This window comes from Lissotriton helveticus, chromosome 11 (assembly GCF_964261635.1).
Source record: "Lissotriton helveticus chromosome 11, aLisHel1.1, whole genome shotgun sequence".
Lineage (NCBI taxonomy): Eukaryota > Metazoa > Chordata > Amphibia > Caudata > Salamandridae > Lissotriton > Lissotriton helveticus.
The window spans coordinates 126,819,118-126,891,206 of NC_136072.1; the positions used below are offsets into that span (position 1 = coordinate 126,819,118).

At 45.0% G+C, this 72,089-nt stretch overlaps 1 protein-coding gene and 1 long non-coding RNA gene across 2 annotated transcripts; both read right to left on the minus strand.

The window, feature by feature from the left end:
- Window positions 1-2,568: 2,568 nt before the first annotated feature.
- Window positions 2,569-54,968, minus strand: LOC144791815 (fetuin-B-like). Its single transcript, XM_078666596.1, has 7 exons — window positions 54,676-54,968; window positions 18,291-18,398; window positions 12,353-12,440; window positions 11,889-12,052; window positions 11,209-11,313; window positions 5,661-5,738; window positions 2,569-3,253 (listed from the first exon to the last, which is right to left on the minus strand). Exons 1-7 carry the CDS (start codon window positions 54,871-54,873, stop codon window positions 2,618-2,620), a joined length of 1,377 nt encoding a protein of 458 aa, XP_078522722.1. The 5' UTR covers window positions 54,874-54,968; the 3' UTR covers window positions 2,569-2,617.
- Window positions 54,969-65,971: 11,003 nt separating this feature from the next.
- On the minus strand, window positions 65,972-67,173 carry LOC144792236 (uncharacterized). Its single transcript, XR_013602523.1, has 4 exons — window positions 67,099-67,173; window positions 66,917-67,008; window positions 66,752-66,818; window positions 65,972-66,657 (listed from the first exon to the last, which is right to left on the minus strand). It is a non-coding gene; the product is annotated as an uncharacterized LOC144792236 (long non-coding RNA).
- Between the last annotated feature and the right edge of the window lie 4,916 nt (window positions 67,174-72,089).

A 72,089-nucleotide genomic window follows, 5' to 3' on the forward strand; every position in this document is an offset into this window, starting at 1 on the left:
GGGGTTGTTCCTAATGTTTCTATTTTAGCGAGGTCAAAAAGAGATCCCATTAGTGGCCTACTGATTTTGCTCGATTCCTTTTCTTTTTTTTTACACGATTTTTCGTTATCTGCAAAGACTAAACAGAGTATTGCGACTCTGTGTTTGTTTGTAAATAGAGAATGAACCAAAGAGAACTAATTCTAAAATAGTAAATACTTGGATAACAATCAATCAAATGGAGAGAGAAGCAGGCACGACGGATTACAACGGGGGCAAAGGCCTGCGTTAACTACCTTTCACTATCTGCAAAGAGAGAGTACTCCTAATAGAAATGAGGGGGGGGGCACCATTCAAAGCAGATCAGTGTGCATAAACACGAAAATGTTTTCACTTACCACGTACTTGACATTCGACAGCTTATGATATTTGCTATTAAAAAACCATTGAAATTCACTGAAAAAACCATAGGTTATAGACCATATATAGTTAGGAATTAGCATTTACAAAACCTTGAAAATTCACTGAAAAAACCATAGGTTATAGACCATATATAGTTAGGAATTAGCATTTAAAAAACCTTATTTTACTCACACAAAACCATTGAAATTCCATATATAGTTAGTTGCACTAACTATATATCGCGCACCCGCAATCCACTGCTGATCATGTCACATATTACATCATTCATGACATGGTCAGTGACATCACTGATGACATCACTGATGACATCTCAAATGACATCACTGATGACATCACTGATGACATCTCATTTGACATCATTCTTGTGCTAATACGATAAACCTCTTCAGACTCTAATATAACCTTAGATACACTCAGTGTATACAGACACTCACACACTGCCACTCATCCATGGAGTTACTCACACACCCAGTCAGTCATGTAAAGAAACAATCTCACCTCCATTTCTTCAACTATACAGTTAAACACACCTTACTTATTGAAACATATACTAACACATATTTACTCTCTTATACAATCCCTGATACAAGTTCACAATGATCGATACAACCACTCACTCATTCAGTGGCTCTCATGCACAGTTATTTATATATGCCAACTCTCACATGTACTGTGTTTTACATATGTACTTACTATGACATGTAGCATTGAGATATCCATTCACTCATCAATACACTCATGCACACAGTCAACTGCCCATGTAGCTGTTTCCACATGCACTCTTGAACTCATACACCTAGTGAATAAACTGCTCACACATCTATGCATAGAGTCACACACCTTCCAGCCACCCCCACACAAACTCAATCTCCCATAGAAATACTTGGGCAACCAATTAATAACACATATAGCCTCTCGTATAGCTAATGATCAACACATGCAGCAGTTTACAGAACAACAGACATAATGATGCACAAATTAAGACAGTTTAGTCACTAACCCATGCATTCAGTGAGACACATTTAATCACTCACTCATACAGTCAGTCACGCACCTACTAAATCCTTCATCCAGACACTTATACATCCACTCATTCTTCAATATGTAAGACATATTTTAACTTTACAGAAACATACAGTCACTGGATGTTGTCATCAGTGATGTCATCAGTGATGTCATTTGAGATGTCATCAGTGATGTCATCAGTGATGTCACTGACCATGTCATGAATGATGTAATATGCGACATGATCAGCAGTGGATTGCGGGTGCGCGATATATAGTTAGTGCAACTAACTATATATGGAATTTCAATGGTTTTGTGTGAGTAAAATAAGGTTTTTTAAATGCTAATTCCTAACTATATATGGTCTATAACCTATGGTTTTTTCAGTGAATATATATATATATATATATATATATATATATATATATATATATATATATATATATATATCATAAACAATAATGTAAAAGTTAATCATGCAATTGAAATTATTTCACTAGTCTCTTCTATTCGTAGTTCCACACAGTGTAGGCAATGATCTACATATGCACCATATAATGCTACATTTGGGTGACATACACCTAAAATATACCTGCTAATTTTCTAATAGTAGCTTGACAGGAGCATTTTGCATTGTACATGCTTCCACTCGCTCAAGCAAATGCAAACATGTGGGAAGAAGCACCCTTAATAAACTGCCTAAAACAATTCGTGTAGCATATCAATAGTATGTATTGGGAAAGTTTTAGTCAAAAGAAATTAGACAAATTGGGAATGGCGTTGTTTTATTCCTTTGAAGAATATGGCAAAAAGAGGGGCGTAAAAGTTGGGAGCCCCATATGATGTCAAGCATAGTTTGGAAAAGTTGAGGTTCATAGATGAATCATGCATTGACGAATCATTTTAATGTTATTTTAGTGATATTCCATATAAAGTAGGTTAGAAAAAACTCCGACAAAGTACTCTCCTAATCATTATATAAATACCAGTGATTGGTTATCTAGTCCCTACGGCCTCTTACAAGCTTTTGCAGCTACATTGCTGGGCTGGAAATTTGTTTTAGAAAGGAGGTCGAAAGGGAGAAAGGGCTCATAAAACACACGCAGCTAATTAAAACATCCACACTCTATAAATCAAAAAGTTAGACATTGGGGTCCAGTCTTGTTAATTAGAACTGTATTTATTCATGTTGCATTATTTCATCTGACTTTTACTTAGGCAGTGGCAATAAAGATGAAATGTGGGCTAACGTATGCTTGGGCTCTGCTGGGCATCCTGGTGAATTTGAAGGGACCAAAGGGAAAGGCTGAGGCTCTGGATCCTTAAATGGATCTGGAACTGCAGGAGAACCAATGGGAGCACTAGGAGAGGGGTCAGGAATAGTTGGAACAGGAAAAACATCTGACTCATTCTCCGGATAAATTAACTGCACTGACCCAACAGGCCCTGCAGGTGAGGGAGGCATTGGCTTTGATCCAGAATGCTCTTCTGATGAGCTGCCATGATGTTTGTGTCCACCATTGGGAGGTCCACGCCCACGCCCATGCCCTTGCCCATGCCCTTTTCCGTGCCCTTTCCCATGCGCGCTTCTATGCTTTTCGCTATGTCTTTCTCCATGTCTATGCCCATGTCCTTGAGGTTCACTATGCCTTTTCCCATCTTTGCACCCATGGCTGTGAGCTGGACGTTCCTCCTGATGGTTTCTGTCTTCTGAATTGGTATGGTTGTGCCCATGAGGATGATGATCATGATGATGCTTATGGCCTGGCCCATGCTTATGACCATGTCTGTGACCATGCCTATGAGATCTTCGCCCACATCCACGGTGCCGATGATGAGGATCGGGCTACGAAAAAACAGGTAAAAAGCATGTTATACAAAATAAAGATTTTATTGTATGGTGTTTCTAGAAATCTGTGTAGTTCTTAGTGGAATTACATTTTTCATTTAAAAATCACCTTAAAAATCAAATAAATAATATGAACGTCTTCTCATGTATCAGGCATACATTTATAATTTTTTGATGTTCTGCATCGGGTTCAGTGTGCTTCATGCACATCAGAGGATGCCATTATCACCATGACACAGTCTGGTCTTAAATCATGGTATTGGGCTGTTTGACATTGCCATGGTAAGCCTCTGTCAGTGTTAAAATGATGGTGGAGTGAATTGATCTCTCAGTGTTTTTCCATGCTTAGATTTATAGCATTGTTTATGTGAACTACCCATGATTGGAGGTTCCAGTATGCGAATATTACCTATGCAAGAAATAGTTGTACACTTGTTTATCCATTGCCTACAACATGTATTGCCCTAATGCTTGTGCTTTTGCATTTTGTCATTCTATTTTGTGGGGTGCTTTATAAAGAACTCATGGTGTGTGATCCTGCAAGAGCTAATAGTGGATAGGTAAATATCCCCTCTTGTGGCATGTTTTGTTATTTCATGCCCCATTTAATGCTAGATATTTGACCAACTTGTCACTCATTGGGTCTCTCCAGAACACCTTACAGATATAGAATTTCTGTACAGAACATCAGCGGTTCTGCAATATAATTTACTAGCCTCTCCCTCCTCCTCCACAGTCTCTTTTTTTTAAACTTTCCCTTCTTCTGGGCCAAGGAGAGATGTAGCTTATGAGAAGCTGAGCGACAAATCCACGGTATAACATTCAAGCCTGTAAGATTGTGTGTTGGGCTTTAAAATAAAGAGAGCTGAGACCTTGTTTTATTGAGAGTACAACTTCTTTTGTGGTGTGGGTGGTGGTTTCATCTGATGGGACTGCCCTACGAGTTGGAATCTGTGTGGTTTCAGTTGCTTACATCAAACATTCTAGATGTTTTTGGATGACCATTTCTGGACCAGTGGCTAAATGTCAATGATTCTCTTTAAACAGACGTCCGATGTGCTGCCAGGTTGTATGGTTCTCCACTTGTGATCAGGGGCGTAGCTTCTGGGGCTGAGGAGGGGGGTGCTTGGGGTGTTACACCCACCCTGATAAATGAATTCTCTTAAATCGTTGGGTACAGATGCTTGCAGTCGGGTATGGTGAGGTCATTGTCTTATTTCACCTGGGATTTTTACATACACACACACACACAAAAACATACACACAATCTCTCTCTTTCTCCTCTTTCTTTTGCAGTTCTTAAAACTGTTGGTTATTTAACAATATATTGTCTTTTAAGTAACCCTAACAATCCTCACTGCTATCCCTTCCCACTGCCCCAAAAGACCGTCATGCTCTGTTTCTCGGATAATGTATTTTACCATGATATGCCAGCGTGCTTGTTGGGAAATGTGAAGCTCACCCCCTCCCCAATCTTACTGATCAAGCTACACTCCTGTTTCCTCTGTGTGCTATCTACAGAAAACGCTCTAAACTTTGATGTTTAATGATATGTGGTTGTACTATGTTAAAGTTAAAAACTTGTGAGAGTGTTGATTACTTACCAACTGGGATGATCAAAAGATGTGTCCATTACTTATCCAAACATTGATCACCACTCTTCTTCCTCACAGTACTTAGTTCCCTCCCTCGCCATCTCCCTCGCGGTCTCTGTTTTCGACCATTGTGATAGTGCACAGTTATGTCAAAAAAAGATTCTCAGGTACAAAGGCAGTTATTATGTCACCAGTGAAAAGTGCAGGGGTTCGATTTCAGTTATATAGAAAGGGATAGTGTGGTTTCCTGGTTGTGAATGTGACTCAGGCACATCCTGTAAAGAATGTGACAAAGAACAGTTTGGTTCAGTTTAATGAGGGTTAGCATTGAGTTAGGTAACCATTCCATCAAAACGATACACTGCAAAGAGCGTGTCGTTGATGTGTTACAAAATGAGTGTGAATTTGGGGATACCTTACATTTGTTTACCTTGCTACATTGCTATTGCACTCTATAAATCCTCGTTTAATTAATTTCATATAAATTCCTTACAGATCGCAAAAATCTATATCATTGTACTCATGGGTCACATCACAAACGTAATGGTTTATGAAGCATGCATCACAATGACCACCTTATTATTAGGTCCCTAAGAAACAGTAATTGCAAGGGACAGGCCCTACAACATCATGGTGCACTTTGTTCGCCTCCCTCTCAAATTCCCATTTCATCCAGTGTGCTAAGTACATAGCTCGGTGCAGCTTGAAAGCCATGCAAAGGCAAACAAGAACTGATTTTACTTACAGAATGCAGCACCGTGCATTCTTGCCTGGTACTGATATCAAATGTCTCAACATACACAACTTACCTTGGGATCATAGATCTCACAGGAGACAAACAGACCAGACATAGGGGTAGGTGAGCTACCATCGCAAAACCCGACATGCTGAAAAAGAAAGAAAACATATTGTGTCAAGTTGTAAACTAATGATTCTATTGATTAACAGAAACTTTAATCTTCTTTCTGTGCTTCTGAAATGTGGATATCATTGGATACGCTTGCTGTGCCTCTCAAATTAAGGGTAACACTCTAGAATAGGGCTGACCAAGGTCAACAAAGCCAGTACAGTGTCAGATTGCAAAGTCCTACTGGTGAAAATTGTGGCTCTGGATTTCATGGCAGGAATGAATGCTGATATTTTACCCAAGACTTTTTTTGCTTTATTTAGTAGCAGCCAAGATTGAAAAGAAACAAATCTACAGTTCCCATCGGCCTTGAGAAACAAATCAACACCCAGCTGAGCCTAGCCTATCATTGGCTACGAGCAACATGTCTTCTTTTTTTCCTTTTCTTATGCTCCTTCATATTAAAAAAATTCTCTTGAGCATATTTAGACTGATTATTGTTTGTTTCAGTTGTGGTATATAAGGTATATAAGGCATCGTGTTATTTCTCTCCTCCTGTGTTCTCTGTGTGGTACCCACACCGCTACTCTACATACTGACGATCCTTGTTTGGGTTGGCGATGCGATTTCATACGGTCTGTTGTCTTTCCATGTTGAACCAGGGCCTTTACATACACAGATATATATGTATATAAATCAAGTTGAAGCAAATACGGACTTCTTGTGGCCTTTCTCTAATGGGTTCCTGCAAATGTTGGATTTGAGATGGCCGTCCCAGGCGTGAGAAAGAGCCCACTGCAGCTGCGGGTCCCTGCTGATACCATCCGGTCTCAGCACGAGGGAATGAAGGATCTGGCGCTCTGGAGGGGGATGCCAGTGACGCTTCTTAGTGGCATCTACAAAGCGGGGCAGAGGTCCGCCCGAACCTTACTTTGACCCACTTGGGATTATTTTTGTTATTCACAGACATGGGAGCCCACCCACTGGAGATCACCAAGTAACACACTACATACCCCATAAGGCCACAGCGATGGCCGCGCCCATCGGGCAGGGATTTATTATTTGAACGAGTGCGCGAACAAGAGGCTTTCATCTCTTTTTACAAGCACGGCACTGACGAAGGGAACAGTCCTGAAACGCGTTTGGAGTTTGATCTTCAAAGCAGACTTCGGATTGAGACCCTGTTTGCAAGTTGCCATTAAATCAAGTTGAAGCAAACACAGACGTCTTGTGGCCTTTCTCTAATGGGTTCCTGCAAATGTTGGATATATGTATATATATATATTTCACTTTATATATGTTCAGTATTGTATTGTTTTAATGTCCTCAGTCAATAGCCCACAATGTCAAACATGTCTCAAATGTCGGAAAAAACCTTCCTATAGGGTAAAACAGGAAGCTCTAATCTACCTTCATTGCACAAAACCAGCTCATTGTTTCATCTTTGGACTCCAAGAGATCTATTCAGGAGTTTTCTATTAATATGGCTGAGCTGTCTCTTAGTAGAGAAAATTAAAAGTTTCTCAGTTTTTTAAGAATGTGGTTGACGAAGGTTGTTCAGCGAATTGACCAATTGCCGAATACCCAGTCACCAATTGCAATTGATGTGGTGAATGATTTTGATGATGGTAAATATGACACCGACGATGATAATAACATTAATAAGTTATTCACCTTAAACCCTGATTGGTTTGGTATTTCAGAGAAAAACGGAAATCTCCACTGTCTAAACCCACAGCTATCCATCCTCCAAATCTTATAGAATGGGTCAGTTTATATCAAGTAGTCTTAGATTGGCTTTGGCTAAACCAAACTCGCTCCAGGTAATATTACGGCAACACCAGAATGTTGTTTATTTTTTTTAAGTTTGGTGCAGACCCTAAAATTGGACTGATTTGGCTTGGTCTAATTGTCAAGATAAGATGTTAGATGTAACTGGCCGTCTATCAAGGATTTTGGATATTGCTGAAGATGCATGACTAAGTGGCACAATATATCCTGATGAAGTATGAAATTGGACTCAAAGGGTAATATGCCTTTCTGACAACCCCAAAGTTTCAATTGCTTATGAAAGCTGAAAAGTTTAAAAATGACTATATATAACAAGCTATGGGGGCTATCAAGGAAAATCATCACTCAAAAGAACGTTATCTGGTGACTCTTATATTAAATATTAAAGCAAGTATTTGACAACATTTGCCCATCTGGATAAAGCTCGGTTTTTGCTCAAGATAGTGTTCAGCCACTGTGTTATTGGGAGGACCGACATTAGTCACTTTGCTTCAACTTGAATGCTGACACCATAGGTTCTGCTTTTTCAAACCAGGACTTTAAAACTCAATTCTTTCCGCAAACAGGAAACAGAGGCTCTAAGCACATAGGTTCTGATAAAAGGGTTTGTTTGACAACTTACTTTTCAGGCCAGCAATAAGTAAACTTAGATCATCGGGTTTTAGCCACAGTTCAATTTTATATTATGGAACTTCATTCAGAGCCTTTTCAAAATTTCCTCCCTGAGGCTCTCCATTTTTCAGAGGATCTCAGCAATTAGGTCTCCTGAGAAATAGATTATCTAGGGCCATATGTATGAAACTTTGGTTTTGCGATTCTCAAATAGCGATTTTTTGCGAATCGCTATTTGAGAATCGCAGAACGCTATGTATGTAAGATTTGCAAATAATTTAGCGAATCCTACATATTCCTTAATTGCGAATTCCAATTTGTGATTTGCAATTAAGGAATACCTCTCCATTCATTCCGATGGGCCTAGAGGTACATAGGAATGAATGGGAAGACATTCTCAATTTACTATTCTCAATTAGAGAACTGCAAATTGAGAATGCAATTTCCAGGGTGCCAGGGTGTCAAAAGGACACCCTGTTGCATCCCTGAATTGTGCATGTGTGCACATGTGGCACGTATGTGGCATGTATGTGCGCCACATGGCACTTTGAAAAATGTAAAAAAGTGAATTTTGCAGAGAAATCCCTAAGTACCACCAACCTGAAGTTGGTGGTAATTTGCGATTCCTTAATGCCAAATTGCACTTTTTCTGTGCTTCTTACATTGCATTTAAGGAATAGCAATTTGCGATTCCTTAAATGCAATCGCAAAATAAGGAATCGCAAATTTTGCGAGGCAGTTTTTCTTTCATACATACCCCCAAGCCAAATTGCGATTGCAAACGCCGAAATTCTGCGAATTTCGGCGTTTGCGATCGCAATTTGGAATGATACATATGGCCCCTAATCATTCAAGATGATATTCAGCAAACTTTCCTTAATCGCTGAGGTTTTCTCAGCAATATCTTTCTAGTTCTGAAAAATAACAAAAATATGCCACCTATGATAAACCTGAACAATTCAAAAGCTTTGTAGTGAACCATTATTTCTAGATGGAAACAATTTTCCTTCTCAGAGATTCTCTTTTAAAGGGAGATTGAATGGATTGTCTAGAGACCTCAAAGATGTATTTCTGATGGTTCCTATTCACAAAGATTTTAGAAAGTACCTGCAGTTTCAATGGGACAATCATGTTCATTACTTCAGTTGTTTCCCTTTTTGCCTGTGGTCAGCACTTTACTGATTTACAAAACTAATGAAACTTGTATTTTTTTTTTACAGCCCAAGATATAAGACAAATAGTTTACCTAAACAACATTATGTTCATTTGAAATAAAAGTTCTCTATTCACCAAGACCTCTTAATAACCACCCATTTATTACAAAGTTTAGGCTTTGTAAAAAACGGTGAAAAGTTCAATCTCATTTCCTCAACAAACAAAATATTTTTGGGGTATTCTAATAGACTAGCAAAAGTCTATTCTTCAGTTACCACACTTCATAATATGAACAATTCCGCATGAAATAAAGTCAATTATCTGCAAAACACTGAATTCCCTCATATTTTTGGCTCCTCGGATATCAGGTATTTTGGACTCCTCCGTTGAAGCAGTTTTCCAGGACCTCTCTATTATCAAGCAATGCAATGCCTAACAATTTAACATTTTCAAAACAGATACTATTCCCCAAGATCACGAAACCCTAGTAGTCGCGATCCGAATTTTGGTGGGTCATGAAAGTCTAAGGAATAAATAAAGATGTCTTTAAATTTTTTATTTATCTCGTCACATTTGCTGCCATTCAAAGAAAATAGAAAAATAAAGTGAATTATGTGACAATTTTCACCGGGGTAGAGGAAGTGTTAAAGGAAAGGCAGCAGCAATTCGCAAAAGGTTAGAGATACCTTCCCTTTTATGAATGCTAAAAAAAGTTTGCTGGAGAGCAGTCATTGGTCCAGGGCACCACTACCAACTTTCAAAGAATCTTTGAAAAGAAAAGTACATTTTTTGTTTAAAATGCAGTCACATTTCAATTAAGTAAACCGCATTAAAAAAAAGTATACTTTGTTGAAAGCGATTCCATACATGGTTGTAGGTTGACCCTACAGCTTTTAGAGTATTTCGCTATTTGCGACTTACCTCAGAAATATGAGGTGGGTGGAGGTACGACCCACTCTGATTCAGAGATGCTGTAGGCCTCCTTTCCAAATACTGAAGCCGTATACAATGTGTCAACGTTTTGCAATTGAAATCAAGTCACAAAACATTTAAAATTCACCAATTTGTTCATCCGGGTTGGAATGCATTACCTTGAAAAATATATATATATTTTAAAGCTAACATTTGCTTTTAGGCATAGCTCGTTTTCCTTTAAGGAAAATGGGCTGCATGTTAAAAAGAAATGTTTACTTTATTTGAAGGTAATCACAGATATGGTGGCCTGCTGACTCTAGCAGGCAACTATCTCGGTGATGGCCATCAACTGAAGTGAATCTCAGTTTGCAACATACCTCATTAATAACCACGACTAAGGTCATACTGTGAATCACTCCCAATCGAAATTTAGCAAACTGAACTATTTGAGTCCATACCAGTTCATTACATTATTTACTGGTCCAACTTTACTGGTCACAAATTGCAACTCAATTTATGCAATTAGTACATTGGGTCTTAGATTTGCAGTGATGACTAAGAAGGTATATAAAGTGGTCAATTACTTAGTTGGATGCAAGGGTGTTCAAAGTAGGTTAATGTGAAATCGTAATACTGCCAGATAACTTGTGTAACATCAAATATTTTGCAAGTTCAATACATTGTTAAAGTTTGCATTTCTTTCCATTATGCCTGTGGCGAATATTCAGTGTTTGATTTTTTCAGTTAAATGTGTTCTAAAAAGTAATTGAATGAGTCAGTTTGATTGTTTTCCTCTCGTGCAATCCCTACGTATTCTGACGCTTGCTCCTGCAATTAAAATAAATACACATTTTACAAAATGTCATGAAATAGGGCTGTCTTCCAAATAATTTGAAAACCTTTATTGTAGTGAATCTTTAAAAGTTCGTAAAACATTTTTCATTCTATCACATTTAATATTAGAACATGAAACATTGCTTCTTCTGAACAGCATTTGTGCAGGTTATACATAAACATGTTTTTAATTGTGTACTTACTGCTTTGTCATCTTCTAGGACCTCACAATCGGAAGTATTTTCTACTAATCTGGAGCAATTGGTCTCTCTAATACTGAATTCCACAAAATATGATGCATACGCCCACTGAAAGGTTAAATATGCCATTATGAAAAATATGCAAGCAAATGTGAATATTTTTATACATGCACATCAAAGTTATTATTAACACTAGTCTTAACATCAGATATTCTCTGCAATGCATAAAATAATGCTATGCGTTTTATAAAGCATGAGTAGTTGAAATAAGAGGTGTCATATATATTACTTTAAATTCATGATTGCATGCAAATCATAACCATTGGAATAGATGCAGATGCTATTTCAGTGATAGCTAAGGATTGATTGTAGTTTCATGCATAATTGATGATTTTTTTGGTAATGAATGTCGACTCCAACACTACCCAATTTACATGGAACATGGTTGTTAGCTTACCATTGATACACCTTCTATCCTAATCTAATACAAGCAATTTTAAATGTCCTTAATATGTAAAAACCTTTAAACATTTGTCCATCCCAGTTTTCGAAGGTACGTGTATGATGTATACAATTTATTGGAACTTCTATCAATAACAATACAACCTCAGAAGTTCAGCAACTACATCAGACAACTTCACAAGTTACTTTTCGAGTCTTGCTAGTGGGCAGTTGATAGTTACCTGCATCGATGCCCTTTCGACCTTATCAAGTATAAAGTAGTTGGTATTGTTACTTTCCTTGTTGTATTGTTCAACAAGCTCTTCTGCTTTCTGTACATATTCTGGTGTGATTTGATCTAAAAGTAGACATTCTGGGCACACATCACCAATCAATCGTGGTGGAACTGTGAATGTAAAGAAATGATTACTTTCTTCCACACACTGATATTGTTATGCTATGATATAGTGAGATGCACTAAATTATGTATGCATATTTGCTATAAAAATCAGACTGTACTCAAAGATGACCAGGCAATCGCGTGGCTAAAATCTAATGTACATAAGGAACATTAATCTTGTAATTCATTTATTTAGCATATAATGCTATTTCATTTAATGTTTTTAGTCACTCTATCCCCCACCTAGTCTTTGTGGGTTAAAGCCTTACTCATGCATGATTATGATTTATTAAAGTGATACTTTACCTGTGCTGAGGGTACAATTGTAACTGTAAAGTTTCACTTTCCTCCAGGGCAAATTGAGATATAGCACAGCTTTGCACTGTCCAAACACCTAGGGCAGAAACAGGTCACATTATGCATGGAATAGCATTAATTTGCTCTATTACATATTTCTGTGTGGCCAAAATGCCCTATTTTCACCTGACATTGTTTTATCATGCCATTTTTCGAATGTTACAATCTATGTATTCAGCAATGAACCGTGTGTATCTTGTATTTGAAGTACTCCATTTGCCATTAGGACTCCAGTCTGGAACACAGTGCAAAGTAAGCCCATTGCCACCATATGGGTCAGTGACAGAATAACTTCAGTATAAAATGATTGGTGAGCACTCTGAAAGGTTAGTTCTAGAAACCTTTTAAAGACCTTGCAAAACCATCATAATTTGTGAATTAGGCTGTGGAGAAGTGTGGCTCACTGGTTAGAGGAGGCAGACCCTGAAGCAGAGGTCAGACCCGGGACCAGGGTTCAATTCCCGATGCGGGAGGGTCTTGAGCCCAAATATCCACGAACTCGATAATTCTCGTTTCGGTGCCTACTCGAATCACGGGTTCACACTCTGCAGCTCTGGGCATTAGCCTGCTTAATCTCCACTACGGCCCCCCCGCGGCGGGATGCCTGGCTTTCACCTTGGGGATGCCCATTACGGGTATCTCACAGGGAAAAAGCCAGGACGGGTTCCCAAGGCAAGCGCCGAGATGCCTGCGGGTAATCGAGCGCTATATAAGAACGCATAATAATAATAATAATAATAATAAAAAATAAACACCACATGCCTCAATACGATGAGACTCGAAAAGCTTCCGACCTGTGGTCGGAGGCTTTCCGCGTCCTCATGGTGGGTTTCACTTCCAACTGCTGCATTACAATGCAGGCAGTCGAAAGTGGCACCGGCAAGTCATTCCAGCTGGATTCTGACGAGCTCCTTGAGCCCATCGGCTAGTCAGAGGCCTCACTTTTAATCCCTAAGGACGGTGTTACTGTCATCAGGATTACGATGTCGGTTTCCGACAGGCTTTCCATGTCGGGCTTTTCGACATGGAAAGCCTGTCGGAAAGCGACTTTGGGGCCACAACCAGGTTTCCCTTCTCCCTGCAGCCTCCGGTTGTGGGCTGAGGGAGCACCTATGATGCCCCCCTTTTAATCCCTTCACAGTGTGTGCCACACGATGCAGGGATTAACAGGAGACTCCTATTTCTCAATGAGAGCTTGTGCTGTCGCCGGTTTACAGCCACAGCACAAGCTCCCATAGAGAAATGGGAGTATGTGACCGCACCATGTGTGGTCGCATTGTAATAGCGGTGTTGGGCGGATGAAAGTCCGCCCCACATCATAATCAGGCCCCATATGTTGCTTTACTTCAGAAAGGAATGGGATATTCAGATTATTTTGTCTTACATTAATAATCATGAACAGTTTGATGAATGGATTAGTAAACTGTCCTAGTGGAAAAAAACAGCCCCTGTACATAGAGACGATAGCTCATTGTTGTAGATCAAAGCTAATTTGTATTTTTGGTTATGTTTTTCTATTAAGCACTGCATAGAGGGCGAATGTCACAAATATTGAGTCCAGAATATCGTTGAATGAATATCATGGCAAAAATATTGTCACTACAAAAATATTGTGGAACAGAATATCAATGGTAAGAATATCGGGTTTTTGTACACAATATTTGTATAAATATTGTTCTATTTAACATTGTTTACTTTAATATTATTTTAATAAATATTGTTTAAATGAATTTAATATATTTTGGTAGTTTATATATTTTAGGTGTTAGTTTTTAGCATGATTCTTATTTTTTTTTACTATAATTTGTAATTTTAAACGTGTAATTTTTGTTTTTAATTTAGTTAGTCATTTATAATGCAGTAGGAGGTTGTTGGATTTCTAGGGGAATTGAGTGGGAAGTTAAATAAACTATAATTTATTGATGTTGAATATCACTTAACTTTAAATTGTACATAAAATATTTAATTGGCTATTAATTATGTTAACAGTGTATTGTTATTTTATTTATTTACATTTATTTTGTTAATTTTATTATATTTTTAATGTATTATAATTTCATTAGTCATTTATATTTTAGAAGCGGGTTGTTGGCATTGTAGTCAAATAGGATGGGAAGATATTTAATTTGAAATTGTTTATTTAATTATTTGTTAGATTATTTGAATATTTAATTGACAATTAATTAGGTAAATCATAATTGATTTGCATTATGTAAGTTTCTACTTTTATGCCAAATATGTATTAATGTTTAGTTAAATATCTTTAATAATATTCATAAAATGTATTTTAGTTTTTATTTTATGTGATAATTCTTTTTTTACATTGAAGTTAATGTTTTTCATATAATATCTTGTTTCTTTGAAAATAATTTGTTTCAATAATTTTATGTTGTCAGGTGTTGAAACGTTTTACCAAAAGAATTGCGAATCAGAATGTTATATGTAACTGCTGATCCTTAGACTGGAATGGGAATAGTACATCTAACCTCACAAAAGTCGAACACTTTTACTCCTGCTGCTTAGACAGGAGTCGGCATAGTAAATCTAACCTCTCCAATTCCAACACTTTTCTTCTTGTTGCTTGCACTAGACTGGAAATATTAAATCTATCCACTCCGAATAACAAAACCTTACCTACTGTTACTTAGACTGTAGTGGGACTAGTAAATATAATTCATCCAAGGTCTAACTCCTGGCCTGATGTTGTTCAGACTAAAGTGGGATGATTAAATCTAACCCCTCCGAAGTCCAACACCTTCCTACCTGTTGCTTATACTTGAGTGACAATAGTAAATCTAACCCCTTCAAAGTCCAACACCTTCCCTACAGTTGCTTAGTTTGGAATAGGTATAGTAAATATAAGCCCTCCGAAGATCATCACTTGCCTTAATGATGCATACACTGGAATGGAAATAATAAATATAAGTACTTCGAAATTCAACATTTTCCTGGTTTTGTATACTTTGGAGGGCTATCAGTAAATGTAATGCATGCAAGGTGTGACCATTTTTCTAATTTTTTTAATATTGGAGGTATATTAATTATGTTTTCTATTGTTTGATTTTACATGTTTCCTTTATTTCAATATTCTGTTTTTTAAATATTCATATTATTTAAAAAAATATTCTTCATTTGAAATGATTTTATATATTCAATTCATTAGTTTACTGATTTGTTATATATTTTTACTATATGTTACTACACATGTTTTTTAATGTGATTTTTTTACTGCTAAGTTTATCTTTGTAATTTTTAATTATTTTAATATTTTTGTTTAAATATATATAGATTTGTATATTCTATTTAAGGTATGAAATAAAACTATTGAAAATGATCATTTCATATTTCAATTAGGTTAGATATTGTCTATTTTTCTTTGTTCTATATGTTTGTTAATTTTCATTTTGAAATACTTTTAATATTTTAAATACAATGTATTTAAAGAATTGTTTATTTAGTAGAGCTATATTGTTAAATAATCTCTCTCTCTCTCTCTCTCTATGTGAATATATATCGATGTATATCTATATATATATATATATATATATATATATATATATATATGTACATTTTATCATAATGTATTAAAACCATTATTTTACATGATATTAGTTCTTTACTTGGTTAATGTTTAAAATAAATGAATTATAAATTAGTGTTTATCAAATACAATATTTTCTATTTTGTGGTGATATTGTCTTCCACAATCTTTTCTACACAATAATTGGCTACTTCACACTGTAAGTCCATAAACACAAAATCCTTAAAAATTATATTTTTGACTTTATATTCATGTCAAATGATATTGTTGTTTTTGATATTCTGCCATTAAACATTACAGAGAGCTCTATAGGATGTGAGTGCATTCTGTATTTCTTTCACCTATTGCCGGCCACAAATCTCACATCTTATCAGCATAAGTCATATATTAGTGATAACCTTTTGAAAGATTAAGTGATCCTTGGCAAGACCCATGTGGGATTTTGCTTTGATGGCAACACACATTTGTTAATTCCAAATTCCTCTGCCCTTGCAACCTGGTCAACAGCACACTCCATCCTCCCCCTCACCCCCTTTTCTCATCAGAATTTGAGCGGGGTACAATGCCTTGGCATTCTTGGTATAACAGAATGCCTTGCTGGGTCCTATCTTTGCTTCACATGAGTACGGATATTCAGATATAGATTCTTTATAAGAAGAGAATGGTATAGTACAAAATAAAAAAGCAGAGGCTGTATGTGGAGCTGCAGCTCATCTGCCATGACACATGTTAATCGGTATCCTTGATCAATTACCCTATCACCCCTATCATGCACAAGATATTAAGGCTGCTGACAAGTACAAAGCCCCAATCCAAACTATGGGCCTGATTACGATGTCGGGCGGACAAGACTGTTGCAGTTTGGAACCGCCCGACCTTAGGTCGGCGCTCCGACCACATGATTATGATGTGACCACCCATAGGGTCGGCACAAACATCCATTATCCAATGGAAGCTTGTGCAGCGTGCGGAAAAACCCAGAAGCACAAGCTTCCATTGCAAAATGGATGTTTGTGAACATCCCTGCACTGTATGGCAGGCACTGCCACATCCCTGCACCGTGTGGCAGGCACCATGCCTCCAGGCCCCATTGCAGAGGGCTAGTGGGGAAGGGGACCCTATTAGGGGCCCCATATGTCGCTTTCTGACAGCCTTTCCATGACGGAAACTTACATAGTAATCCTGTGGCGGAAGCGCCGTCATTGTGGGATTATGCTGTCTTTCCGATGGACCGACTGGCTTCTTGGGCCCCTCGGAACCATGCCAGAATCCCCCTCCAGGTTTAACTCTGACCGCCGCTATCCTAATACGGTGGTCAGTCTAAACCTACCATTTCAGGTGAAAAGCCTCTTTCTGCTTGTCGGAAACTTTCCGCCCGACATCATAAAGAGGCCCCCAATGTTGCTTTGCTGGGAAGACTAGTCACCATAGCACCATTTCAGTCTCCTTCCTCAACATAGTCACAGAACCCCTTGGCGACTTGCAATATCCTTATATTTTAACTCTCCAAAAGAAATGTGGATGATACATCAACAGACCAATGGATGAAGAGCCGCATTCTCGATTGTGAGCAACTGAAGGTTGCATTCTATATCCTGAGTGAACAATATTGGATTTATTGTATAGATGAAGAGGGATCCAATTTTACTTCCCATACATGAGTGACACATACATGATTGTACTTATGTGATGTCTACCTTTTTGGGTCCTGAGGATGATTTTATAAAAAATGTATGCTTAGGGTTCGTAACTTCGACATACATGTGTTGGCTTTAAATGAACACTTGCTAGAAGAGGGACCCATTGAGTCATTGGGGACCAGGGTTTCCTGATGTAAAACGTAAGCATTTTTAAAATAAACCTAATGTTTTTACAAAAATACTTCATACTATTGCTCACTGTCCTGCCCATTCACTTAAACACTGCGATGTTCACAAGGAGTCCCTCTCTGTTATTTTCTTGAAGCGTGGGTGTTCAAGTTCTCTATTGCTATGTTTATGTAATGCATTTACCTGAATCTTGCACAGCGGGTGCGTCTGGAAATACAGGCGCTTGTTTTAACCACTGAAAGGTTTTTGAGTTTAATTTTTGTTCACACTTTTTCTTTGCTTTAGAAGTAAAAGCTTTCTACTTCTCCTGAGGGGACCATTGTTTATTTTTTATTCAATGGATGAACAGGGCTGTCTGAAAGGCATTGTAAGTAAGTATATTATATAGATATTATTATTAAAATTAAAAGTTCTTGCCTACTGCCAGAACTAAAAAGTGCCCCCTTTTTTATCTCAATAAATGTTAGGAAAAACAGGTATTATTGAATGTAAATCTACTTGTTATCATACTACTTGCCGTTTGATGGAAGGGGTAGATTCCACAGTCTTTCCAGCTCTTCCCACTGAGGACAGAACATGTTGTTTCCACCACATCAATAGTTAGGTAAAATATTCTACCCGGACCCTAGAAGAACAAAACAAAAGCATATTTTTCAAACAAGAAGAAACCATTTGAACCAGGAGCCAAATGCCAATATCTGTGCCTCTAGCAATACATAATTACAATAATAATGATACAAATGAGTAATATTAATAAACGTTGTATTGCATAATTGAAAATGGCTGGCCCTTTTCAATGCAAAAGTTAAAAGAATCAATCACAGTTTATCGAACATCAATTGCAACAGATCAAGGATTAGTACACTGTTTGCAATGACTAGGAACCTGTGTTTGACTGAGCACATCATGTTAGTGACCCTACTAATCAAAGTTTCGAACACCCACTATACTATTTGTAATGGTTGATTTTTAATGCATAGGTCCTGATTTAGAGTTTGACATATGGGTTGCCCTTGTCAAGGACATGATGGATTTGCCATCCACTTTACTACAAGTGCATTATTTCCTATGGCACTTTTAATAGGGCAGATGAGTTATCTATCAAACTTTTTACTGATTATCTGCCCGCCAAAATTCTAAATCAGGTCCTTCATTTGCAAACCACAGACTGCTGGATAGATACCTAAAATGTGGCTAATAGTCCACTCTTGCTGAAAAAAATCAACAATGAATTTATATGACCATTCCCAGATGACTTCCAAGGATTTTCAAACTGTCACAATGAGAAATATGCGTGATCAATAAGGACTAGCCTATTTGTGAATTTACATAGACTCAAGACTGTAAGACAGGGTACAAACCCTTTTGTTTGTTCATGAAGCCCTCACCCACCAACCTGGTTGGTGGCATGCTTCATCATCGGGCTCACCCAGTGACACCGAGTGTGTCCCGGGTGTGCTTCGACGCCTGAATACAGCGGAGCAGGTATGTTTCTGAGTGTGCAGTGTAGTGACGTGAAGGTGAAAATTTAAAAGCTATATAGGGATCCCAGTACCCGAGGGTAAATTATATTTTAATACCTGGGTCACTGTTAGCATTAAAAAAGGCTGTTGGATGCTATAGGAGTGTTAATTAGGGTCTCCTACATCCAGGTGTGGCCTACATGTTTCAGCCAGGCCTTTATGATTAAAACTGGCTTTCCTCAGGACCAAAGTGTGTAGGTGCAAATTACTTAATTTTAAGTGATTGTGTAATTTTGAAAAATGTGTAGCACTCACTAAGGTGCTTTACATGTTTGAGGGAGTTTCCCTCTTAGAGCATTACTGGACATACAACAAGTATGACAAAACACACATACAGGGGAGAGTCTTAGTATGGTAACATATTCACAAAGCAGTTTGATTGCCGATATCTATTGTGCTGTGTAGACGATAAATAAGCGGCAAATGGTGTAGCCATATTGGTGGTATGGCTAGGGTGAAAGTTATCATATATACATGAAGTTTTGTGGTGGGCTAAGCATCGTAAGCGCATCAACACAAAAAAACGGTGGTACGTGCATGAAAGGAAGATTATCCTCACGTTGGCTTGTTGCCAAATTTGCCCCATGGAGTTGTCTGGCAGAGGAGTGGACCAATGAGAAATATCACATTCTTTGATGGAAAAATTAGATTTTAACACTAAAGTCTATGAAGGCTTGTTTCTTTGGAGTTAAGCTTGCATAGGGCCTTACTATTACTTTGGCGGCCTCATAGTGGGGTTGCCACTCTGCCGCCCCACTCAGCGACTGCCAAAGCCATTAAAGACTGCCCACCAGAGTACTCTGGGGGCAGTTCTTTGGTGGTCCCACTGTTGTGCCTTAGAAAAATGGGAACGTCAAAGGCAGTTCATGCAAGGCATGGACATTCAAGTCCATGCCCTGCAGGAACTAAGGGTGTATGCACACAGTAGGTCACAACATGTGTCCTCATACGTGCAGCCCATTGCGCAGAGTTTTCTCCTAAAATGCATGGCGGTTCCTCAGCAGCACAGCCAGCATATTAGGGGCCTAAGACCACTGCGTCTCCGCCAGGGATTGTGGATCCCTGGCAGCAGCAGCGGTTCCGTGGCGGTCAACACGCCACAGTCCTAATGCGGCCGGCGGACCGCTGCTTCTGCAGTCCATTGGACTGCTGAATTAGTAATAAGTGCAAAAACAACAGTTGATGGACAGAATGCAGAATAATGTCATACATTCACCCCAGTACAGAGATCTAGGCCCATCGTTTGTTTGCTCACCATGCCATTCCAGTTTGAACCCAGCTATATGAAAATCAGTCTTGACCCTGTGCCCCATGGGAACAGTCCAGCCCGAACGGCAAGGCCAGGTCCTCCCTGGTCTAGATACAAGCATCCTAGGACCGGTTTCGGGCTTTCAGCCCTCATCAGCCAGGATAGCTTGATTCCAGTGGCATGGGGAGCACGGGACTTACGTCTGGGCATACCCGTCCCACTCGGGGTGACAAATGAAAAAACAACAGTTGATGGACAGGATGCAGAACAATGTCATACATTCACCCCAGTGACATACCCTGAAACTGGTCCCAGGATGCTTGTTTCCGGTCCATGGAGGATCTGGTCTGGCAGTTCCGTCTGGCCTGTTCCCATGGGGCACAGGGTCAAGGTTGATTTGCATATGGCTGGGTCCAAACTGGGGTGACGTGGTGGGCAAAAGAACGATGGATTTAACCCAGATGTTTTGACTGGGGGAGAATGTTTGCATTGTCAGCATTCGGTCCATCATTTGTTTGCTGTAACACTTTTCGCCCTAAGTGGGATGGGTATGCCCAGACGTGGGTCCCTTGCTCACTGCGCTACTGCATTCACCATAGCCTGGCTGAAGAAGGGTGACATACCCTGAAACTGGTCCCAGGATGCTTGTTTCCGGTCCAGGGAGGATCTGGTCTGGCAGTTCGGTCTGGACTGTTCCCATGGGGCATAGGGTCAAGACTGATTTGCATATGGCTGGGTCCAAACTGGGGTGGTGTAGTGGGCAAAAGAACGATGGATTTAACCCAGATATTTTGACTGGGCGAGAATGTTTGCATTCTCAGCATTCCGTCCATCATTTGTTTGCAGTAACAAATTAGTAATAAGGGCCTTGATGTGAATGCTGTTCCCAAATAAGTAAATACCAATCCCAGATAAATGCAGGAGTTTATATTATTTTACCCAATATGAATGTCATACAATATATACCCTCAGTACATAATGTTTCCTAAGTGTCAAGTTTATAGAGTTCCAACAAATAAGGCTAAGGAATGGGATTACTAATTTCTTCCTTTTTGTTTAAATTTGTTTCATTGATTTTAGCAAAAGACAAGTACATTTCATTCCCTGTAAGCGCCCACAAGAGTACATTTGGGGCAGAAAGTTGTGCTTGGCTTTTGGGATTATGAGAACATTGTACGTGTGAGTCGTTGGGTGCGATATATGTCCATGAGTGCCCTCCTGATTTCTGCGCACATCTCTTTACATGTGTCATTCGTGAGTACAAACAGTTACACAAAAACTCCCCCCGCCCTAAACCCCCCCCACCCCAACCAGTGTGCCTTGATCTGTGCCCATATAAGACAGGGTTTGTAGGAGGCTCATGAGGGCTGCGGTCCAGACTCGGCTGCAGATTGATGGGCCTCGGTGAGGCGTAACAGGCGAAGGTATTTCAGGCATGTTATTTCATTAAATTCCTGCGATAGTAGAGATAGGATCAGCTGCCAGACTGTATTGAAGGAGGCCCCGGACTGTGTGAGTGTGGCTCGGATGCACTCCATACCCAGCGTGTACCAAAGTTTGTGTAGCCAACCAGTGTGTGTAGGCCGTGTGGTTGTGCACCAGAGAGATAGGATATGCTGAGAAGCCGCCTGCATTGCTAGGCCGATCTGCCATCCTCTAGGTGATTTCAGTGGGAATGTGAGCGTGCTCGGGATCCCCAATAGAGTATATGCGGGGAATCGTGGAATTTTGGTGTTAAAATAAGTGTCTATGTCGTTGAGGAATGATGTCCAATAGACCGTGACCTCCCTGCAGTCCCAGAGAAGATGCGTCAAGGTGCCTTCCTCGCCACACCCTCTCCAACAGGTCGGGCTCTGGGACGGGTTACCTTTATGCAGCCTGACCGGGGTCCGATACCAGTAAGTTGCTAGTTTCACCGCCTTCTCTTTGCCTGCTGTGTTCCTGGCTGTGTGGTTGGCTTTGTAGTATATAGAGTGCCATTCCCGGGTCGTGAGCTGTCGCCCAAGTTCTGCCTCCCAGCGTCACTGGCTGGCGGAGCGGTGGTTCTCGGGAAGTAGGTTGATCATTTTATAGAGGTCAGTGATTAATTTGAGATCTGAGTTTTTGGTGGCGAGCCATTTTTCGAACATCGTCAGTTTCCTGGCTACTAGAGGGGTGATGTCAAGATGTGATAGCCAGTGACGGATTTGAAAGTATTGGAAACATTGTGGGGCAGCAATATCATAAAGTTACGATAGTGCGGTGAAGGGTATAAATCCCTCTAAGTCAAAGAGATGGCCCGCCGACCTGCAAATGGACACGCGTCACTGTGGAAACAAGTGTGCGTCCACCCCCGGGGCAAATTCAGGGTTGTCTTACAGAGGCGTGAGTGGTGACGGAAAGGTAGTGAGCTCTCTTTTAGTTGCCACTGAATCCCATATGCGTAGCACTGTCCGGGTTATGGGTGAGTTCTGGATGTATCTAGGCCTATGCATGCAGTGGAGAAAGGGTATTTTCCAGAGCAAAGTATGTACCATCTCTTTTCAAACTCAGGCCTGTACCATTCCACAATGTACCTCCCTCAATTGTGCCGCCTGAAAGTACTGCTGTAGATTAGGGATCCCCAGGCTCCCCTCATCTGGCCCCTGAAAGGACAAGCTCCGGTGCATCTGCGGCTTCTTCCCCGCCCAGATAAAATGTTGTATCGGCTCCTGAAGGGTCTTGATGGTGCCTGTGGGAGGCATCGCCGGGATAGTCTGAAAAATGTATAGCAGCCTGGGAAGTGCAGACATCTCTACCGCGGCAATGCGCCCCAGTAGGGAGAGCGGTTGTTTCCGCCACCCTCTGAGGTCCTCTAGGAGTTGCGAGGTGGCCCTGGAGTAGTTCAGAGTGACCGTTTGTTTGGTGGACCTGGTGAGGACGATTCCCAAGTATGGGTGCTGCGTTTGAACCAGCAATCCCCCACCGTACAATGGGGGCTCACGTGCGGTATTAGAGTTACTGCCGAGTGGGAGGATCATTGACTTCCCTTTGTTCATCTTGAGTCTTGACACGCGACCGAAAGCCTCCACTTCATCTAAGAAGGCTGTTAGAGATCACTCAGGGTCGTCCACCGCTGCCAAGATGTTGTCGGCATAAAGGCTGATTGAGTGCGGCTCTTCTCCAAAGGTGGTGCCGCGGATGTTTGGATTGTCCCTCACCCTCTGCGCGAGTGGTTCTACGTAGAGCGCAAAGAGGAGGGGCGAGAGTGGGCACCCTTCCCTAGTACCCCGCTGGATGTCAAATGGTTTGGAGCCTAACCCGTTAATGCGGATCCGAGCCTGAGGCCGATTGTAGGCGAGTAGAGTCTGCTTTCCTATGGTCACCCCACTTTCTGCTTCACTGGTTTTCGACTTAGATGTGGCTGTGGGCCTGCTAATCAGACCCATAGCCCAGCTGTTCTCTCTCTAAATTCATACCATTTACTTTAGGTACATTACCAATTGGGAATTGGGTCACCTTATGAGCCCCTGTACAGTGTACTATAGGTACCCAGGGCATAGGTGCATCCAAGGCCTACCAGGGGCTGCAGCATATCTTTTGCCACCCCTGGCTAGCCATCCAAACTGACACAACTGGTTGATCCCTCAGCTGGGGCAAGGTCGTGTAATCACCCCTTTGCTTAGATATCGTATTCCTATATCTAACCTTATATCTAGACACATATACACCTATAAGTCACTCCTATGGCAGGCCTTAACAATCCTGGAGGCAGAGTGCTTTGTTTTATGTGAGATGGTGCTCTAGCATGAGCTGAGCCTGTCTGCAGCTTTCGGAACCATGTCCTTATAGCTGTTCTAGGATATAGCCATACCATATACTCTTAAGTGCATTATGAACCTCGCGGTTAAATGCTAACTTTGGTTTGGCTTTATCAAAACATGTTGTGTAAGGTGTCACACGCTTTGGAATACTACCCCCTCTGCAGTCCTGGTGACGGGGGTAGCATTCCACCCTTCTAGAGGGAGAAGACATGTTGTTCCTACTAATCCCGGTTAAAGTTAACCAGAGCCTCAGCATCACAACATGGATGCCGCTGCCGCAGACACAAGTCTGACCTCCTGCTGCTGGGAGTCCTTACAGTGAGGGAGGCTTGGACAATAGGTTTCCTGTCACAGGGAGGTGCTAGCACCACCCCAGACAGGCTATAGTGTATTGGGGCAGGGAGGGCTGAATGAAATGAGACACTGCCTGGGGCACACAAGGTGTCCCATGCATAGTCCAGTTCCAACCGGTGCTGGGGCACTCCAGCCCCAGCTCTGGCGCGAAACTGGACAAAGGGAAAGGGGTGTAACCACCCCCTTCCTGGGTCCCACCCATAGGAGGGACCTAGCAGGTAATCCAGCCCCTAGATTTGGTATATAGGTAGGAGCTGAGTACCAAGACTTTAGATCAATCCTGACTGATATCTAGGGAGAGAGTACCCCACTATCACCAGGGAACAGGGTACAGTGATAAGTAGTCAAAGGGAAATCCCTGGGTACACACTCGAGTATAGACTATTGAACTTACGCACCACTCTGTCTATGCATTCAATCTTAAAATTAAAAAGGAATCAACTAATTGAAAAAAGTGCGTCACTTTTTCCTATGTAGAATCCAAAGAAAGGTCTAGTGAGCAACTGATATGCACGCATAAGTGGTACTTTTGACGTCACTGTCTAACTATTTAATGACCTCTGGATCCAGCTACCATAGGTGGTAAAGATATCAGTTAACCACAATTTATAGGGGTTTTTTATTTCTGTTATATATTCCACTTTGTGACCAGTTACAATTTTCAGTTGTAAATGCTTTTTATGATGTATATTTTGGGCGTGTAATCACCTATGTTAATGTTAGTATGTATGTGATTAATTGTAATGATTTGTTGTGATTTGTTGCCTTGTGTTTTTAAAGAAAGCTTCCCTTTCAAGGATTACTCTTTGAAATTTTAATTTGTCAATTGATATGTATTGTTTTATATTTTAATTAAAAAGACTGTGAACGTTCGTATTTTAGTGTGGAAATTTAAATTCCTTTTTTCAATTAGTTGATTCCTTTTTAATTTTAAGATTGAATGCATAGACAGAGTGGTGCGTAAGTTCAATAGTCTATACTCGAGTGTGTACCCAGGGATTTCCCTTTGAATATCAATCCTGACTGAACCTTGAAACAAAACTCTGGACCTTCGACGTTCTACTTGAAGATGGAAGACTGAAGAATCTCCCTTGTGGTCAAGGAGTGACCACCCTGTGTAAGCAGGCACCATCAAGCGATCAACGTGGTATAAGAACCACGTCACGAACAAAGGAAAGGCCTAGGGCCTAGCGAATCGCTGGGGCTATGCTGGACTACCAAAGGATAGGGAGCAGGAAGCCCACGGGATTCCCTAGGCCCCAGGTATTTCCTTTGTTCATGACGTGGTTCTTATACCACTATTTTAGTACATGGTTTGAAGTGCCCCTGGGGCATTACTGTATATTGTGCAACTTACTGTATGATAATTAAGTCTCTTGTTATGTGCTTTGTCCTCTGACCTCATAAAGAGTTCAGAGGGGTTGTTTAGAAATAAATACATATATATTTTATACATATCCTGTGTGGTGTCCTTTCATTTGGTATTAAAGGGGTTACATATGGTAAAACAGCTGGCCTTACATGCCCTCTTGAGTTTAGCCTAAGACTGCTTTGTCCATGCTACCACTAGGATAGCTGGTCCATAAGGTTGACTTTACAACCATCACAATAAGGGTTGTTTGGACTGGTGCAAGGTGCTCACTAGAATAGTGAACATCATATACCAGGCCAACTTCTCACACCAATGATAACAGCTAGCAACCCATGCTCTAAAGCGTTCCCCAGTGAGCCAGAATATTTTCGAGAAAGCCCCAATCCACCCTGTCAAATGCTTTCTCAGCATCTATCGACAGGAGAACGGTATCTGACTGCGCGAAGTGGGTTTTATCGATTAAGTGGAGAATACGCTTGGTGTTGTCTACATGGGATAACACTCGATTGGTCCGGTTCTATAATACCCGGTAGGCATGGTCCAAGTCTAGAGGCGAGGATCCCCGTAAAGAGTTTGAGGTCGAGATTGAGTAAAGAAATCGGCCGGTAGGCCGCGCAATGAGTGGCATCTTTGCCTGGTTTACACAACACAATAATGTCTGCTTTCAGCAGGTCAGGAGGAATGGAGCCTGGCCCTTGAAATGAGTTAAAAAGTCTGGTTAGTAACTGCGCGATTAAGGGGCAAAAGACTTTATAAAAACCAGCGGAGAAGCCATCTGGGCCGGGTGATTTCAGGGGTTTGAGGCGCGAAATTGGGCTGATCACCTCCCCTATCCTGATTGGCGCGTCCAACGAGGTTGCACCTTCCGCAATGAGAGCTGTAGTGGCTACTCCACTCAGGTATGCCTCCGCTTCACTATCAAGATGAGGGTCAGCACTATAGAGGGATGCGTACAATTCTCGAAAAGCCTCTACCATCCGAGCCTCGTCATGTAGCAACTCCCCATGGGCGTCGTGTAGGGTCGCGATTTTGGAACGCTGGACCTTGGCTCGAAGCGCACTCGCCAGGAGGCGCTCTGTTTTGTCCCCTCCCACATAGTACATGTGATGCAGCCGTTGTGCCGCGTACTCGGCCCTGTCCACATCCAGACCCGCCAGTTGGGCTCTTGCCATTTTTAGCTGTTTCCAAATTCTAGGAGCCCCTGTACGACTGTGTACCCTCTCCAGTTCGGACACTTTGGCTGTTAGCGAGTCCCGTTTATCTTTACGTTCTTTGATTTCTGCCGCGGAGACTGCTATCAGTTCTCCTCTCACTACCGCTTTCAAGGCCCCCCAGATAGCAGACTCAGGTGTATCTGGCCGATCTTTGAATTTAAGGTAGTCTGTGATGCGCTTGTGTATTTGTTGGACTATCTTCTTCCTCTGCAGTAAGGCCTCTCTCAACCTCCATCTACCCTGCGTGTCCTAGTGCGAGGGACCTGTATCGTTATTTCTACCGCATCGTGATCTGAAATGGCTGCCAGGTGATGTCTACCTCCTCCACCTTTGCCAACAGCTCTGAAGATCCCAAGAAGTGGTCCAATCTAGCATATGTGTGATGCACGTGTGAGTAAAACATGTATTGCGTATTCCCAGGGTGCTGGGCTCGCCATAAGTCCACCAATCCCCTCTGAGTCAGCCAGTCCCTCCCGCCAGGTGAGAGCGTCATGTGGCACCGTAGCCGTGGCCGGATCTATCTGCCCCCTTGTCCATAACCAAATTGAGGTCCCCTCCTATAAGACGGAATCAAGTCGAGGAGCATAGGGTCTCTGAGAGGGCCTGTTTAAGAAAGGGCTCCTGACCCGTATTAGGGGCGGACAGGGATCCCACTGTCATGGTCAAGTCACCCACCCTAATGTCGTAGGCGATGAGCCTGCCCTTAATCTCTCCCACCTTGTCCCCTACGTACTCCTGGGAGTGTTTGGCGAATAGGATAGTCACCCCGGCCTTATTGTAGATAGTGGAAGAGAAGAATTGCTGGGGGAAAGCGCGAGACCTCAACCTGTGCCAGACCTTGGTTAGAAGGTGGGTTTCTTGAAGCAAGCATATAGCGGCACCCGAATTCTCTAAATACGAGAGGACCACCCTCCTTTTAATGGGGTTGTTAAGCCCTTTTACATTCAGGGTGATAACCAGTATTTTGGCCCCCATCATCTCGCCCCTTGAGTGTTGGAGCGCCTTAAGCTGAAGAGAGCCATCCCTCCTGAGTACCTCTTCAGAGCCCCGGACCCCGTTGGCACACTGGTTCCCCCGCCTCCCACGCCCACTGGCCCCACCCCGCTCCCTCCCCCTACCTTTCCACCCTCCACCCTAACCCCAACAGATTTACATAGTCCCAAGCCTGGAAACTGGAATCGTAGGCCTGTGGTGAAGTTACTTGAGTGAGCGAACAGCCACGACGACCACCCCGGCTCCCCGCCCATTTCCCCCCCGGACCATCGTTGTCGCAGTGCCAATGAACCCCCATCGCTCAATTAGATCAATCCATCGGTGACGTGTCTCTGGACACCTCCTGGACGGCCAGAGCCTGTTCCTGTGCTATAGTGGCTGGGTCTGGTTTCAGTTTTGTTGTAGGCGACCGTCTGCGGCCGACTCTTTATCACTCTTCCCGTGAGGATTGCTGGGAGGGCCCGGGTGAGGCAAGCCTCTCGTCATGCTCAATTCCCAGCAGAGCGCAGATATCTTTGAGTGATCTCAACTGATGCAAGGTACCATTCCACTTGAAGATCAAACGGAGGGGTGTCCCAAAGAGTATGGGATCCCCTTGTCACGCAGTGCTGTCATGGCGGCCTTGAAGGCTTTCCTCTTTTGAAGTGTGATGGCCGATAGGTCCTGATATAGTGCTACCGGGTGACCCTTGTATTGAAGAGGTTGCTTCTGGCGTGCTTCGCGAAGGATTCTCTCCTTCAGAGGAAAGTCTGGTAGAAAGGCCAGTATATCCGGGGGAGGAGCAGGTGCCCGTTACGCCAATCCTACTCTGTGCGCTCTGTCAATATGAATGTCGAAATCTGTGGGCTCCCCCAAGATCTCCAAAAATAGGTCCTGCAGGTACTCAGTGATGTTCGCTCCTTCTTCCTTAGATGGTTCGCCCCGGATCCGGATGTTATTGTGTCGCGATCTGTTCTCGAGATCCTCTGCGTGCGCATGTAGGTCTACTTGTTGGTCCCGGAGGTGAAGGAGTCCTGCTGAAGTTGTTTGATTTACTCACTCCTGTTCTGCTCCGAATCTTCTATGGCAGCCACACGCTCGCCCAAGCCGTCCACCCCTCGCCTTATCTCTTGGACCTTCCCAGCCACTTCCTGTTTCAGCGTAAGGAAGTCTTCCCTCAGGGAGTTAAACAGGGATTCCAGGAAAGACCTGGTGATGGGTACCTCTCCGTCCCCTGGGTCTGTGGTTTGCTTCGACTCTGCTGGGGAAGAGGGTCCTCTGTCGTCTTTGGGCGGGCCCTTGAGAAGCATATCGGTGAGCGTGCGTTCTCCCTTCTTCCTTGTGTTGGCCATGTTCTGTCGCCCTTCATCAGCACCGGCTGCCCCCGTTTGGTGCAAAGCTTCAAAGATTGCGCCCCACGTCGTAACCTCTCGGGAGATGCGTAGGGCCGGCGATAGGTGCCACTCTTTCCCGGGGATCGGGGAACAGTCCAGGACAGGAGAGCAATGGGCCACCGGTAGCCCCCCTTCATCTCGCACCAGTCCACCCGCTGCTGTCACGATGCCTCCCCGGTGTGGTCCCAGCCAGGTGGCTCTCGCACGTGTTGGTACCCCAATGCTAGCCCCCGGCTCGTGGCGGCCTGATATTCACCTCCAGGTCCTCTGCTGTGAGACCTGTGGGCTGAGGGGGAGCGTAGGCCCGGCCAATCCCTAGGAGAGGACTCCAAGGACCCACGCCGCTGTTGTCATCAGACAGTCAGTGGTGTAGCCCAGCTAACCCATCCAAGCAGTTGGGGCACTTGCGGGGCATCTAAAGGGCTCCTACGGCGCTTGGGTGAAGAGTCTCACCAGTAGTCCCTGTGGTGATGGCTTGAAGGCCTGCTTAGAATCCCCCCTGCCACCTCCTCCGCCAGTGGGGGCATACTTCTGTTGTTGTGTCCAGTGGACCACCTCCACGTCAACTGGGCGCCGAGTGCGTCCCCCGCGATTACAAAATGGCGCCAATGTCCACCTCGGGCCGGCCTCCTCAGCGCCGCTGCCCTCTGCCTCTTCACCTTCGTAGTCTGCTGTCTTGTCCTTCCTGCGCCGTGGTAGACAGGCGCCAGTAGAGAGCCCCCGGAGTAAAGCGCCAGATGCCTTGATAGGGCGCCGGGAGAGGCAGGACCCGCCTGCACCGGGCAGGGCCCCACAGCCCCAGCATCGATTTTCACACATCAGCACGCACGCGCGGGCTCTCCCGCTGGTCTCCAGCCGCTGGGCTGTCCCAGGCCGCGCGCCTCCCAGTCCGGGCTCCGCTAACGCCCCCGGGCAGGTTGCGGGGGCAGACATTGTGCTATCCGGCGAGTATGCGGGATCCCGGGATCGCAGGGGCACCTCCACCAACCCTCGGCGCTCTCGCTGCTTTGCCCCAGACGTTAGGGCTCCATGTCACTGCCAACGGCAGTGGGTCTCAAAACAGCTCTCTCTGCGTCACTCGAGCCTCCGGATCGCTCCCAGCACCTACTCCACGTATTCCCTCAACTTCCCCACCACCAGCGATGTTCTGTGGGGGGAATTTATGGTATTATTAGCCCGCAGGGAGGGTCCGACACCGGAAGCCTGCAGGATCTGCTGCCTTCTAGGTCGCCATCCTGGCCATGCCCCCCTAATTTTTTCTTTTGACGATGACTGTAATTCTAAAACTGAAGCATGTTTTAAGGCCCCAATGTTGGCCCTGTTTCATTCTCCAATGTACTTTAATAATTATCCAGATGCTAATAAATAGAAATTCTTATTCTTATTCTAATAAATCGATAAGCAAGAACCCAAACTCTATGCATATCCAGCATTTTGGCCTTGACTGACGAAGGTTCAAGAGTTTCCTAATACAGTTTATTGTTATTGAATACATAGCTTCATTTAACTTTCCCATAAAGGCAGGTGAACCATACAGTATACCCAGTTCAAGTTTAGTCTCAAATACTGATATTATGAGCCCCAGTAGATCAACCTGTATAATGTATTAAACATTTTTTTATGCCAAATGTCACAATGCAGCATTGTTTATCAAGTTACGTAAGTTTGCTTCACATTTCAGAGAAGGAAAAATATAATACATTGGTATGGCTATGTAGAAGCTGACTTATCATAGTATTATTTGCAGGCCAAGCAAGGCTAGACTTCTTTCTCGAGAAAACCTTACTTTTAGTTTCCTTTATACTTATTGCAAAATGGTTAATGCTTAATTTCTTCCAGATGTTTTAGTAATCTTAGCAACCTGGTTGGATTAGAAGCACTCAACAGTAAATTGGCAGAATATGATGGACTACTGATTTTCACACCACCCACCTTTTGAGAAACAGCTTAAAGTGAATCTTACTTGGCCAAAAGTTAGAAATATACAATGGAAATACAAGTGGAGCCAGGACACAACCTAGTGTGAGTCAATTTTCTGTCTTAATTTGAAAGGTGAGTCCTCCTCCACTTGATAATTAGTTAGACCTTTGCCCAGGAGTTGGACTTTGACTATAACATTCAGCGAAGTATTCTCTATCCCCCATGCACCAGGTTTATTCCATAGATGTGAGAGGTCAGCTTGATTCAAAGTTACACTATTGTCAACATAGCATGCAAGAAGGCCAGTTGAGTTGCCAGTTGAGTTGCCCCAAAGGCCCTTATAGGCTTAAACTGAAGGGATTATAATTTCAATGATGAGTTTCCTCTTTCAAACCTATTTTTAGGTAAAACGCAAAAGGTTATTACCTCTGGCCCAGACACAAGTTTTTGCAGGACAACTCTTCCACTTTGAGTGTAGCTTGGATATGAAATCTTTGGGATTACCAATTGATCCATTTTAATACATGAACCTCAAGGGTGCCCCTTCCATGATGACGGAAAAGACAGTGGTCCGTTATGTTGTTGAACAGTGAAATTTGTAACTTTGCCCATGGTACTAGTTCTTGTTTGAAGACTGTTAGACCCGTCTGCTTCTGAGAGTCCCCTCACCACTATGATTTCTTTTGTTCCCCTGTACCTCCAAAAATTTGTCGCTTTTTATTTGTCTACCAGGACTTTTTATGTGTTGTCTCATGGGGTTAGATGTTCCTTGACGCCCAGTTGCTCACAAGGTTTGTGGCACCTATTTACAAGGCGATGTGTGATTAATCAAAGAGGACTAGCTTAAGTTGACCAGAGTGTTACAGTACTCTAATTAGTTCTGTTACGGGCACCTTGTTGGTGTATTCATGAAGCCCTCACCCACCAACCTAGTTGGTGGCATGCTTCATCATCGGGCCCACCCAGTGACACCTAGTATGTCCCGGGTGTGCTACGATGCCTGATTACAGCGGAGCTGGTATATTGCTGCGAGTGCAGTGAGTGAGGTTGTGTGAGTTGTGATTTAAAACGGCTTGGTGGTGGTCCCAGTACCCGAGGGTAAATTAAATTTTAATAACCGGCCGTCACCAGCGGTTAAAAGTAAGGCTACAGGACGCGTGAGGGTGGCGAGTTACTGCCCCCTGCGTCCTTCAGATGGTCGACATGTTTCAGCCAGTGCCTTAAAGTATTCTGGCTTTCCTCAGGACCGTTTTTTAAAAAGGTGTGGTGAAATAAAACAGACTTAGTGTTGTGGTACAGACTATGTGATACACTCACTAAGGCGTTTTTCTATATGTGAGAGGGGGATTCCCTTCTCATGCATACCTGTACAGACAAACATTAAGGACAAGGACAAAACATATACAGAGAGAGTCAGTAGTCAGGTTAGACATATGGTCAACAATGCTTTGGTGGCCGGGTCTATAGTGCAAGGTGAGAGGACTATAGTCGGCTAGGTGTGATGGTACTGGTGGTGCCATCAGAGTGAAAATACGCGACTAATTAGGAGCGTGGTGTGGCTAAAACACGAAAATCACACTGTGAGGAGTTGACTTAGTGTGGCAGGGCGCAAGAAAATTGTTCTTACGCTTTGGGTTATTAGCCAAGGCTTCCTGGAGGGAAGCGGTAAGGGGATGACCCGATGGGAGAAAAAGAGAGGCTGCAGGGGTTAGGGACCTGTGAGGAAGGAAGCGCTTACCCAGTTTGTTGTTTGGAGGCTTGCCAGGTTTGTCATACTCACAGTCTTTCTGGTCAGTGCCTGCCTTGTACCTGTTGTCCCGCCGTCGTCCTCAGGTAGAATGAGCCTGTCGACGTGTGGGCTTTTTATACTATGGTTAACGAGGTAATGATGAGCACCTGTGGGAATAGTCAGGGTGGAAAGACTACCCCTTTGTGTTGTTGCTGCTCATGCTCGTGGTTTGTACACTAGTCTCTCGTGCATGCTCTGTATGATAGCGCGATTGCTATGTTACTGCTCATGCTCATGATTTACACACTAGTCTCTCGCACATGCTCAGTATGATTGCGTGATTAAAATGTTAGTGCTCATGCTCATGATTTGCACACTAGTCTTTGCACATGCTCAGTATGAAAGCGCTATTACAATCTGTATGATAGAGTAATTAAGGTACATGTAGCAACAATTTAGCTGGTAATATATGCCGCCTTTGGTACGGGGAAAGGGGCAACACCCATGTTAGGTGTGGCGTGGTCTATCAGCGCAGGCGCAAAGGGATCAGTGTTGGCCACGTGTGCGCTAATGTTGGGGAGACATGCTTGTGGGACGCGCCGCGTCCCAGAGTGGTTCGGCCAGTTAATCACTGCATAATGTGCATGCGCTGCTGGGCGCTGTGTGCTAAAGTTGACATGGCAATATTAAAGGTGGTTTAAGCATGTGCCCATGGTTAAGGCAGCCTAGTGGTGCAAAAAAGGGGGAGCATGATCTATGTCTATGTACAGAAGGACTATGGCACGGGGGACTGGCCACTGTACAAAAGGCGAGGTAACTGTGACTAGTGTAGGTCTAGGGTGTGACTGAGTTCCACGGTATGGCGTTGTTGAGGCCATTGGTTTGGGTGGATAGGCGATATATCCAACTTTGTTCCTTGCTGAGTAATTTCTTATCATTATCCACTGCCAGTTCCGGTAGTTGTTCGATGATGGTCCAGGTCAGGTCATTGGGGGTGTGTCCCTGGGTGATGAAATGACTGGTCAGTTTGCTAATGTTCTTCTTGCACCTGATTGTGCTCCTGTGTTCTGTGATTCTAGTCCTTATTTTGCGGGCGGTCATACCGATGTATCGGAGGCCGCAGCTGCAGGTAAGTAGGTAGATCACGTTACGTGAATTGCAGTTTGTGTGGCTGCGTTGAGTCCACACTTTGTCTGGTTCTAGTATCAATGTTTTCGTATGGCTGGTAAGGTGGCACACGCTACAGTCATTGCATGGATAATGTCCAGAAATTTTAGATAGGCCCCACGCATTCAGGATAGTGTTGGGTTCTCTATTGGTCAGGGGTCTGGGGCGGGTGCTCACGAGTTGGTCTTTCAGGTTGTTGCTCCTTTTATAGGCAAACCTAGGGGTTTCCCATTGTTGTTGTCCAGAGTTTAGGATTTTCCAGTTTCTGCGTATGAGCTTCGCCACCTCATTGGAGGCTGTGTTGAATGTGGTGACACACGTGATGGGTTGGTCACTCTTGTCCTTGGGTACAGTTTCCAGAAGGGCCTCCCTATTTTGGTTCCTGGCTCTTTTCTTGGTTTTGTTAATGATGGCCCGGGGGTAGCCTCGTTCCTTCAGTTTCTTAGACAGGTCTGCCGATTGATTTTTGTAGTCGGTTGCTTGAGTGCAGTTTCTGCGTATACGCAGAAACTGCCCAAATGGTAAGTTTTCCCTTAAAGGGCGGGGATGGAAACTTGTGTAGTGGAGGAGTGAGTTCCTTGAGGTAGGCTTGTAATAGGTGGTAGTGATCAATTGGCCATCTTTGGCCCATATGTTCAGATCAAGGAACGCCAAGTGGCTTGCACTAGAGGTGCTTGTGAATTTCAGGTACGGGTCTCTTTCATTGAGCCAAGTGAGGAAGAGTTGTAGAGTTATTTCTGATCCCTGCCAGATCATAAAGATGTCGTCTATATATCGACACCATGTGAGGATATTCCCGGTATAGGGATTGGTGTTGTGGGTGATGTGGGTCTGCTCAAAGAGCTGGACATAGAGTCCTGCCACGCTGGGGGCGAAGACGCTGCCCATTGAAGTTCCGTTGGTTTGAAGGTACAGGCTTCCCTCATACTCGAAATAGTTTTCCTTTAGTGCTATTGAGTGAGTTGTGATTTAAAACGGCTTGGTGGTGGTCCCAGTACCCGAGGGTAAATTACATTTTAATAACTGGGCCGTCACCTGCGGTTAAAAGTAAGGCTACAGGACGCGTGAGGGTGGCGAGTTACTGCCCCCTGCGTCCTTCAGATGGTCGACATGTTTCAGCCAGTGCCTTAAAGTATTCTGGCTTTCCTCAGGACCGTTTTTTAAAAAGGTGTGGTGAAATAAAACAGACTTAGTGTTGTGGTACAGACTATGTGATACACTCACTAAGGCATTTTTCTATATGTGAGAGGGGGATTCCCTTCTCATGCATACCTGTACAGACAAACATTAAGGACAAGGACAAAACATATACAGAGAGAGTCAGTAGTCAGGTTAGACATATGGTCAACAATGCTTTGGTGGCCGGGTCCATAGTGCAAGGTGAGAGGACTATAGTCGGCTAGGTGTGATGGTACTGGTGGTGCCATCAGAGTGAAAATACGCGACTAATTAGGAGCGTGGTGTGGCTAAAACACGAAAATCACACTGTGAGGAGTTGACTTAGTGTGGCAGGGTGCAAGAAAATTGTTCTTACGCTTTGGGTTATTAGCCAAGGCTTCCTGGAGGGAAGCGGTAAGGGGATGACCCTATGGGAGAAAAAGAGAGGCTGCAGGGTGGAGGAGTGTGGCTCACTGATTAGAGCGGCAGACCCTGATGCAGAGGTCTGGCCCGGGACCAGGGTTCAATTCCCGACGCGGCAGGGTCCTGAACCCAAAAATGTCGACGAGCTCGATAATTCTCGCCTCGGTGCCTATTCTAATCATGGGGTCCCAACCTGCAACTCCGGGCAATAGTTGCTTAATCTCCACTACGGCGGCCCACCCGCTGCGGGATGCCTGGCTTTCACCCTGGGGATACCCAGCAGGGGTTATCTCACAGGGAAAAGCCAGGACGGGTTCCCAAGGCAAGCGCCTTGATGCCTTCGGGTGATACGTGCGCTATATAAGTCGCAATACATTTACATTTACATTTACAGGGGTTAGGGACCTGTGAGGAAGGAAGCGCTTACCCAGTTTGTTGTTTGGAGGCTTGTCAGGTTTGTCATACTCACAGTCTTTCTGGTCAGTGCCTGCCTTGTACCTGTTGTCCCGCCGTCGTCCTCCGGTAGAATGAGCCTGTGGACGTGTGGGCTTTTTATACTATGGTTAACGAGGTAATGATGAGCACCTGTGGGAATAGTCAGGGTGGAAAGACTACCCCTTTGTGTTGTTGCTGCTCATGCTCGTGGTTTGTACACTAGTCTCTCGTGCATGCTCTGTATGATAGCGCGATTGCTATGTTACTGCTACGTGAGAAGTGATCTAGCGCCTACAGCGCCTGCCCAGCGAGTGCCTCATTGCCCCCAAAGACTGTAGCCAGATTCGTGTGCCTCTCCGCCCCCCCGGTGGTGAACTGTGGTCGATTTATCGAGTCGCGAGGCGAGAGCAAGTTCGCCGCGACCGCGATCGTCAACTGTGCCCCCTCCGCGACAGGTGCCTCTAGAGGGGAGCTCGGACGTCTCCGAGCCCCACCAGCGTAGAGCGCTTCCTGCGCAGATTGAAGGTGAGGTGGTGTGCCGGGGCGGGGAAAGGCCGGCCTTCGTTGGGCGGGACTAGCGTCTTTGCCACTCCCCAGTGACCCGGGAGCTGTAGCTGTGGGCGGGAACCACCCTGAATGCGGAAGTCGGAGGGAGGTCCGTGGAGCCCCTGAGAGCCCCGTCGCTAACGAGAGGAGTGCTGTGCCCGACTGAATCGTATCTTGATTGCAGCCGATGTGAGGTGGGCCCGTTTCCTCATAGTGAATGCAGCGTTGTGAAGGAACTGTGAACCGGCGTTTACTTGACTGTGCGCGAAGGTTGTGTGACCTCTCCGGCAGCCCGTTCGTCAGCCTAATGACTTTGAACTGGTGCCGCCTGTGCTCAAGTGATGCTATTGCCCATAGGTGCGCATAGACTTCACCGGCCAAGCAGAGATCCTATCCCAGTGACCGTCGAGTGCAACTGATGTATTTACTGTGTTTCCTTGCCTTCTAGATATACGCGCATACGCCTTGAGTGATTATTAAAGAGTCCCAAACCTTATTTTGTGCTCAGAGAAGCCGTATACCTGGTCATTGAAAACAACATAAACTGTAAGAGTTATCTTTCCCATTTGAAACGTATTGCAGATGTAATGATTCTAAAGTATTTAATTGGTGGCAGCGATACCAGAAGAAACATGTGGTTGTTTATTTAAATGAACCAATATTTATTCTGATATTTATTCTGATATTTATTCTGATATTTAATGTGATATTTATTGTGAAACTCATTCCTGAAGTTATTTTATTTATTAATACTATTTATTACCAGAGCTGTATGACCAAAAGAAATGTATATGTGCTTTCCCAGTCAACCCTATTTACAACAAAGAACTTTTATATAAAGGAATCGTATTTTTTTCTACAGCAGTGGTGTGGTGTCCTTCTTTTTGGTGTGGATGTACAAGGAGTTATTATTGGGTCAGAGCCGGCTTAACACTACAGCCTTCACTTGCCTTGTCACTTGAGCCAAGCTACGACCTTTGTGCTGGGCTTGCCCATCGCAGGTCCAACAAAGACATTCATTGGTAGTCCATTCGGACTAGGGAAGCTAGATCACTTATGAGACTTGACTTTACAGGAAAGGTACTTTCTTCCCCTGTTTATCATCAGTGGTAGGCTTATAAGAAGGTGCGGCATGAGTGCTCTTGTACAAATCTGTAATTTGTACATCTGCAATGCGGCCAACTGGAGTGACATTCTTGGAACCCTTCAACTAAGTTTTCAAGAGTTTTAACATTTTGCCTTAAAGTCATTGGTATGAACCAGACAATAGTCACTTCTTCGCCTTCAAGAGAATACCTTTGACTACAAATGGTCTATAAATGTGTGCATAGCATCAGTCACAATTAAGAATAGGTGGCAATCATGTTTTTAATCCTTGTGATATGCAGTATACAGTATTCCATTTCTCGTAAGCTTTGAAAACTGAACCATTCAAGTTTTTACTACTTGGAAAAATCATCTCCTATTGACATGAATTGTTACCCACTGAATTGTGCTGATTCATGTTCTTTATACTGTTTTTGGTTAATGAGTGTCTCACTCAAGCTTACACCACTCCGCACTTTCTTTTTCTGGTAAACACCATGCCAATTCTCCTCTGCTTTCTGGACACTTATTTTGTGCTTTAGAGGCTGAATTATGTATATTTTTGCAAATGTGGGTATCTGATCATTCTTTTGCCCATCTAGGGCCAGATGTAGGTAAATCATATTTACCGACTCTTAAATACCGAATTTTACCGATTCGGTATTTAAGAGTCGGTAAATATGAAGTACCGAGATGTAGGTAAATCCAGATGTGGATTTACCGATTCTTTAAAAGTCGGTATTTACCGATTCGGTAAATACCGACCGGTAATGCTCCATTCATTCCTATGGGCTTTGAAGCCCATAGGAATGAATGAGGCATTACCGGTCGGTATTTACCGATCGGTAAATACCGATTTTTGGCAAGGGTGCAGGGGGTGTCACTTTGACACCCTCTAGCACCCCCAAAAAAGGTTCGGGGGCCATATGGCAGGCATACCTGCCCTAAGGGCAGGTCTGCCTGCCATATGGCACAGGTGTGCATGCACACATGTGCATGCACACCTGAATCGGTATTTCACCATCAAATTGAATTTGATGGTAAAATACCGATTTCTTAGGCCTTGTGGGACTCATCAGAGTCCCACCTACATATCGATTTTACAGATTCTGTAAATATATCGGTCGGTAAATTTACCGACCGGTATATTTACAGATTCGGTAAAATTACCGATTCTGCCCCCTACATCTCAAATTCCTTTTACCGGTCGGTAACGGCCGAATTCGGCCGTTACCGACCGGTAAAACCCTACCTACATCTGGCCCCTAATGTTTGCTACTATTCCTTTTTCCACTCTGCACTGCCTTGCTTTGACTCTATGGATCTGATCAGTTTTGACCGATGCAAACTCTAGGGGACCTATTTATGGGCGAAGTTGCCTCACTCTTGCACCACACAAGGTGGTGCACGAGTGACGTAAGTCCTAAATGGAATTTATGAAGCCATGCATGGCCACTTTGCATATCCCTGAGTGGCTCCATAGATCAGGAGTAAGGCAACACAGCCCAAATCGCTCCGTTGCCTTACTCTGCCCTGGGAAGGGGTTCTATGGGCGTTGTGTGTGTACTCATGCAAATCCCATGGTTTTTTATGCATTCCCAGATCTAACAGACCTGGTAAACCTGGGAATGCACCAAAAAGATACGCCTTCCCAGGAGAGGTGTAACAAGAATAAATGGTGAACAGCTGTTAGTACGCGGCTATTACACCGCATACCATTACAACGCAAGCGTAACAACCCATGCACTGTAACAACGCATAACCTTTACTATGCATGGTATTACATCGCATGCGCTGTTACAACACAAGCGCTGTAATGCGATCCACATGGTTGCGAGGAAACTGAGGCTCTTCCGTTTCCTCACAATGACGTGCAGCGATCACGCCCCTCTGACGACACTGGAAGGAGAAGAAAGGAACCACGAGGAGAGATAGGTAAGAGGGGTTGTGTCGTTTTTAAGGGTTTAGAGTAGGGTGTGGGTCGTGCCGGGGGTAGCCTTTTAGGATTAAGGGTAATGTTTAAGGAGTAGTGTTGTTGGGTTAAGCGTAGTGTCAGGGTCGTGCAGGGTAGTCTTTGGGTGTAGGGACAGGACTGGTAGTCGGGAGAGGGTCATGCAGGGAGTAGTGTTTTAGGGTTTAGGGTAGTGTTGTGGTGTTTGTGTAGTGTAGGGTAGTGTTTTAGGGTTTAGGGTAGTGTTGGGTGTGTCGTGCAGGGTAGTGTTTGAGTGTAGGGACTAGAATGGGGGCAGGGGGAGGGTCATGTAATGGGGTAGTGTGTTAGGGTTTAGGGGAGTGATGTGGTTTGTGTAGTGTAGGGTAGTGTTTTAGGGTTTACGGTAGCGTCTGGGGTGTCATGTAGGGTAGTGTGAGTGTAGGGACTGGACTGGGGAAGGAGGAGTGTAGTGCAGGGGGTAGTGTTTTAGGGTTTAGGGTAGTGTTGTGGTGTTTGTGTAGTGTAGAGTAGTGTTTAAGGGTTTAGGATAGTGTTGGGTGTGTCGTGCAGGGTAGTGTTTAAGTGTAGGGACTGCAATGGGGGAAGGGGGAGGGTCGTGCAGGGGGTAGTGTTTTAGTGTTTAGGGTAGTGTTGTGTTTTTTGTGAAGTGTGGGGTAGGTTTTTAGGGTTTAGGGTAGTGTTGGGGGGTTGTGCAGGGTAGTGTTTGCATGTAGGGACCGGATTGGGGGAAGAGGGATGGGCGTGCTGTTGGAAGTGTTTGAGGGGTTAGGGTAGTGTTGTGGAGTATGTGTTATATAGGCTAGTGTTAATAGATGTAGACATTAGCGTAGTGTTGGGGGTTATTTAAATAAAAATGCGTTGTAAAAGTATGCAGGGAATTGAGATCCATTGAAAAGCACTTGCGAAGTAATGCTAAGCGATATAAAAAAAATGCATCGTAATGGTACTTGCGAACTAAAAACAACGTTGTAAAAGTATGCTTTGTTTTAGTTTGGGAAGTATCGACATATATTCCAGAATAAATATCTCTTTCTCTTTGTTACTTCCTCTGTCTGTCTGTGGGGCATTAAGAAGCACACATAAAAAGGGGAATATGCCTCCATGATTGTTTTTGTGCAGTACGGTATCCCTTCCTGCACAAAAACAATCCTGCATGCTACGCGGGCCCCCTTGCACCATGGTGCAAGGGGGCCTGCGTTGGCGCAAGGCTGCCAAAAGGGCACCAGCACTGTGGAAAAGGCAGGAATACACCATATTGCCTTAAATACAGCGCATTCCTGCCCTTTTCCTGGTGCACAATGCAGCACAGAATGGTGACTTTCTGAGCTGCACTGCATGACAAGTCTGTAAATCGGCCCCTGAGTAAACTCTGTAGGCAAAGGTGCTGCACAAAATAATTCTCACGCTCGGAATCTTCTATCTGCTAATTGATGAATTACCCATTTTACGTCAGAAAAATACTGGTTGGGCTTTCTTAGTCCTCATACATTTATGAGAAATGACTTCCATCACATGACACCTATTCCAAGAGGTCCTGTCTTAAATGAGAAGATTCGTCTGAGCCTCCTCTTTGATTTCAATCATAGGCGTTGTGATGCCCGGATGAATTATGGGTAAGGCATTTACTATTAAATACATTGGAAGGCTGATTCACAAAGGTAAATTTACACATTTGTATAGGTTTCCTATTTTTTTGTATTCACAAACTACAAGTTTAATTTTACTAACAGTAATTTTACGACTGTAGAGACTCCACACGCGGGGCAGAGAGTCCCGGCTTGATAAGATCGTCCGGTCCTATCTTTTTGTGGGCAGAGTTCTCCTCCCTAAATGCAGAGTCTCCGCAGTCAAAAATTGCTATTAGTCAAATTAAACTCGTAGTTTGTGACTACCAAAAAACATAGTGAACTTACACAAAAGTGTAAGCTTACCTTTGTGAATCAGGACCATGGATTTTTGTTAACTTTCTTAAATTAGCAGAGACGCTGTGACTGTTTGATCAACTGACCAATGGATATTTTGGATATCTGAAGGCAGAAGGGCCCTTAACCTAGTCATTTATCTCCTTACCAATGATTGAAATTATTCGGGGAGCTGCATTTTAGGTAGAATCCTGCGCGTCAGAGTGAGCGAAGACTTTGCCATGCTATGTTATATAAAATTTGATAGCGCGTGTCTACCCATAGATGTCTTGGTGCTTGCAGAGACTTGAGCTACTGAGCTGGGGTATTACTGATTCCCAAACAGCCAGGTCCTAAGATCCCTCTTAAAGCGAGAAGGGTGGGTATGGACCTGAGATACAGTGGGATAGAGTTCCACAGCCTGGCTGCGCTGTTAATGAAACTCCTTCCTCCCCAGTTCACTTTCCTGATTCTTGTGGAGGTAATCAATCTCGTATTGGTTGATTGTAGGTATCTACTTGGTGAATGCGAGTTAAAAGCTTTCCAAAGATATTTCGGTACTTCTCTGTGCAGGACTTTATGGGCCACACAGATTGCCTTAAATTTAATCCGTTGTCCCACTGGGAGACAGTGAAGCTCTCGAATGCCTGCGGATATCGACTGGTATTTGGGGCTATCCAAAGTCAATCTGGCTGCTGTATTCTGCACCGCCTGGAGTTTACCAAGTAGTTTTACCTGGAGATTCATATATAAGCCATTCATATAAAAGCCTGATGGTGTTCATTGAGGAGGACACTACTTTTGGCACCTGGGCCTCATATCTGAGCTTATCATCCATGATAAATCCAAGATGTTTGGCTTTAGTCACCAGAATGGGAGGTGAGCCCAAACTGTCCGGCCACCAGGCAGGAGACCATGCTGGAGAGAGATTGCCAAACAGAATAACCTCTGTTTTACTCAAGTTCCATTTTAAGCAGTGTCTACTTATCCAGTTGCTTCGGGCGGTCATGCAATCGTGTAATCTTAGAGGGTAGTTGATGTCATTGTCTACAGCTGATACAACCAGTTGGGTGTCATCAGCATAAGATGTTGGATTTCAATTGAAACTTTAAATTAGAGGGGCAAGTTCTGAAACGTAGATATTAAAAAGCGTTGGGCTCAATGAAGAGGCCGGAGGGACCCCACATGGCAGAGTAAAGGGTGAAGATTTAAACTGACCAAGATTCAGAGTTTGAGATCGCTCTGATAAAAAGGAGGTTAATAGCGTGAGAGCTTTACCTTTAACCCCTATGGCATCCAAAGGTGGACCAATTAGCCATTGTCCACCGTGTTAAATGCTGCAGATAGGTCTAGTAGGATAAGAGCTGCTGGCCATCCAGTGCCATTCTTATCTCTTCGGTGGTTTTTATGAGTTCAGTCACCAGACTGTGATTCGCTCTAAACCCAAAATGACAGGGTTTCCAGACGTTGATTTTCTACAATAAAATTGGATAGCTCTACATTAATGATTTTTTCCATGATTTTAGCTGGCAAAGGAAGTCTTGAGATGGGTCGATAGTTGTGCCATAAGGTACTTTTAGCTATGCCAAAACAACAAGGCTTTACACATACATTAATAAAAAGTTTCTGAAACCAAAACCATGAGGCCATGAGCATTGCATAGAAACGCCTTGAGAACTTCCCTGGAGGAACAAGTTTATGTATTAGATTTCCTTCTCCAGTGCCTGGTTGGGAGGATCCGCAACACTTCCGACTCAGGGGCACTGAAGACTGTTAAGAAGTGAAACCTGCATTGACTCTACAAGTAACAAGTTACTCTACAATGAGGCCACAGAGACAGCCAAAATCCTTCTGCCCACTGTGGGCCCTGACAACTTTACTTAACCTAGTTTACACATGGATGTGCAAAGAAATATTTAATCCCTTGGGTCCTGAGTCACAAAGGAAATTTACACTTTTTAGTTAGTACAGCACTACACATGGCCAAACACTTGTAGTGCAACTCCTTCCCATAAAAAATAATGGAGGTAGGAGCTTACTACAAAGGTGTAAGTTACTGCAAAAGTGTACACAAATAAATAAGTGTAGTTTATAGATACCGAAATGTAGTACACTTACAAAAGTGCAGTTTGAGAATAGCACGTTGTAGTAAGTGTTGTAGTGTTAGTGTAGTACTCAGTGGCGGCCGGCACAGGTAAGTGTGGTGAGGCAGGGCAAGGCAAGGCAAGGCAGGGCAGGGCAACGTGCGGTGGGGGGAAGCCGACAGACAACGGAATAGGTATTATTTATTTATACCTATTCCATCATCAGTCGACTTGCCCACCCTTCCCCGCCGAGATTACATGTGCCGGCCGCCACTGGTAGTACTACAAACATACTTCAAAGTGCAGCTAGTGAATCAGGTGCTTTGTTGTTTTGCAGGCTGAAGCCGGTACACCTTTTTTTATTCACCCTGACTCAATTCTGAATCTGAATTGTCAGCATGTTTTTCTACGAACTGCAAATATAATTAAGGCGGGTGAGTACGCTGGCGGACGGACTTAAGTCCGTCTGCCATCGTCCCAGGGTTTGGGACCGCCCGCCTATATGGCAGCGTACCCCCTACAGCTGCAAAAGTTATTATTAACATTGCTGCGGGTGCTGCTGGCTGCAGCACCCGCCTCAATTTGAATAATGCATGTTGTGTATTTCCCTACACTATGTGGCAGGCACCACGCTGTGCCTGCCACCTGGTGCAGGGAACTGTAGGGGGGCAGCAGCACAAGGGGGGCCATCAACGGTCCCCGAAATTACATCCCCGCCAGCCTTTCAATGGCGGTTGAACCGCCATTGACAAGCTGATGGGGATGCAGCATCCAAATCTGAGGGACGGTGCCTGCTAGGCACCGCCATCATTTTGTGGATGCGGGTGGGTCCGACAGGCAATCGTAACGAGTGTCTCTGTTGGACCTGTGGAGGATGGGCTTTCCGTCCGCCAGGCACCCCGCCTGCCATCCTGATATGGCGGGTGGAAAAAGGCGTTACGATGGCAGTGGACTCGTCACCGGCGGGCCGTGGGTTCACCGCCATCGTATTCACCCCCTAAGTATTAATCCCCTTTAAGGCAGAAGACGTACCACTAAGCATCGCACTTCCTGTAAAATATATTGCTAGCAAGGCCAGAACAAAATATCAGCTTACATCATTTTTTTAATCAATATCTGCACAATTACAATCTATGTTTCACACTCTTGAGAATGCTGTAGATGAAACAACTCTTCTCACAGCATAGCTAGGTAGTCTGAGCTGTGTAATGCACATTTTACCAACCTGATGAGGATTAAAGGCCGGCCCAGGAGGATTGAAACCTGTGAAGGATTTATTGCTGCACTGCTCGTTCATCTACCTACAGAGATCCTTTTAATTACAGAATTAGCAGCATTTGTCAAAGGAGCAATGCCATACAGATCGGAATTGAAACCAGTAGAGCGATTCATGACGTAAAGCAAAATGATTACATATTTTAGTTAAAAAACGTGTGCACACCTAAGTGTAACCAATGTGCACAAAGAGTGATTCTTCTGCTCACAAATCCCAGATCCCGATTCATAAAATCTCAATACGGATGGTTACATGCCGATTGCACTGAAGGCCGGAGAAAATCCCCCACGAGAGTATTTCTTCCCAACGGTATATTGGAGCCAGCATGGACTAAATAGGATGTGCAATAGAAATCTAATGAACACCCACAATGTCGCAACATTCTAAGCATTTACACTTATTTGCATGCCCATCCTGCCGTTCTAGACGTGCAGCTAAATTGCAAGAAATTGGTGCCCCCATTTTTTAGGTCTCGCCTACGCAGCGCATGCACCCTGCGTAGTAGAGAGACCTTTAGGCATCGGCACAGCTTTGGGGGCAAAAACGTGCATGCGTTGCATTGCTTGCAATAGCAACGCACGCACGTCTGGCGATTCCTTCGTGGGAGCGCGCGGCGAAATATGGTCGCAATCATCGTGCCTTGCTGCACGCTCCCACAAGTGAAACGCGCAGGCCCCTGCCCCCTGCTGCCGCGCGAGCTTGTGCTGGTTAGTGAATGTCATTTACGGTTCTGATTTATGTTATCCATTGATCATTCTTTTAAATGAACAAGTTTTCATTAGTTTCCACCCTTGGGAATAACTCTTCGGTATTCTCAGGGCTGATAAAGGTATTTTCATAAGTATATCACATTCACTTTTATCTTCAAAAGTACGATCACGATTATACTTTTATAAGATGCCAATGCAGTAATATATTCATTCTAGAAATAACCTATGTTAATCGAAATGCGTCTAACATATTTTACTTGTTGCTATTACACCGAGAATATTTTGCTGGCCATGGCCTATTATTTTTCCTAAGGAAACAACTACGGGTAGGCTCTAATCAGCAAGGCTGAGCCAAATTACCAAAAAACAAAGATAGGGTGCCAATGCTGATGTGAATAATTTCAATAAACAATGAACCAACCAAAACTTGAAGAAAAATTCAAGCCAGGGAATAACTACTTAATAGCTTTTTTATTTTAATATTTTTAGAAAAACAGACTTATAATTTTTCAAATGATTAGACAAAACATCTTCAAAAAAGGACACATACAAATAAAGGGACTAGGTTTTCGTCATCAATCATTCGTTGCTACAGCCATATCACAGACACTCAACAAACTTTCGAACCGGGGGAGGACTACAGAAACATATATTACAATCTTAAAATTATATATATATACAATTTCTATTTCAGAAAGAAACATAAGGCCACAACCTGCGGACACAGTTTTGCAATAATAATCAACAAAAAGTTTTTTTTTAAATGTACATTCTCCTAGAACAAATTTAATCTTCAGACAGATGGTAACTAGTAATGTACAAGCGGCGTGAGAAAAAATTAATTAAATGATCAAGCCGCTCTCGCAGGTATATTGTGACAGAGAGCCTACGCGTTTCGAATCCCAGTAGTTTCTATAGGATTCTCTTCAGGGCCTCAAGTGGTATCTAAAACAGTGCACAGAAAAAAATGAAACAGAAAAATGGAGATTAATAAAACATAAGTGCTGGTTTGAACAACCAAAAAAGCAAATGAACAGGTTAGGGATTCTCTTGTTCAAAGCGTTTAACACGACCACACATCACGGAACCTAACTCGACAGCCCACCCACACGCTTGACCGCTTACCAATAAGTGAAGTAGCCGGGTTGGTTAGGGTGAAGCAAGGATGGAGGGCAGTGAACCAAATCTAAACGATGAAAGAACACGTCTCGGATGAATTAGTCAGACCTAGGATGCATTTTAGACAACCACAAAAAATTGGTCTTACTTGCCTTCGTGGGGTGTTGGGCTGGTTTATGATATTCAACTTCAATCCAAAATTGCTGCGTTATGACGAAAATGGCCGGGATGCGACTGGCTGCCTATTTGGAGAGAAAGTTGGAATTTTTGGGTCATGCTCCAATTTCGGTAGGGACGGGGATTAGCGTGGTGTTAAAAATTTAAGCAAACTACGTGGGTTTACTCAGCCGTTTATCTATCTACAAGTCCCAAAGCAAGTCACTAAATCGGGGCTATGCCTGCGCGGTAAATGAGTCTCTTACCTAAAGTCAAACAGGACTGGTGCTAACAACGAAGGAGACAGGTTTAACACCGACGCTTCTGGGATCACTTTTAGGCTGCCAGTGTTTTATGCATGCTAATGTTAGTCCGTTTACCACCAGCAGCCTATGAGGGCATCAAGTCCCCTGAGGACGCTGCATCCAGCGCGGTACAAGCAACGTATCCCTTTAAGAAGTAGGCGCTTCTACTCCTGTCGCACCCGTTAAAAACCCGATAGTGTCTCACTTGGGCTTGCTACACGCATGCGCCCAGAGGTAGTGCCGAGGTAGACGCGAGTGGACCGCCGTTTCTGAACAAAAGTAAGTTCTGAGCTCCAGCCGTTTTTCAGCCCACGACGGCATGCCTGCAATAGCGTATATACTAAAAGGTGTCTTTCACCTCCTCTTTTAGTTATCAGCATGGCAATGCAATTAGCGCCAACCGTTCCATCAAACTAAGACTCCGCACATAGAACGGTGAGTTGCAACGGCTGATATAGGCAATGCAAGCTACAGCACGCACTAGGATGTATGCTTCAAATACCTTTGTATACCCTTCTAGGAACCCAAAGGAAGCACACATCCTTACCTTTTGCTCGCATCTACGAAGAAAAGAAAAGTGATCCCAGAAGCGTCGGTGTTAAACCTGTCTCCTTCGTTGTTAGCACCAGTCCTGTTTGACTTTAGGTAAGAGACTCATTTACCGCGCAGGCATAGCCCCGATTTAGTGACTTGCTTTGGGACTTGTAGATAGATAAACGGCTGAGTAAACCCACGTAGTTTGCTTAAATTTTTAACACCACGCTAATCCCCGTCCCTACCGAAATTGGAGCATGGCCCAAAAATTCCAACTTTCTCTCCAAATAGGCAGCCAGTCGCATCCCGGCCATTTTCGTCATAACGCAGCAATTTTGGATTGAAGTTGAATATCATAAACCAGCCCAACACCCCACGAAGGCAAGTAAGACCAATTTTTTGTGGTTGTCTAAAATGCATCCTAGGTCTGACTAATTCATCTGAGACGTGTTCTTTCATCGTTTAGATTTGGTTCACTGCCCTCCATCCTTGCTTCACCCTAACCAACCCGGCTACTTCACTTATTGGTAAGCCGTCAAGCGTGTGGGTGGGCTGTCGAGTTAGGTTCCGTGATGTGTGGTCGTGTTAAACGCTTTGAACAAGAGAATCCCTAACCTGTTCATTTGCTTTTTTGGTTGTTCAAACCAGCACTTATGTTTTATTAATCTCCATGTTTCTGTTTCATTTTTTTCTGTGCACTGTTTTAGATACCACTTGAGGCCCTGAAGAGAATCCTATAGAAACTACTGGGATTCGAAACGCGTAGGCTCTCTGTCACAATATACCTGCGAGAGCGGCTTGGTCATTTAATTAATTTTTTCTCACGCCGCTTGTACATTACTAGTTACCATCTGTCTGAAGATTAAATTTGTTCTAGGAGAATGTACATTTCAAAAAAAACTTTTTGTTGATTATTATTGCAAAACTGTGTCCGCAGGTTGTGGCCTTATGTTTCTTTCTGAAATAGAAATTGTATATATATAATTTTAAGATTGTAATATATGTTTCTGTAGTCCTCCCCCGGTTCGAAAGTTTGTTGAGTGTCTGTGATATGGCTGTAGCAACGAATGATTGATGACGAAAACCTAGTCCCTTTATTTGTATGTGTCCTTTTTTGAAGATGTTTTGTCTAATCATTTGAAAAATTATAAGTCTGTTTTTCTAAAAATATTAAAATAAAAAAGCTATTAAGTAGTTATTCCCTGGCTTGAATTTTTCTTCAAGTTTTGGTTGGTTCATTGTTTATTGAAATTATTCACATCAGCATTGGCACCCTATCTTTGTTTTTTGGCTATTATTTTTCCTGGCTTCCCCACCGCCTGCGAACAGACGCAAAGCCAGAAGCACACGTGTGTTTTCAAGCATGTGCAGAGTGCAATCTACGAGAACTTTGTAAGAGGACTCTGACACGGTGGGCACGGAGTCCTCGTGTTACCCAGACAATGTGTTGTTTTCATTAGGGGCACTGGAACCTGGGTAACTACATATGCCCACAACTCCAGTACATGCTCCACTGTAAATAGCAAGAGGGATAGCACCATACACAGAGCAGTCAACGAGGAATACCAACGCTTCTCCTGACAACGTCAACCTTTCAGGCCATAGAATAACGCATGTGGAAATCCAAGCAAATCAAAAACATGTGCAAAGCTGGCAACCTCTTACCTGCAGCATGAACACGGAGAAACACATCACTACAGCACGCATGAGTGTAACCCACGCAAGTCAATTCATGGGCTGGAAAGTGTCACAGAAGTTTCCATGTCAGAATCAGGCAGTACGTCACTGCATCAACAGTGCATCCCCAGGCATAATAGAGAGATGGCGGAAAGCATCGATAGCGCTCTTTCTCAAACGATTTCATTGCCGCGAGCGCCTCCCCGCGGTCAACCTCTGAAATAATTGCCACATTCTGATCACCTTAAATTGTATTTTGCTTTGTAATCATGTTTGTTACTTACTGGCATTGCTTAACATTTGGTATCCTAACGGATTCCTCCCACAGTATTGGCCTCAGACGCTGACTCAGGGGTGTCCTCCTAACCGTGCCGCACTAGAAATAAATATACCGTAGCAGAGGCACACTGAGCTGAAGGTGCTTTAAGTAAGGACTAGCGAGTTACTACATTGTTGACGATGGACGCTGTCATGTTGTGACCATGGTGCTGCGTGACCCGTTGAGCCCAGACAATCAATCAATCAATCAATCATTTGTTAAGCGCACTACATACCCGCAAGGGTCTCAAGGCGTGGGGGGGGGCGCTACTGATCGAACAGCCAGGTCTTTAGTATCCTCCTGAAGGTCAGCAGGTCTTGGGTCTGTCGCAGGCTCAGTGGGAGGTTGTTCCATGTCTTGGCGGCGAGGTGGAAGAAGGATCTCCCGCCGGTGGTTGTTCTTCGGATGCGTGGGACGGTGGCGAGTGAGAGGTCGGCGGAGCGGAGCTGGTGGTTGGGGGTGTAGAAGGAGAGCCGTCTTTTGAGGTAGGCTGGGCCGGTCTTGTGGCGTGCCTTGTGGGCATGGATGAGGAGCTTGAAGGATATCGTCTTGTTGATGGGGAACCAGTGTAGGTTTCTCAGGTGGGCAGTGATGTGACCGTGTCGTGGTACATCGAGGATCAGTCGTGCCAAGGCGTTTTGGATGTGTTGTAGTTGATTGATGAGCTTGGTCGGGGCTCCCGTGTAGAGAGTGTTTCCGTAGTCGAGACTGCTGCTGACGAGGGCCTGGGTGACTGTCTTTCTTGTATCTGTTGGGATCCATCTGTAGATCTTGCGGAGCATGCGGAGGGTGTTGAAGCAGGAGGAGGAGACGGCGTTGACTTGCTTGGTCATTGAGAGCGTTGTGTCGAGGATGATTCCCAGGTTGCGTGCATGGTCGGTGGGGGTCCGGGCTGCCCCCAGTGCCATTGGCCACCAGGAGTCGTCCCAGGCTGATGGGTTGGACACGAGGATGAGGACCTCCGTCTTGTCCAAGTTCAGCTTCAGACGGCTGATCTTCATCCAGTCGTCAACGGCCTTCATTCCTTCATGGAGGTTGGCTTTGGCGGTGATGGGGTCCTTGGTGAGGGAGAGGATCAGTTGAGTGTCGTCGGCGTAGGAGATTATGTTGAGGTCGTGCTGTCGGGCGACGTGTGCGAGCAGGGCCATGCAAATGTTGAACAGTGTCGGGCTGAGGAAGGATCCTTGAGGTACGCCGCAGATGATCTCGGAGGCTTTGGAAGGGAACGGGAGGAGGCGGATGCTCTGGGTTCTGCCGGAGAGGAAAGAGGTGGTCCATTCCAGAGCCTTGTCTCGGATCCCTGCGGCGTGGAGGCGTGCGTGTAGTGTGCGGTGGCAGACGGTGTCGAGGGCGGTGGAGAGGTCTAGGAGGATGAGTGCTGTAGTCTCCCCATTGACTACCAGGGTCCTGATGTCGTCGGTGGCGGCAATGAGGGCGGTCTCTGTGCTGTGGTTGCTGTAGAACCCTGACCGGGAAGGGTCCAGGATTCTGTTCTCTTCGAGGTATCGGGTTAGCTGTCTGTTAACGATTTTCTCGATGACCGTTGCCGGGAAGGGGAGCAGGCAGATGGGTCGGAAGTTCTTGAGATCTCTTGGGTCTGCCTTGGGTTTTTTGAGTAGGGCGTTGATCTCAGCGTGTTTCCAGCTCTGTGGGAAGGTTGCGGTCTCAAGGGAGAGATTGATGACGTTGCGTAGGTGGGGTGCGATGGAGCTGCTTGCTTTGTTGAAGACGTGGTTCGGGAAAGGGTCTAACGGTGAGCCGGAGTGGATTGTGCTCATGGTCTTGATGGTGTCATCGACACCCACGCTGCTCCAGGCTAGCAAGGGGATGTGGTTGATAGTGTGTGGAGGGTCTGTTGTGTTGCTGTCTGTTGGGGCTGTCTGGGTGTTGAAGCTGTCGTGGATGTCGGCTGCCTTGCGGTGAAAGAAGGTGGCGAGGGAGTCGCACAGGGCTTGCGACGGCGGGTTGTCGTTGGGGTTGGAGCTGGGTTTGGAGAGTTCCTTCACGATGTGGAAAAGCTCCTTGCTGTTGTGTGCTTTGTTGTCGAGGCGGTCTTTGAAGGAGGTCTTCTTGGCAGCCCTGATGAGGTGGTGGTGGTTGCGGACGGTGTCCTTGTGTGCTGCGTGGCTGTCCGGAGTTTGTTCACGTTGCCATTTCTTCTCTAGTTTGCGGCAGGCTTGCTTGGAATCTAGGAGTTCTGGGGTGAACCAGCTGGCCCTCTTGATGGTGTCTAAGTGGGGGGGTTTCTTCAGCGGGGCGAGGGTGTTGATGCAGTCCTCGATCCAGCATCTGAGGTTGTGGGCAGCAACGTCGGTGTTGGAGGGTTCGGTGGGTGGGCTGAGAGCAAAGTTTGCATGTAGTTGGTCCTCGGTGATTTTGCTCCAGCAGCAGCGGGGGGATCTGTTGGGTACGGTGGTGTGTGGTGGGTTTCTGGAAGGTGAAGTGGATGCAGCGGTGGTCGGTACAGAGGAGTTCGGTGGTGTGGCTGACGGAGACGTGCGGGCTTGAGGAGAAGACGGGGTCGAGCGTGTGGCCGGCGGAGTGGGTGGGCGTTGTGGCGAGTTGTCTCAGTCCGAGGTTGGCGAGGTTATCGATCAGGGTTGTGGAGTTGTTGTTGTTGTTGTTCTCAAGGTGAAAGTTCAGGTCTCCTAGGAGGATGTAGTCGACGGAGGTCAAGGCGTGTGTGCTGATGAAGTCGGCGATAGAGTCGCTGAACTGGGGGTGGGGTCCGGGGGGTTGGTAGACGAGGGTGCCTCTGAGGGTGGAGTAGGGGTCTGTGTGGATCTGGAAATGCATGTGTTCGGCGGTGCTGAGCGCGTCGTCGGTGCTAGTCGAGACCCTGATGCTGTTCTTGTGAACGATGGCGGTCTCTTGTAGCCGTCTGGAATGGCTATGGCGATGTCGGGTGTGGAGAGTTGTTCAACCAGGTCTCTGTCAGGAAAGCGACGTCTGGGGCGGTTGTGTTGAGCAGGTCCCAGATCTCAACGGCGTGTTTGTGTGCGGAGCGGGTGTTCAGTAGTATGCATCGGAGGTGGTTAAGGTCTTTCTTGGCGGGTGGTTTGTTGGCTCTGTGGCTGGTGTAGCTGCAGTTCCGGCAGGTGAAGGGACCGTGTGTGCGTTTTGGGGCGGCCTTGAAGCAGTTGTGGGTCTGTCCGGGGTTGAGAGCGTGCAGTGTACTGGCTTGGTAGTGGTGGCGGGTGCGGGAACCTCATGTGATGCTCGCCATGTTATGAGGTGGAAATGGACAAGAAATGTAAACCAACTCAGGTGTCCTTTTGTTCCACTCCCCTGGATATGATTCAGAGATCATTCAACCAGACAGTTACAGAAATAGTGCAGACTGTTTATTTTGCATATGAATATGATATGTTACTTATGTATGCGGCGGCAGTTCCTGGCTAATCAAGCGTGGCCGGTATTCCATTGCGCGGGAGCTGTGTGACCTGGGAGGATTAGGACATCTTAGGTGAGGGGCACTTGATTAGTCAATTGACTGACGGCCATATATATTTTTATTTGATTGCAGCGGGTTATTAAAAATAATATTGAGCATTGCCCAGGGCGCGAGACGTGTGTCTGATGGCTTTCTGCACTGAATCTGAACTCTTTTCCAGAACTTACTCATTACGATTTACACCATTGTTGTTGTTACAGTTACAACACACTGGCATCAACATCTTCGCATAATTCTCTCTCTCTGTAGTATTTAGAGACACACCTAATGCACACAGCAATATCAAGTAGTCAATATTAAATTGATGATAAATATTATGCCATTATTCCACAAGTTTTCAGCATGATTGATCACTTTATCCCCTCACTCAGTGCTGTCCTCTGAATTTAAATCTGATTAGCTGTCACATTCTAATGGATGTGGTAAATTAAGCATCATTGTCCTCTGATCATGGCATTAACAATGGTTAATGACCTATGATGCCAGTGTTAACTATAAAATTATTGGCGTAAGCCAAAAGGTGAGGGCAGATAATGATGGGGGACAATTACCAGCTGTTAATACTCAACAACTACTATCCGTATGAACTTCATAGTTCGTGAATCTGGCAATTATAAAAAGCATTGGCAGAGCCAATAGGTCTCACCTTTGGGGCCTGATAAGTGTTTAGCCATGCAACACTTGATGTTGTTGCACCAAGGAAATTGTGCTGGATAACTAAACACATAAGGTACCAAAGGCGAGACCTATTGGCTATGCCAATGCTTGTTTATCTTGAGATCTGCGGGAAGCTATTTCTTCATAAGGAAGAATACTTTATATGTGAAGGAACGAAGAGGATTTTTTTTGCCGTTTTTTTTTTCAATCTAGCGCGAACTCGACCCGAAGGTATTGGAGCGCTATACATGAGCACCAGTTATTATAACAACGGCACATTCATTTTTTTGGTATTCACGGGGAACATTAAGTGATTTGCCCAGAATCACCGGTTGTTGAGCCCACACCGAGACTCGAACCTGGTCCGTTACGCCACATCATATCCAAATTTAGGGCACGTACACATTTCCCCCTAACTCCACGCTCCCTTACCGCAGGTTGGCTGTGAGCGTCGGCCACGCGGTACAGGCTGAGGATGTAACCTTCGTCTCTGTCTTTGTTTATCTCGTCAAGGGCCAGGCCCGCCTGGACGTCGGTGGCGTTGCAGTCTTCCGGCACCAGAGGCAGAGGGCTGAGGGCGCTGCCGAGGGACAGCAGCGTGAAGCACAGCGCTGCGGTAATCGGCTTCATCTTCGTAGCGCCCTGGACAGAGCAGGACCCCCGCGAGCCGGTCAGTGCTAGAGCAGGCAGCAGCAGACTTGAAAACAAAGCGAGGAAGAAAGGTAAAGCCTGGCTCACCCCTTCGATTTTATAACACCTGACCCTCTGCAACTTTTAGTGTAAATGATTAAAGATTGGTGTTTACCGGTGGTCACCGATTTGTGCAATAGTCAACTTAAAGCGACCCGCCTGTCTCTCACTGCTATCAACGTGACCATCAACACACAGAGGGCAGACACACAAAGGCCTGTAAGGTATGTAAAAGTGTACACCAATGGTACACTGCTTTGTGGCTAGGCTCCAAAACGTCTAAAACGGGAATAAAATAGGAAGAATAGGGTCATATATACATACAGAATATATACAAATAGAAAGCAACTGTGCCCACGTGGCAGTTTTATTAATTGGGAATTCGACTTGTCTAGTCGATTCACAAAGACATGTGAGATTACAAAAGAGTACTCCTATAGTTTTACTCCCAGTACTCATAAAGGTTTTTGTGACTCAGCCCCAAAATCTTGGCCATATGTTGCAAGTTTCTAGTTGAATGTGGATTGCAACTTTCACTTTTGGGTTTTTCTCTGGATATTTTTTCCCAGTGCAAAAACTATTGGAGTAAGATGGGAAAAAAGAACCTGCAATGTGGGAAAGATCTGGCGAATCCAGTGTGTGTCCATACATTTTTGAAGTTCTTCCCCAATCCGTGTTCCAAATGGTCAGTGGCGGCTGGTGACATTTCAAAGTGGTAAGACGTAAAAGTTTGGGATTAGTGCTACTTTGCAAGCAAGTGAAGCGCGCAACCATGACCAATGAAAAAGGGGTTTGGGATGGGGATTCTACCCCGAGAAAGTAAAAAAAAAAAATGGTAAAGGGTTCATTTTAAAGCCAGTTTAAGAAAGCAACAAGGTTTAAAAGAAATTGTGAACGTGTAGTCTTGAAATATTTGCACACATTATAAACACCACCATATGTTATGCTATCTGTAAATACCAGCCATAATGGCACCACACTTTAGTAATATCTTTGTGACAGTGCCCCCAATATGTCCTACACCAGCTCCATATGCTTTCACACACTGACCACTTTCCTGATGAATGGGTGTAGCTCTCTTGCAATACTTGTTCTTTCTGCTACCTTTGGATTTTTCACAGTCCCTTTGCTTTCAAACATTAAACATTGATGTCAACACCCCGACCTTGAAAATAGTTCCAGTACCACTGCAGTCTCCATTTCATTCCAGATTGGTAGACCCAGGGGCGTAGTAGCCCAAGGAGGTGTTTGAGGTGTTACAGCCCCTATTAAATGTATTCTCTAATAAGTAGTTGGGTACAGGTGCTTTCAGTCGTGTATGGTGAGGTGTCTGCCAGATTTCACCTGGGAATCTTACACACAGACGCACGCACGCATGCACACACACACACACACACACGCACACACACACACACTCACTCATGTTTGTTTTGCAGATCTTAAAACATGTTGGTTATTTGACAGAGTAATGAGTTATAAGTACCCCTGACAATTCCCAAACCCATGCAAGACTGCCCAAGGACCGCCAACCGTACTACGAGTTGGAAATGCACAACTCGTAATGCGGTCAGCATTTCTTTGCAATTCCCATGGCTGTGCCTGGAAAACAGGCACCGCAATGGGAACAGTAAAAATGTTCCAGTATGACAAGGATGTCCATGCCGTGCTGGAAATTTGTAGGGGTAGAGACAGAGGGGCACATGTGGTGCCCCCCTTAATGTATCCCCATGGCAGGGGGCCATGGGAGCCATGTAGGACCCCCTTTGTTCCTGCACCGCCAGCCCTTTCATGGTGGAGCTCCGCCATGAAAAAACTGAAGGTCCAGGAACTTGCACTATGCTGAGTGGGACCGTGCCAGTCCCCGCTCAGCGTATTGCTTTGTGGTGCTCCTGCGCCACTGTCAAGGTCTGCACTCTGCAGGATCGATGTGACGTGATAAAGCTCCACCTCCGGACCTCCCAAACACCCTGAATATAAAACACAGGGTGTTCAAGCAATACGGCGAGGGAAAAAACCCTAAAAGGGGAAAAAACCCGGGAAGGAAAGGGAGGGAGCAGCTGGGAAAAGGAAGCTGTGAAAAGAAAGATGCACAAGTTAATACAAATCTCAAAACCCTACTCTCTTTCAATTCTCACTGAAACAACAGACTAGAAGCCACCTGCCTTTTGCTGTCCTTTTGTAGCGTCAATCCAACATGCGCGCCTCCTTCACTCCTTCCCTGAACAACATGAAAGCCAGCATTATTATTTGTGCACACAATAGAAACTATGGTGTTTACATCTGTAAGGTATAAAACCTACCCCGGGGGAAAATAACCTCCCGCTCGAACCCATGTCCTAGTATATAGTAGACCAGCATAAATGGATTCCTTCATCCACTAATCCTGGTGAGTTCCTGATAGCAATAGCAGTGTCAAAATACCCCAAACACGGCAGGGCGTAGTTCCTGCACTACTGCCCTCCGCTTTGGTACCTGTAATCCACAATCACGAGGGAAGTTTTAAACCCCAAACACAGAAGGGCGTAGTTCCTGCACTACTGCCCTCCGCTTTGGTGCCTGTAGTCCATAAACGTTAACAGTACATTTCTAGAGCATTGGTTCATGACGGCAATGTGAAGGAAAGAACCCCCAACACTCCGCCACTAGACGAGTCCAGTAACCGACTAGCCACCAGCAGGTAAGCGAGAACACCCGCTTCCCCACAGTCCTAAAGTCCAGATCACAATCCTTGAATGAGCAAGCCTACTTCCTGTGAGCTGGGCTCACGAACATAAGACACCGGAGCGCCTGCCAAGCAAAGCGCGGTACTTTACCAGAATGCCGACTCCAACCGGGAAATCCAAACAAAGTTCTCCCCAAACCTGGCAGGTTGCAGAAAAGCGAACCGCCAGCGCCTCCGCGGGACAACAGGGAAGAATCAAGTACGCCCGCGCCATGGTCCTGCCGCGCTATAACACCGCGCCGCAAAGGATCAAGGGAATTGTAGTTCTTAGCCAGAACATCATGGGGATTGTAGTTCGGTAGGCGCAAGTCAGTTCCTGACAGTACGCCCTCCTCCCAAGCGCCTCCTAGGGCCTGGTTTGGACGGACACCTCAAATGGAAGGAACGAACTGCCCTTGGTGCGTGGACGTTGCTCCACGGTTCCCAGGAATCATTCTCCGCTGAATATCCCTTCCAGGAGACCAGATACCAGAGCACTCCACGGCGCAGCCTGGAATCACGTATGGAACGCACCTCGTATTCCACTCCATTTTCACCATCCACAGGCGGCGGCGCCACTCTGCGCGCTGAATGAGCTCTTTTCAAAAGGTGCACGTGGAACACTGGATGGATTCGTAAGGAGCCAGGTAGCCTCAATCTATAGGCCACAGGATTCACTTGCCGAACAATCGGGTAAGGACCGATGTAACGAGGGTGGAACACGCTCCTTAGCTTAAATCGAATGTTCTTTGTGGAGAGCCATACTCTATCTCCCACCTTAAACAAGGGACCCGGCCTTCTGTGTTTATCCGCCCACCTCTTGTACACCTCCTTTGCCTTCACCAAATGCTTCTGGACACCCTGGTGCACCTTTCTCAACGCCCGAATGTGTGCCAGGACGGAGGGATGGTTGGTTACTTCTACAGGGACGTCTACAGGCATGGTGTGTGCATCATAACCGTAGTTGGCCTTAAATGGAGACATCCCTGTGGAGCTATGCCATGCGTTGTTGTAGGCCAACTCCGCCATCCACAACAAATTCACCCAAGATTCGTGCGCCTCCCTGGAATAACACCTTAAGTATTTTTTCAGAGTTTGATTCAACCTTTCGGTTTGTCCATCCGTTTGTGGATGAAAGCTGGTTGAAAGAGCCGCTTCAATGCCCAACGCTTTACACCACATATTCCAAAAACCGGCCACGAACTGGGGACCCCTATCAGACACAATCACCCGCGGAAGACCGTGTAACCGTATGACCTGCGAGGCCAACAGCTGAGCCGTTTGCCCTGCTGTAGGGAGATTTTTGCAAGGGATGAAATGTCCCATTTTGGTCAGATTATCCACCACCACCATGATCGACGAACACCCCTGATCCATTGGTAAGCCTCTGGTGAAATCCAGACTTATGTTCTGCCACGGACGAGCAAGCGATGGCATAGGCATCAACAAGCCTTTTTGTTTGTTGTTGTCTCCTTTTGCTCTGGCACATGTGTCGCACTTTTGTACCCACTGGGCCACGTCCTTGGCCAAAGTTTCCCACCAAAAATGCCTTTTAAGGAGATACACTGTTTTAGTCACACCAGGGTGCCCGGCCATGGGAGCTTCGTGACACCACTCAAACGCCTTTCTCCTTAGCACCTTGGTAGGAAGGAACAAACATTTCCCTTGCAAGGGGAGCCCTTGTTTCAACACCCTTCCCGGAGCCTCAGCAGTCCAGAGCCCCCAAGCTGCCATCGATCTGGAGTTCCTGATTTCTTCCAGAAAGGTCTCGGCCCGAACCACACACAACACCTTGGCTGAGGGGATGATAGCATGCTGCGTTTCTGTCTGCTGTTCGTTTGGTAATTGTTGTCTGGACAGCGCATCGGCCTTTCTGTTGTCTGTACCTGGTCTAAACGTCACCACGAAATTATATTCCGCAAAGAAAAGCATCCAGCGCATTTGCCTTTGCGTTAGGTGCCTAGCGGAGGTCATGTATTGCAGGTTTCTGTGATCAGTGTACACTGTCACGGCATGACAAGCCCCCCATAGGTACTGCCTCCATTCCTGAAAAGCCCTCTTAATGGCTAGAAGTTCCTTCTCTGCAATAGTATAGTTGTATTCAGCAGAGGACAACTTTTTGGAGAGATAGGCAACCGGATGGAGTTGACCGGTAAGAGGATCTCGCTGAGACAAGACCGCTCCAATCGCTTCGTCCGAAGCGTCGGCCTCTACCACAAACGGATGTTCCAACACTGGGTGTGCCAGCACCGGCGCTGAAGTGAAAGCCTTTTTTAATGTCCGGAAAGCCTCATCCGCCTCTGCAGTCCACACAAAGGGTGCCCCCTTTCTCAGCAGTCTGGTAATGGGGACGGCTGTCTGTGAGAAATGGACTATAAATCGGCGATAATAATTGGCGAACCCCAGGAAACTCTGGACTTCACGCACATTCCCTGGGGCGGGCCAATCCTTTACCGCCTGCACTTTCCTGTCGGACATTTGTAGTCCCTTTGAACTGAGGTTGACCCCCAGAAACTCCACCTCGCTGACCCCGAACTCACACTTACTCAACTTGACATATAGCCGATTGTCTCTCAGTTTATCCAGAACCATTTTAACTTGTGCTGTATGACTTTCCTCGTTCTGTGAGTACACCAGTATATCATCTATGTATACCACTACAAAACGGTCCACATAGTCCTTTAGCACGTCGTTGATAAAAAACTGAAATGCCGCAGGGGCGTTGCACAAACCAAAAGGCATCACCAGGTACTCATATAGCCCATATCGCATCTTGAACGCGGTTTTCCACTCATCCCCCTCGCGGACTCTGACCAGGTGATAAGCCCCCCGTAGATCCAACCGGGTGTAAACCTTGGCTTCTCTCACCTGGTCGAGCAAAACAGAAATGAGAGGGAGAGGGTAACGATTCCGCACGGTGTTCCTGTTCAAGACGCGATAATCCACACAAGCCCTGAGATCGCCATTAGCTTTCGCTATGAAGAACAAAGGGGAGGCTGCAGGTGAACGGGATGGTCTAATGAACCCCAGCCGAAGATAGTGGTCTATGTATTCCCTCAAGTGAGCTGTTTCAGGCACAGATAGCGCGTACACTCTACAAGAGGGTATCGTAGCCCCCTCCACCAGATCTATGCGACAATCGTAGTCTCTATGTGGTGGCAGGGTTTCCGCCTTGCTCTCACTGATCACGTCGCTATAGAGACTGTATTCTCTGGGTAGTTGCACATTCGTTTCCACCGCTGTGGCAGCGGAATACGATGAAGACAGAACTGCGATGTGTGAGGAAGGATAGGGCACCATATGTGCTCCACAGATCTCGGGCACAAACCGGAACGTTTTGGACTTCCAGTCCACGACCGGGTTGTGATGACACAACCAGGGCATACCAAGGATCACCTCATACTGGGGAGCAGCTATAATGTTTAGCGATAAAGTTTCGGAGTGGACAATTCCCTTTTGTCTCACTGATAGCCCTACCTCACAGGTTTTTTCTGTGATCTGTCCGGATTTCAATGGCTGCTCATCCACAGCCAGTACTTCCTCCGGATTATCTCTAGGTACACGAGGTAAGGCCAGCCTAGACACCAAGCCATCATCGATAAAATTACCGGTGGCTCCGGAATCCAACATGACCAACACCTGATGGAACAGTTGCTCACATTCCAAGGTCATGCCTATAACCAGATGATATTCTGTCTCTCCTATCCCTATAGTAGAGAGAGAGGTGAGTTTCCACTCCTTCTCTTCGTCCACCACCTGCCTCTTGTCCTTGGCCTGTTCGGTTTCAGCCCCTGTGGTAGACACCGCCACTTTCTTGAATCGACTAACAACAGATGTCTTAGGCTTGGAAGGGCATTCTCGGACGTAGTGTCCTTTTTTACCACAGTACATACATAGCCCTTGGGTTCTCCGGACTTCCCTTTCTTCTCTGGACAATGGTGCTCTAAGCGCTCCTATCTCCATTGGCTCTGGGCTACTCTCCATTCCCCCTGACACCATACGAGGGGAACGATCCACATACAAGGAACCTCTCTCCCATCTTCTCCTGGAACCCCCTCTTTCCGTCATTCTGCTGTCCAATCTCAAGGCCAGATTAACCATGTCTACGCATGTCCTAGGCTGGGGATCCACCTGAGCTATTACGTCTTTTAGGTCTTCCTTCAAACCCTGATAGAAAAGGGACATTCTTTTGTCTTCTGGCCACTCAGCCTCCGCCACCAACTTATTGAACTTAGTCAAATAGGTAATCAACTCGCCCCTTCCCTGTCTTAACTCCAATAACTCTCTATCGGCGCTAAAATTAGTTGCCCTACGGTCAAACACCTTCTCGAACTCGGTTCTAAAAGCCGACCAGTCAGACAAGATGGCATCGTTATTTTTCACTAAAGGCACCGCCCAGTGGGCGGCATCCCCTACCAAGTAAGATATGGCGAAAGCCACTCGGGAATGATTGGTTGGGAACGAAGCCGGTTTACATGAAAAATGCATTAACACCTGGGTCAAAAATACTTGTATTTTCCCTGGATCCCCTGAGTACCTTTCAGGATTGGCTAAAGGAATGGGCGGAGGTACCGTTACCTGTATGGAAGACGCAGCAGATGAGGCATTAAAGGGGTTCTTTGACAACTGTTCTACCTTGTCTCGCAGTGCGGCAGTTTCGGCTTTGGAAGAAGCCAACTCCTGCTGCACTAACACTAACGCATGCAACACATCCTCCATGGACGCCATTTATCAACACTACACCAACCGGGCAGAGTGAAATTCGTGGGTACTTGATTCTGTCAAGGTCTGCACTCTGCAGGATCGATGTGACGTGATAAAGCTCCACCTCCGGACCTCCCAAACACCCTGAATATAAAACACAGGGTGTTCAAGCGATACGGCGAGGGAAAAACCCCTAAAAGGGGAAAAAACCCGGGAAGGAAAGGGAGGGAGCAGCTGGGAAAAGGAAGCTGTGAAAAGAAAGATGCACAAGTTAATACAAATCTCAAAACCCTACTCTCTTTCAATTCTCACTGAAACAACAGACTAGAAGCCAACAGACTAGATGCCTTTTGCTGTCCTTTTGTAGCGTCAATCCAACATGCGCGCCTCCTTCACTCCTTCCCTGAACAACATGAAAGCCAGCATTATTATTTGTGCACACAATAGAAACTATGGTGTTTACATCTGTAAGGTATAAAACCTACCCCGGGGGAAAATAACCTCCCGCTCCAATCCATGTCCTAGTATATAGTAGACCAGCATAAATGGATTCCTTCATCCACTAATCCTGGTGAGTTCCTGATAGCAATAGCAGTGTCAAAATACCCCAAACACGGCAGGGCGTAGTTCCTGCACTACTGCCCTCCGCTTTGGTACCTGTAATCCACAATCACGAGGGAAGTTTTAAACCCCAAACACGGCAGGGCGTAGTTCCTGCACTACTGCCCTCCGCTTTGGTGCCTGTAGTCCATAAACGTTAACAGTACATTTCTAGAGCATTAGTTCATGACGGCAATGTGAAGGAAAGAACCCCCAACACTCCGCCACTAGACGAGTCCAGTAACCGACTAGCCACCAGCAGGTAAGCGAGAACACCCGCTTCCCCACAGTCCTAAAGTCCAGATCACAATCCTTGAATGAGCAAGCCTACTTCCTGTGAGCTGGGCTCACGGACATAAGACACCGGAGCGCCTGCCAAGCAAAGCGCGGTACTTTACCAGAATGCCGACTCCAACCGGGAAATCCAAACAAAGTTCTCCCCAAACCTGGCAGGTTGCAGAAAAGCGAACCGCCAGCGCCTCCGCGGGACAACAGGGAAGAATCAAGTACGCCCGCGCCATGGTCCTGCCGCGCTATAACACAGCGCCGCAAAGGATCAAGGGAATTGTAGTTCTTAGCCAGAGCATCATGGGGATTGTAGTTCGGTAGGCGCAAGTCAGTTCCTGACAGCCACCACCAGGGAATATAGTATAGGCAAAATTGCTTACAAGGGAATTTTTTTAACAGAAAGTTTTTTTTGAAAATTTTCTGTGAAACAGGAGGTTGATCAATCTTAACTGAAAGAAACTTAGGACCAACTTAAAACAATTAAAACCTGTTTCTCATACAGTTCAACATTTGATTAGTCAATAAAGTGGTGACAACTCACTATAGAAAAATGCTACACGGGAAGTAGTTTTTATGAAACAAAGTTTTTATGTATCAAATTTTCATTTCATGGGGTACAATTTCTTAAAAAAACAGTGAAAAAAATCAACAATAAACAAGTGGATAAGACATAGATTAGTTGTTCTTTAAAATCCACTTGCGTTATAGTCCACTCTTTTAAGTAATATCACAACGAAACTTGTTCACTGTCACCAAAGATAACGTTGTATGAAGTTAATCTGACAAACAAGAAGAGATGTAGACTGATATGTCTAACTAGGGAATGACTGTACCCTGGTGCAGCCGATGGTCCACCGCGGCATTGACTTTGGAAGTCATAATGCGGCGGACGGTGGCCCGCCTCCTGAGCCACAGCGAATCTAGCGGTCGTAAGACCGCCAGACACGTAATCAGGTCCCAAATCTCCCAATGTAAAGGATTAGTCTGTAGAATAGGAGAGAGTTATCAGACAATTCATCTCATTAGGGAGGGACACTATTACTCTACAATGCTCTGGTCATGTGTTTCTTTAAAGAAAACAACATATTAACAGTGTGGGCAGCGTTTAACTAAAAACAGGTATACAAATAAATCCATACAAGACTTGGTAGTTTATGGACCCTGTAAATATCATATACAGCTATTTTATTGCATGGAATCCTGCGTCTGTCACGTGGGCGTGTCATGTGATCCTGTACCTCAGTTCCCTTATTTGTACATTTTGGCAGGTCTTTGTAAACTACATTATAAAATGAATTTAAAGGACTCTCCCTCACATTTCCATACTTGACTCAGACTCAATGGCCGCTTAGCAGTTACCACATGTGAATATGTTTATTTTTACAACTGAGAAGCAATTTTGGTAACATTTTGAAATCATGATGTTTCTTTTGTTTGACTAACATAAATCATAGGAAGCGCAGTAACTATGGACTCCTTTAAACACCCACACCCTGTATATGTATTTTCAATTCTTCAAATCAGGCATGTTAACACTCCAAGAATTTACAATCTGTTTGTTGTTGCTGTCTCAAAAACACACACACAGTATTTGGCGCCTTATCAACTGCTTGATTAGTGCAGGTTGGCTGAATAATGGCCTTGCAATTTTGCACCCTGGATCTCATTTGGGCCTCTTCCCCATGCGGTACTTGCTAGGCATTGAAGAGTAAAGCTTTCCAATGTGTGGGAAGCGGGGAGGCTTTAGTGGAGTTCTTATGTCTTGTTGCCATTTGTAGGCACCACACAGCAAACTGCAAAAAAAGACAATTGATGGACAGAATGCAGAACATTGTCATTCATTCACCCCAGGACAGAGATCGGGGCTTAAATCCATTGTTTTTTTCCCTCCCTATGCCATTCCAGTTTGAACCCAGCCATATGCAAATCAGTTTCGACCCTGATCCCTATGGGAACAGTCCAGTCTGAAATGCCAGGCCAGGTCCTACCTGGACTGGAAACAAGCATCCTAGGATTGGTTTCAGGGTTTGACCCCTCATCAGCCAGGCTAGCTTGACTCCAGTGGCATGGAGAGCACGGGACCCACGTCTGGTCATACCCGTCCCACTCGGGGTGACAAATGCCGTACTTGCCAGGCATTGGAGAGTAAAGCTTCCCAATGTGTGGGAAGTGGGGAGACTTTAGTGGAGTTCTTCTGTCTTGTTGGCATTTGTAGGTACCACACAGCAAACTGCAAAAAAGAACAATTGTTTGACAGAATGAAGAACACTTTCATACATTCACCCCAGTACAGAGATCTGGGCCTAAATCCATCTTTTTTTCCTCCCCATGCCATACCAGTTTGACTGATTTGCATATAGCTGGGTTGGAACTGGGGTGGCGAAGTGAGCTAAAGAATTATTATGGATTCAACCCAGAACTGTGACTGGGGTGAGTGTCTGAAAAGTTTCAGCGCTGCGTTCATCATATCCTTGTGTTTGCTTTGTTCGCCCTAAGTTGGCAAGGGTATGCCCAGACGTGGGCCGGCACCACGAAACCGGTCCGTGGATGCTTGTTTTCGGTCCAGGGAAGACCTGGCTTGGCAGTTTGGACTGAACTGTTCCCATAAGGCACGGGTCTCCCTGGGTTTTCTGGACCCCCACGGGGGCCCTACAACATCGTAGCCCACGCCGGAGTGGTCCGCTCTCCTGCCGATCCCCTTAAGAAACTAGAGACCACCAGAAGCGCAGCTCTCACTCACCAGGTCGGCTCTGCAGCATGCGGGGCTTTCTTTACTTCCCCCGGGCCGGCTCTACAGCATGCGGGGCTCTCTTTACTTCACCCGGGCCCCCTCCTGGGACCCGGGACATTGCTGGGGCCTGAGAGGCTCTGGATTGATCGTACAAAACAATAACAACTGCCATTGCTGAGGACCTATTTTAAGGATTTCAATCTGAAACGAACAAGGTTATTATGAATGTGACAAACAACCTGCTTTATGAATTGCAACTGAGTTTTTTTATAATTCGTTTTCAGTGCTTCAATGTTTATACCATAAACTTCTTATGTGCATGGAAATACAAAAATGTTTATATACAAAATATACAAGACAAAATGAACACCACAATTAAACAAAACAGTTTAAACTTTTTTACGATTCACACACTCTTGGCCAATCAATCATACACCATTCAGACAAACAAACATCCTATGATCTCGATAACAATATCCCTTTAAACATGTCATATGAAAAAATATATTTCTTGTTGTATTACAATATGCGATTCTCCTATAGTCAGCAAAGTTGTAAATCAAATATGGAGCAAAAAAGTCTCTTAATTTTTTGACAAGCTCTGTTGGGGAATGAATGCTTCAATGCACCGAGATCAAGTTGGTCTACGCGTTTCAAACCCCGTTAGTGACCGGGGTTCTCCTCAGGACCAAAATTGTCACTACAAAGACAAAAAGATATAGCTTTAGGATTCAAACTGAGAGACTAAGAGACAAACAGCAACCCTGTTCTATACATTGGCCGCCTCTGCCTACCTTGCCGTGTGAGCCAGGCTTCCCTCGCAACTGAGGTACAAGAACCACTTGGAAATGAGCGGCAGGGCTGGGGGAAAAAAAGCAACACACAAAAGCCACTTTTAATCACTGCTAACAGACCTCTCATCCTCGTTCATACTCCTATGCCTCTATGGTTGTGCTTACCCGCTGTCGCTGAAGGTGTCTCAGTCTGCTTCAGTCTGTAGTCGCGTCCCTTTTGCCGGCGATGAATGTAGATTTAAGGTGTGACGGGACCGCTAGATGGAAGGGGCAGATTGCGTTAGTAACGCATAGCGCGTCAGAGGGATGAGTTTTAGATTACTAAAAAATGACTATGATGCGCATACCGGAGTCCTCGGTTTGATATGCTTCACTCAGGGAGGCTGGATGCTTCTCCCTCACCCATTCGATGGAAGTGCGTGTTGCAAAAGACCACTTCCTGGTTAGTGAAGAAGTACAAGGATGGAATTGTGGGATTTGTAGTTCCTTAAAGCGAAGAGGCTACGTGGTTTGGATGGGAGTCACAAACAGGGGTTAAGGGACTTGTAGTAGAATGTCGATGTATGTAATGTACCTCAAAATTCATGTTGTAGGCGGATGGTACCCATGTGTGGTAATCAACCACTAGGTTTATATATCTCCGAGATCTCATTCAAGCCTCTGGTGGCAGTATTAAATTTCATGATTAGGAGCGCTTCTCGCTGGTTTAGCCTTGCCTCAACATCACCACCCCGAGGGTCCCTTTCAATTTTTGAAAGTACTGTCCATTTCAGGTCAGATTGCTCATGTTTGTTGCCCACCCAATGGTTTACTAGAGGGGCATTTTCCACCTTTCGCCGAATCCTTGATTTGTGCTGAGTTATTCTTTGTCGCACTTCTTGCGTTGTTTTACCTATGTACAACATAGGGCAGGGGCATACAATAGCATAGACCACATTTCGTGTTTTACAATTCGTGAAAGTTTCGTGCTTCCAGTGAATATTGTCGAAGGTAAACACTGAGGCTTTCATTGTATCATTGCAGCAGGTGCAGGTGCCACATTTATGGTGGCCTGTAATTGGCGCTAGGCCCAACAGACTTCTCACTGTTGGAGCTTTATCAGTTGGAAGTGCTGCTCTAATGACGTGATTAGCCACACTTTTTTCTTTTTTATAGGCGAATAGAGGAAGTACTGAAAAGTCTTCATGGAGGTCTTTCAACAAATGCCAATTAGATGTTATCAATTTCTTATGTTGATTTGCTGCTGGGCTTAAAAAAACATAAAAACATAAAGGAGGGGACCCCTCTAACGTTACTTTGAGGTCAGGGAAAAGAGGAGAAAAGATAAATACAATACTAGAAAAATTCCCTCATGACCTATCTAATTTTTGTTCACCAACATTGTTTATATATTACAAATTATTCAAACACAACAACATCAGGACTAGTTTATAACATTTCTTCAGTATATTTTTATTTCCTAATTGTTTCTTTTTCATTTTCAATTACTTTCTTATAAAATATTTTTATCCATTGTATCAGTGATACATACATTATTTTGTACAAAATTCATATTACAAAAAGTGCAATAACAATCTCATAACAAATGTCCCCTTGGCTATAAAAACATATCAATAATAACCCAATTCCACACACTCAATAGCATTCATTCCAATTCATAACCTTTCACACACCATACATATGTAGTATCTGACCAAATCTTGATTTATAGGGCAGAAAGTTCTCTGCCTAACTTTGAACCATAAGATGTTACAGTTGGTTCCACGCAAGGTCGACGCGCGTTTCGGTGGGTTATCCACCACCTTCCTCAGGACCTATGCAGATACAAACATTCCATGTAAACCAGAGGCCAAGGGATTTTTGACCTGTAATGTATATAGCAGCTATCTTCCTTCAAGATTCAGTTAATGGTGCAGATATTTTCGTCAGTCCGGGTTGCTCAAATATTATTATTCCTTCTAGTTTTTTCTAATGCCATGAGGTGATGGTTCCTGTGAGATAAATCCTTTCTCAATGAGCATGATAGTTAAAAGTGGGAAACTCTCATAATTCCTTTTTTTCAAATATAGAAAGTGTAATCAGATATATTCTTTTCATTTCGCAATGGATTCCATTTTCTATTAAAAATGATTGTCCCTTGGATATCACAGCTGCAACCTGCGGCAAGGTCAGTCTCCTCGTACGGCGTATCAGCAATCCAGTGCTTTCAAATGACGAAAAAAGCTCAGCGGGGCTTCCCTTCACTCATGGGAGCCCCGCGACGCAGTTCCTGGCTTCTGGGCCGCCTTCCCCCTTCTGTCAGCTACTGGAGGAAAGCGGAAATAGAGCCTGCGAGGCTCCGGAAGTTCTGCCCTGTGTCAGGCAGCTTCGCCTGACTTCCGGGTTGCATCAAGAGCGTTTCAGAGAGGAATTCTTCGGCGGCTCGGGCCGCGGCGGGAAACATGGGGTGGGCACCCGCTGCCAGAAACAAGTACAAAGCGGCCATGTGGGGTGGGCACCCACAAATAAAAATAAAAATAAGCGGGGTGGGCACCCACGATTGCAGAAAACAGAGGCGTGGTGGGCACCCGCCAGGATAACGATAATCGCGGCATCAACAGCGGGGTGGGCACCTGCAAGAACCCAACAATGCCGGGGAATCCCTATGCCGGGGATTCCCTCTAAAAGGGATAGAAGTGCTCCTCCTCAGCTGCAGGGAGCACAGCGCTATGAAAAGCGCTTTTAGGAAATAAAAGTAAAGCGCTCAAAGAGGCCAAAGCCCAAGGAAGGGGGGCAAAGGACTGGGCCCCAGGCAGGCCAGCTCACAGGGCCCTCTATCAGGGAGGCAGTCCCTTGTGGCGGTTCCTCCTGGAGCTCGGCAGCAGCAGGCCCCCCTCAAGTCAAGAGAACAACCAAAGTCCAAGGAAGGGGTTCAGGGGCAGCAGCACCCCCCCCCCCCCATCAGGATTAGGAACAGAACAGGCTCATGGTCAGGTCACAGCCCCTATATTTATATGCCCTTTTCCTCTGTGTCACATCACAGGGTTGGGAATACCAGTTAGCACTGGTTTAGAGGGGATTTGGAGCACTTTGTTTTTCTCAGCTTCTCTCTCCTTTGTCAGGTGGGGGCTCAGGGATCAGACGCACCACAGGGGGCGTAGCCGGCATTGTGGAGGGAAGGCACAGTCCTATTCAGGTCCCTGGTGCAACTCCTCCCTCCCATCTGCATGCAGATCTCTCTATTCACCACTGGACTGACCCCCCTTGTCTCCTGGAGCCACCCACACCTCTCAGCTCCTTTCAATCACAAACCAGACATGCAATTCACATCAGGCAGGCAGACACACTGTACACAGAAATGTCAACTTCTAAAAGTGGCATTACTCCACCAGTCCATAAATCTGCGCACACCATTGCACAGCATTTATTCTCACAAGTTCATACATACTAAACTCGCCCCTGCACTCCTCTCATACCAGGAATTACCATGGACACACATATCCCTCATGCATTCCTATGGGAGGGCAGGCCAATCCCACCACACGCACTCGGAGCGAGCATGCACTTTACCCTGGGCCACAGTGCTAAAGTGCCCAGAGGCCTAAAATCACTACCACTATTTCAGAGCTTTAAGGCAAAAAAGTTCAGGGGTGAACCTACCAAAAGGGCCAAGTCCAACAGCCCAGATGTGGGCACCTTGCTCACTTTGCCACTGGAGTCAAGCTAGCCTGGCTGACGGGGGGTGTTACCACAAAACCAGTCCAAGGATGCTTGTTTCTGGTCCAGGGAAGACCTGGCTTGGTAGTTTGGGCTGGACTGTTCCCATAAGGAACAGGGTCAAGACTGATATGCATACAGCTGGGTCTGAACTGGGGTGGCAAAGTAAGCTAAAGAGTGATGATGGATTCAATCCAGATTTGTGACTGGGGTGAGTGTCTGAAAAGTTTCAGTGCTCTTATCATCATCTCCTTGTATATGCTTTGTTCACCCTGGGTTGGCAAGGGTATGCCCAGACATGGGTTCCTTGCTCACTTTGCCACTAGATTCAAGCTAGCCTGGCTTATGAGGGGTTTTACCCCTTAACCGGTCTCAGGATGCTTGTTTCCAGTTCAGGGAAGACCTGGCTTGGCAGTTTGAGCTGGACTGTTCCCATAAGGAACTGGGTCAAGACTGATTTGTATATAGCTGGGTCTGAACTAGGGTGACAAAGTGAGCTAAAGAAAGTTGATGGTGTGACAGGGGGTGAATGTCTGAAACGTTTCAGTGCTCCGTTCATCATCTCCTTGTGTATGCTCTATTTGTCCTAAGTTGTCAGGATATGCCCAGACATGGGTCCCTTGCTCACTTTGCCACTGGATTAAAGCTAGCCTGGCTGATGAGGGGTGTTACCCCGAAACCGGACCCAGGATGCTTGTTTCCGGTCCAGGGAAGACTGGGTTTGGCAGTTTGGGCTGTACTGTTCCCATAAGGAACCGGGTCAAGACTGATTTGAATATAGCTGGGTCTGAACTGGGGTGGCGGGGTGAGCTAAAGAATGATGACGGATTCTACCCAGATCTGGGACTGAGGGGAGTGTCTGAAAATTGTCAGCGCCCCGTTCATCATCTCCTTTTGATGCTTTGTTAGTCCATTTGGCAGGGTATGCATAGATGTGGGTCCCTTGCCACTGGAGTCAAACTAGCCTGGCTCATGAAGGGTGTTACCCCAAAATCAGTCCCAGGATGCTTGTGTCCGGTCCAGGGAAGACTTGGCTTGGCAGTTATGGCTGGGCTGTTCCCAAAAGGAACAGGGCCAAGACTGATTTGCATATAGCTGGGTCTGAACTGGGGTGTCAAAGTGAGTTAAAGAATAATGATGGATTCAACCCAGATCTGTGACTGGGTGTGAGTGTCTGAAAAGTTTCAGAGCTCGCTCCGTTCATTATCTCCTTGTGTTTGCTTTGTTCACCCTATGTTGGTAAGGGTATGCCCAGACGTGGGTCCATTTCTCACTTTGCCTCTGGGTTCAAGCTATCCTGGCTGATGAAGGGTGTTACCCCAAAACGGGTCCAGGATGCTTGTTTACAGTCCAGGGAAGTCTTGGCCTGGCAGTTCGGCTGGAGTGTTCCCATAAGGAGCAGGGTCAAGACTGATTTGCATATAGCTGGGTCTGAACTGGGGTGGCGAAGTGAGCTAAAGAATGATGATGGAATCAATCCAGATCTGTGACTGGGGTGAGTGTCTGAACATTTTCATAGCTCCGTTCATCATCTCCTTGTGTTTGCTTTGTTCGCCCTAAGTTGGCAGGGTATGCCCAGACAAGGGTTCCTCGCTCACTGTGCTACTGGATTCAAACTAGCTTGGCTTATTATCTGGAGGCA

Excerpts from the sequence above, each read along its gene's own strand:
- LOC144791815 (XM_078666596.1), bottom strand. The coding sequence starts at position 54,873 with ATGAAGCCGATTACCGCAGCGCTGTGCTTCACGCTGCTGTCCCTCGGC. Across the intron at positions 18,399-54,675 it reads ACGCTCACAGCCAACCTGCG|GGTCCGGGTAGAATATTTTA; the intron begins GTAAGGGAGCGT and ends TTGTTCTTCTAG. Across the intron at positions 12,441-18,290 it reads TCTACCCCTTCCATCAAACG|GTGTTTGGACAGTGCAAAGC; the intron begins GCAAGTAGTATG and ends TTTCTGCCCTAG.